Source organism: Cryptomeria japonica, chromosome 10 (assembly GCF_030272615.1).
Source record: "Cryptomeria japonica chromosome 10, Sugi_1.0, whole genome shotgun sequence".
Taxonomy (NCBI): Eukaryota; Viridiplantae; Streptophyta; class Pinopsida; order Cupressales; family Cupressaceae; genus Cryptomeria; species Cryptomeria japonica.
Genome location: NC_081414.1, coordinates 876,888,589 through 876,960,677, shown reverse-complemented (window position 1 = coordinate 876,960,677; position 72,089 = coordinate 876,888,589). Strand labels below are relative to the sequence as shown.

At 37.3% G+C, this 72,089-nt stretch overlaps 1 protein-coding gene across 1 annotated transcript; it reads right to left on the bottom strand.

Annotated features, from left to right (window-relative positions):
• Positions 1-20,053: 20,053 nt before the first annotated feature.
• LOC131065026 (fructose-bisphosphate aldolase-lysine N-methyltransferase, chloroplastic) lies at positions 20,054-38,557 on the bottom strand. Its single transcript, XM_057999391.2, has 6 exons — positions 37,781-38,557; positions 21,970-21,998; positions 21,390-21,601; positions 21,120-21,242; positions 20,595-21,011; positions 20,054-20,486 (listed from the first exon to the last, which is right to left on the bottom strand). Exons 1-6 carry the CDS (start codon positions 38,269-38,271, stop codon positions 20,277-20,279), a joined length of 1,482 nt encoding a protein of 493 aa, XP_057855374.2. The 5' UTR covers positions 38,272-38,557; the 3' UTR covers positions 20,054-20,276.
• Between the last annotated feature and the right edge of the window lie 33,532 nt (positions 38,558-72,089).

Below are 72,089 nucleotides of genomic sequence, written 5' to 3'. Positions count from 1 at the left end.
CCTAGAGGCACTGGTAAATATAGAGGTAAGCTACCTTTAAAATGTTTTGCATGCAACAAGATTGGCCATATAACAACTAATTGCCCTAATGGTGAAAATGAATACAAGAGAGACAAATTTAAGAAGTATAAGGGTAAAGGCAAGAGAGATTGTCTTGTAGTTATTGATAGTGGTATTATTGATGAAGAATATGATGATGATGCTAGTGAAGATATTGTGTTTGTAGCTATTAAGGAAGAAATATCAGATCAGAAGGCACTAGTATCCAAGATGGATAACTCTGATGATTGGATAATTGATAGTGGTTGTTCACATCACAATGGTGATCGAAGCAAATTTATTTTCCTAAAGGAACTTGATGGTGGTGGTGTCAGATTTGGCAATGACTCACCATGTATGGTTAAAGGTAAGGGATTTATTTCTCTTAATGGGAAGAGTAGTGCTGACGATGTCTATTGGGTTGAAGGCCTAAAGCACAATCTTTTGAGTGTGACACAACTTAATGACAAAGGATACCCACTGGAGTTTAGAAATGGTATGTGCAAAATCTTTGACAACAAAGGTGAATTGATTGCAACCAGGAAACAGACCAGAGGTAATCTATTTCATCTTAATCCTAAAGTTAGCAACTATTTGATTGCAAAGATAGATGATAGCTGGCTTTGGCATAGGAGATTTTGTCATATAAAATTTGACAATATTGTTAAAGTAAGCAAGTCTAAGATAGTAAGAGGTTTGCCTCAGCTAGACAAACCGGTTAATGCTCTTTGTAAAAAATGTCAGTTAGGAAAGATGGCTTCTTCAACTTTCAAGAGCAAGTCCTTCTCAACAGAGAACTTGTTAGATTTGGTTCATACAGATCTATGTGGACCAATAAGAACAAGAAGCATTCAAGGTGACATATATTTCATGATCTTCACTGATGATTGTTCAAGGATGATGTGGGTCACATTCTTGAAGGATAAGAATGAAGCTTTTTGTAAATTCAAGGCATTCAGGGCCTTAGCTGAGAAAGAGAGTGGCAAAAAGATAAAATGTCCGAGAACAAATCAAGGCGGCAAATTTACTTCTAAGGAATTCACTAAGTACTGTGATGAGAATGGTATCAAGCGGCAACTTTTTGCACCAAGGGCACCACAGCAAAATGGTATAGCAAAGAGAAACAACCGATCAATGGTTGAAGCTACTAGGACTATGTTGATACAAGGAGGTGTAGCGAAAACATTTTGGAAAGAAGCTGTAAGTATAACTGTCTACACAATGAACCAAGTTTTGGTGAAAAGAGGTAAGGACAAGACCCTTTATGAATACTAGTATGGGAAATCACCTGATGTTAGCTATTTTAAGATATTTGGAAGCAAATGTTTCATTAAAAGAGATGATTACATAAGCAAGTTTGAAGCTAAGAGTGATGAAGGCATATTTATTGGCTATTTCACCAAGAGTAAGGCCTATAATGTTTCAACAACCGGACATAGAGAATTGTTGAGAGTGTTCATGTTCGTGTAGATGAATGTCCTGAAGTTTCAAAAGGAACCATTTCTGAGAAAAAGGATGAAGATCCTTGCATTTTGCTTTTGGAACTTGAAACTGTTAAATCATAAATTGATAAATCAAATCTTGATGTACTTGATCAACTGGAACAAATAAATTCAGAAGAAGATGATAATGAAGAAATTGAACCTGAAGAGAGTGATCATGTTATTCCTAGGTATGTGAGATTGAATCCCAGTCCTGAACAAATTATTGGGGATAAGGATGCTAGAGTACTAACTAGAAGGAGAATAAGAGAGAACTCTTGCACGATCTCCACCTTTGAACCTAGAAGTGCTAAGGAGGCATTTGGTGATGATCATTGGGTTAAAGCTATGGAGGAGGAATTGGATCAAATTGAGAAGAACAACACTTGGACCCTGGTACTCTGACCAGTAAACAAGAATGTTATAGGTACTAAATGGGTGTTCAAAAACAAGTTAAATGAAGATGGTGTTGTAGTTCGCAACAAGGCAAGATTAGTCTGCAAAGGTTATGCACAAGAAGAAGGAGAAGATTATGGAGAAACTTTTGCACCAGTAGCAAGACTGGAAGGTGTCAGAACTTTACTTGCATTTGCAGCTCATAAGAAGTTCAAGGTATACCAGATGGATGTTAAGTCTGCATTTTTGAATGGGATATTGGAAGAAGAGGTTTATATAGAGCAGCCTAATGATTATGCATTGACAGATAAGGAAGACATGGTATGCAAATTGCACAAAGCTTTGTATGGATTAAAGTAGGCACCCAAAGCATGGTATGAACGACTTCATACACATCTGATGAAGATAGGCTTTGCTAGAACCAGTGATGACAACAACATTTATCTCAAGTCTGAAGGAGATGAAATACTGGTTAGTGAAGTATTTGTTGATGACATTATATTTGGAGGTAATGATGACATGAGCAATAGTTTTGCAGATGAAATAAAGAATGAGTTTGAGATGTCATTAGTAGGGGAAATGAAAAATTTCATAGGCTTGTAGATACAACAAATGAAGAATGGTATTTTCATTACTCAATCTAAGTATGTGAAAGAGATTTTGAAGACTTTTGGTATGAGTGACTGTAAACCAGTTGGAACCCCAATGGTTACAAGTTGTAAGTTGTCCAAGGGAGATGCATCTAAGTCTGTAGATGAAAAAGAATACAAGTCAATGATTGACAAATTACACTATGTTGTTCACAGTCGACTGGATATTGCCCATGCAATTGGTATTGTCTCTAGATTTCAAAAGAATCCAAAGGAAGCACATTTGATGGCAACCAAGAGAATTTTTAGATATCTAAAAGGTACTGTTGACTATGGGTTATGGTATCCATATGGTGGAAATTTTGATTTGAAGGCATACACAGATGCTGATTGGGCAGGAAATATTGATGACCGAAAGAGTACTACCGGTGGAGCATTCTTTCTAGGAGGAAGGCTAGTTTCATGGAGTAGTAAAAAGCAGAGTTGTACTTCATGATCTACTGCTGAAGCTGAGTATGTAGCAACTTATATGAATTGCACACAAGTTATTTGGATGAGACACATTTTGGAAGGTTTTAAGATGAAAATCTCAGAACCAATAAAGATTTTGTGTGATAATACAAGTGCAATAAACATTTCTAAAAATCTTGCTTTGCATGCAAGGACTAAGCACATTGAGTATCACTTCTTGAGGGAAAAAGTTCAAAGTAAAGATGTTATCTTGGAGCATGTTTCTACCAAAGAGCAACTTGCAGATATCTTTACCAAACCTCTTCCTAAGACCACTTTTGAGTATCTTAGAAGTCAATTGCGGGTTGTCCCTCTTCGCGAAGTTAGTTGAGCATGATGCTAATTGCATAATTCCCTGAATTACTTGTAGAATCTTACATGGATTGATGAAGAAGTGGATGTATTCCACAGGGGGAGCATCAAGTTGCAATATGTTGTTGATGCACGGTGAGAGCAGAATTACCTATTTTTACTTTCACTTTGGCATTGTTGTCAAAGGGGGAGAAGAATTATGTGATTGAGGAGAACAATTATGTGTCTGATTAGGTGAACCAGCGGCAGGCTGAAGACAGACAAAGCAAGGTGAATACTTGGTAATGTAAACCAGGATTCCTATTCACCAATCTCAACAACAATTAGAGGCATTGATATTTGTATTGCCATCAATGCCAAAGGGGGAGATTGTTAGCATTTTGCATATAGATTACATTAATGATATGTTGTCATTGATGTCAATTGAACCGGTAATGGTATTCATGTTATTGTTGATATTGTTGTATTTGATATTGGCTAGTAACTGGTATGAAGAGCTTTTTGGAAGATGTTGTAAACCAGTATGTTAAGTTTGTGAGTTGAACCGGTAAACCGGTGTAAAGGGTCAAACCTTTCTATGCAATGTAACTGGTAAACCCTATCAGTTGTTAAACCCTAATCGATCAAGTTTTTTGGTTTATTATCTGATGAGCGGTAATGATGGAGACACATGTGATCATTGTATGAGGATAAGTTTAGATTGTTTTGGCATGTTTGTTTGTTGTCTAGGGAAGGAGCAAAGTGGATTGCATCTAATGCATGGTGCGTGATGAGTTACAAAGTCCGATGAAGCGGTGATCATGGAGCGGTTGGAATTTTCTTGAAGAATGTTAAGAGTTTGTTATGATTTCTAACGATCAAGATTGTACCGAATTTTTTGTAATCTCGATGACAAGAATTAGGTTTTTGTTGTGTTATTGACCAAATTGATTTGTATTTAAGGTCGATGATGTTGTTTGTAAAATTTGTTGGCAAGATTGGCAAAAACCTGTTGAGTGTGTAGTTGCCTAACTGGTGAATGGATCTGTACTTTGAGTAAAGGCAGATTGAAGCTTAAAAGGATTTGATCAAGCCAATGTAGTGCTATTCAAACAAATCAAGAAAACCTATTATTTTCTAACAATTACAATAGAAGTGAAATACCTTAACTAGGTAAGCTCTAAAAAGATTGGTTACTTATTAAATCCTCTAACAAGGTGGTCCATTAACTTTGATTCTTAAATCCTGCAACGACGTTACTCCGAACAAGGTATTGTGCTTTTCATCAAGGCATATTTGTAAATCCCTTAACCGGGTGATTCCTCACCAGAATCAGTTCTTAACAGGACTTATTGCAAAGCTTTAATAGGCTTGGCTCCTAACGGGGCGAACTTCAGAAGAGTTCAGGTAGCTATCCTTGTGAGTCACATCTCACTGTGGTTTTTACCTATTTGGGTTTTCCACGTATAAACATTTGTGTCAAGTGGTGAATGTTTTTGTGGTTATGATCTTATTTGTTGATTTGATTAACTTCTGATAAGGCATGATAACTAGAAGCATTGAGAGATGAATATGTTGAGATATGATGAAGCATTGTTGATGTTTACAAGATTGGAGTTGTTTACTATTAAGTTGTCATAACAGTCAAACCGATTGATGTCAAGTATTCTTATGAATATTGATATTGACTATGATATGTTTACTTTGTGTGATTGAATTTGAGTTTGGGAACTTTGTATCAATTTTTCAGTATACTGATTCACCCCCCCTCTCAGTATTCTACCGGATACTTATTATTTCATCATACCATCACTCTCATGAGAATGAATCATACACTTAGTACTCATTGAATCTAGGTGATGCTCATAGAGGTGAATCATCGGTCCTTCCCACGAGGTCACCCATCCCAGTACTACTCCAACTTGAGCACGCTTAACCATGATGTTTCTTCCAAGGTTAAACCCACTTAGTTTGCAACCCCATTTGCAAAACCTTCAGCAAGTGTTGTGCCTTGTGAACCATTCATTATAGAGCCCCTTAAGCTCATTAAGTGATAAGTAGGAGATATTTTCCATAACAAGTCAAATTATGATATTGCTATCAAGATTCAATTGTGTAGTTTTTGAGTAAAACTCATTGACCCATGATTCATGAGTAGTGGTTCACAAGAACCCATATCTCATCAGAATGAATTGTACACTTAGCACTCATTGCATCTAGGTGATGCTCACAGAGATGAAGCATTGGTCCTTCTCGGGAGGTCACCCATCCCAGTACTACTCCAACTTGAGTGAACTTAACCATGGAGTTTCCTCCAAGGTTAAACCCGCTCAGCTTGGGACCCCATTTGCAAAACCTTCAACAAGTGTTGTGCCTTATGAACCATTCATTATAGAGCTTGTTAAGCTCATCAAGTGATAAGTAGGAGATATTTTCCACAACAAGTTAAAATATTTCACAATAAAGTTGGAGTAGTACTGGGATGGGTGACCTCTCGGGAAGGACCAATGCTTCACCTCTATGAGCATCATCTAGATGCAATGAGTGCTAAGTGTACCATTCATTCTCACTAGAGATGGGTTCTTGTGAACCACTACTCATGAATTATGGTTCAATGAGTTTGACTCAAAAACTACACAGTTGAATCCTAATAGCAATATCATAATTTGACTTGCTGTGGAAAATATCTCCTACTTATCACTTGATGAGCTTAAGGGGCTCTTTAATGAATGGTTCTTAAGGAACAACACTTGCTAAAGGTTTTGCATTGCAAGCTGAGGAAGTTTAACCTTGGAGGAAACTTTGTGGTTAAGCGTGCTCAAGTTGGAGTAGTACTGGGATGAGTGACCTCCCAGGAAGGACCAATGCTTCACCTCTATAAGCATCACCTAGATGCAATGAGTGTTAAGTGTACCATTCATTCTCATGAGAGATGGGTTCTTGTGAAACACTACTCATGAATCATGGGTCAATGAGTTTGAATCAAAAACTACATAGTTGAATCCTAATAACAATATCATAATTTGACTTGCTGTGGAAACTATCTCGCACTTATCACTTGATGAGCTTAAGGGGTTATATATTGAATGGTTCATAAAGCACAACACTTGCTCAAGGTTTTGCAAATGGGTTGCAAGCTGATTGGGTTTAACCTTGGAGGAAACTCCATGGTTAAGCGCACTCAGGTTGGAGTAGTATTGGGATGGGTGACCTCTCCGGAAGGGCCAATGCTTCACCTTTGTGAGCATCACCTAGATGCAATGAGTGCTAAGTGTACCATTCATTTTCATGCGAGATGGGTTCTTGTGAACCATTACTCATGAATCGTGGGTCAATGAGTTTGATTCAAAAACTATACATTTGAATCCCGATAGCAATACCATAATAGTAGGGATTTTATCCAATAATACATGTCCAACGTTTATAGGTTGCCCCTCATTTCCCAAAAGAGATTGAAAAAACTAAACTGTGAGCGCACCGATCTTATTTCTATCATTATAATAGCTCCCATTTTCCACCCATGTTTCCTCAATTCTATTAGCAACTCTACGTCTCTTGACCAAGGCATGAAAGAATTTGGCGTTGGAATCCCCCTCTTTTATCTACTTTTCTCTCGCCTTGTCTCTCCAAAAAAATTCTTCCCTTGCCAGTAGCTTGGATAATCTTATTTTTAATTATTTTTCTTTCAAATATTCTTCTTTATGCCTCTAATGACTTTCTCATTGAGGATAGCCAGTTTTGCCTCTACTTCTTCTTTCTCAATAAATATATTCTTGAAGACTTCCTTATTCAAAATTAGCAATTTATTTTTTACGAAGCAAAAACTCACTGTTCCATTAAAAGTATTACTTTCATTCCATCATTCTTCTAAATGTTATTAAAGACTACTCTCTCCACCACATGCTTTCAAATTTGAAGTATCCATGGCTAAGTTTAGGGTTATTGCCAAACTCTTGTTGCACTGAGAAGTGATCAAATACAAATATTGGTAGTATTGAAGATGAAAATGATACATCCTCATTTAGCTAGAATGGCCCCAAAAAGAAACGATCCAATCTATCAGAGATATTTGTGAAGCCAAGTCGTCAATTGGTCCATGTGTAACTATCATTCTTAAGAATGTTGTCAGTTGCCTTGATATCTTCTATAAAACTTCCAAATTCTAGCATAACCCTATTTATTTTGGTTTGGTCATTGATTTTCTACTTAAGATCCAATTTTGGATTGAAGTCCCCTTCGACAATGAATCTACCATTATTAATATCGTTGATCTTGATTCTTAATCCTTCCTAAAGAGAGAGTTTTTCCTTAGTCCATTTGGGACCATAGACATTGAACAGTTGAAAAGTCATATTTGCATTCTTGCAATATACCTCATACTATGCCCATCCTTTATTCAAATCCAAACCACTTACCTTGCTTGTGTTCGGGTTCTAAAGAATACTAAGGCCTCCAACATATCCAATCACATCCAGGAAATGTCTTTGGTGGATTTGTGTGAATGTTGTCATTGATGTCAAACCCGATAATTCGGTTAGGACCGGATGTGGCATAAGTAGTTTTGGTATTGCAGGTTGAGCAACAATGGAAGATAGGTATGTATATGATCTACTGGAGTCATTTTCGGAAGACCCTATTCTCCAGAATCTTGTGTTTTTCTTATCATGGTTTGTATCCAATTTCGATATTAGCTGTGTGAGTTTTGGTATTAGTTATATCAATCATATCCGTTATATCTATTGCTATTCGAATAATTATATTGTATCATGTTCTGAAATTTGTGGTCTGTATCTTGGAGTTCGATAGTTGTTGTGCTTGGAGTTTGTGCTTATGGATCCGAGTCTTTGGGTCCAATAGACCCTTATTTTATTCCGGTAATCGAGAAATACGTTTTGGTAAATGAAGTATGTGAAGGAAGTTTGTAGAAGATTGGTGAAGGCCGACTTGTTCATCCTATTTTTTGGTCGAGGCATGATTTTGATAATGTGTTGATCCGAGCAATGCATTATTGGGTAAATTATTTGTGTTTGGCCGACATATTATCTTGTTATATGTGCTTATTGGTTTATATAAGAAGATGTGAGAACGTGGGAAAGTAATATACATAGTGTAATAATTGAAGAAGATTAGTGCGTATGTAATGAGAGAGAGAGAGTGTGTGGTATTCAACAAAGTATGCTTGTGATGTGTAGCAGAATATGAAGTGTGCAAGTGACATGGTTAGTGTGCAAGTACTATACACTGTGAGCAATGTATGAACGAAGGTGGGTGAAGAAGAGTCAAAGTGTGGACAGTGTTGCAGTAATCCTTTACCTGATTTGCTACAAGTAGTTGGTTTAGCAAAGTAGTGCAGTAATCCTTTACTGGACTTTTTGCAGGCAATTATGGACAATGATGTAGTGATCCCGTATTGGATTTGATCAAGTTTTGTGAGGTGACATATGAGCTTATCTTGGAACTGACTTCATGCATTTGGAGATGCAACTTTCCTCAGTTCATTTATATCTATTGTAGCGAGCATTTTGGCAATGGGTCGCTTTGTAATCTGGCAGTGAGCCATCCAACAGTAAACCACCCTTTTTGTAAACACCATTTAACTAGTTATATTATCTTAAGAGTTAACACTCTCCATGGTTTTTCCCATTTGGGTTTTCCACGTATAAAATCTAGTGTTCAATTTGTGGTTGTCTTATTTGTTTACTCACCATTTTCTATTTCATGAGATTAATAGATGAGATTGATATAGCAGTACAAGTTTTGAAGGAGTGGGAATGTTGATTCACCCCCCTCCCCCTCTCAGTATTCCAGTCCATTCAACCAATTCAACAATCTTTCGATCCTCAACAATATTTTAGAAACTTTTGTTCATCTTCTGTATATATTTGTGTTTCTTGAAGTAGTACAATGTCAATTGTTAGCCTTTTTAAGTGGCACTTTATCAGGCACATTTTGTTAGGGGCCAAAAGGCCCATGGCATTCCATGTTAAGATCATCATTAACCTCCAAGGGAGGTCTTCCCTCCCTTGGTCATTTTTCAGGAAATCTGTGACACTGAAAAGACCTTTTTTTAATTTCCTCAACCTCCCTTTTTTGTTTATTAGTCTTTTGTCCTCTACCCTTCTTTGTTGTTCCCAATATCTTTATCGTTAATTGGCTTACACATCTGGGGTTGAAACAACACCTAATTCATCTTCATCAGATAAATTATCCTTTGACTCCAACTCTTCCTTAGATTGCACCATCTTAGCTTCGTCGACTTGCCTTTCTTTTGTTGTCATTACAATAGCTAGAGCATTGACAACATAGGACAAAGCACAATCGATTTGTAAGTTGTTTGCTAACCTTATATTTTTATTGATAGAATTGGCTCATAATGGTTCATCTACATCTTTATAGCTATCTCCGAGGCTTGATTGTCTTTTCTCTATTAGCCTTATCACACTATTGTTATTTGTTGTTTCTGGTTTGTTTGATGTTGGTGTTGCCTGTGCATTTTTGGGAACCCATTTCTTGATTTTCTTTGGCGGATTATTGCACTTTGCAACCATATGGTTCCTTTGGTGACATGTTAGATAGAATAATTTCTCTTCTTCCACTTCAACACTCTATAGCCAAATGTCATCTTCTACTTTTAGCTTGATTTTTTGTGGAATTTTCCTGACCACAACCAGTTTTATCCGAACATACAAATATGAATCTTCGTTAACTAGATCTGCATCAATATCCATCAACATACCTAGTGACCTTCCTATTTTCTCCAAACAATCTTCTGACCAACATTCAATTGGAAGGTCATACATACGAATCCAAATAGGTTTATCATATGGGTTCAGAGATCTTGGATCAAAGTTTGGGTGTCATCGTTGCATGTATAGTGGATAATCCCCCATCATCCCTAGAGAATTCTATCTTTCTCTAGCTTACTTGCAAACATTACAATAAAAAAATCTTTAGGTAGGAATTTTGTTATTTTCTTTGTCTTCCATGTGGTCTTGATCCAGTGCCTAATTTTTTCCCGCTCGATTCTGGGGCCTATGATATGACATATGATAGCTAGGTCTTCTAGGAATCTGAGGTTTGGATCCATCTCATCTTTGATATCAATCATCTCAATCATCTGATATTCGTCTTGACATTGTTTTGCTAATTCTTCGCCCGCGCTGAATGCATTATTATAATTCACATTCTTTTTGGAATAATTAGGGTATTTCCTGCCTTTCAAACATCTAATTTTTTGCTTTTGCTTTGCTTTGTGTGAGCCATTTTTTTATTAGATAATGTTAAGAATTTAGCATTTATTGACCAAGTAAATAGATTTATTAAAAAAAGAATTAGATCATTTATAAAAGTATTTAGCATTTATTATAGTTAACTTTTATTTTCAAAATAATTTATTCTCAAAAGAAATCAAAGGGATTATTAAATAAATTTATTTTACAAAAGCAATTTTAAAAAAATAGTATAATTGAATTTTTAAACATTTAAAGTTAGGCCCGATTGAAGTTTAGACTATGATGGTTCTTCTATTTTAATTTTATTTTTTAAGTTTCAATCATGGTTGTTAATTCATTTATAATTGTATGTCATCTCTATTAACTACTTAAGTTTCAAACATGGTTGTTAATTTTATTTTTTAAGTTTCAAACATGGTTGTTACACTTAAGTGACTTTAGTTTCTCCCTTTTACGTCATGAACTAAACAAAGCATGGAATTTGTCACAAGTTAAGGTATGTAAAATGCATAGAGCATAAGGCATGTGCATTGGACAAATGGCCTAGGAATGGATGGAGAAAAAAATTGAATTTTGATTTCTCCATGCTTTGGAAGATTATGTAGAATAATATTTTTTTTAATCTGGTTCCTACTATGTTTACAACCTTTTCATTATCTTCTTAGAGAAAGGAAGGTTATGTAGAATAATATTTCTTTTAATCTTGTTCCTACTATGTTTACAACCTTTTCATTATCTTCTTAGAAAAGAATGTATACTTACCATATGTAACAGGTGATTAGTAAGTTGTTAAATTTGGATTGAAGAGTTCTTAAATAAAATTGTAATTGTTTTATCAATTGAAAATTGGGAATTATGTGCTAGTTTGTGATTCTTGAATTATCTAATGGTATTCTTGAAAATAGTTTAATAAACATATTTGTTAGTTGCTAGTAGGGAATTTATAACATTTTTTGTCTTTTCATTTGATGTTTATACCAATAATAATTTTGTAAAGGTTGAAGATGGAAATTAACAAACTAACTTAGTTTTATTGGTACCATCATCCTTTCAGTTGGGAATTATCTACATGATATCAAAGCTATTTTCCAAAACAAATTCTTTCAGATAATACGCTTTTTTTTTGGCGCAATCTTGAGTTTTTTTGGTATGTTCTTTGTTGAAGTTCCTTTTGACCAAAATAACATGGACATGTAGAGTTTCTTATGAAGGTAGTTTTTGTTACATGATATGGTTGTAAAAGGTCCTTATCTTTTCTGCCACCTTTCTACATATCCAAGGTTTTCTTGCAAGACATTCAAGATCTTTATTTTTGGATATTTAGTTATTTTCATGTTTCTCTGCAAGATGTGAAGGACTATTAATATCGATCCATGTTTTGTGCATGCAAAACTTACAATAGTTGTATATGTGAGAAAGTAGGTGCAAGGATTGGTATTTGTATTGAATTTTGTAGGTATCTTCTTGGTTTTCACAGGTCTGATTTGTTCTTCCTTGATCAACATAACTTTGTGGATTTTATTATTGTTATAGACTTATTGTCATTTGTTGAAAGATACTTGTATAAGAGGAGATTGTCGTTTCTATTATTTAAAAAGTTGGTATGTAACATCGTTCCCTTATGTTATCTCGGTTGTGGCACTCCCCTTGGGTATCCAGACTAACCACATTGTCGAAGCCATAGGAGCCTATCAGGTCCTCTTGACTGCCAAACAAATGAATTGTACTAAAGTATGGATTGAAGAGGACTATAAAAATATTAACCAATGCCTCAAAAAAGATGCAAACCCCTCTTGGAATATTGCTAATTGGATAAACTTATTTGATTTGATTATCAATTCTTTTGAAGAATGTCAAATTTCTCATACTTATAGAGAAAATAATAAGGTGGTGGACTATTTTGCCAACCTAGGAGTTAAAGCCCATGAAAAGCTAATTTGGCAAAAAGGGGATAAAATGAATGATGAAGTGAGGGGGTTAATTAGGCTAGATAACCTCGCTAGCCATGAAGTTAAGTTGCAATGATTATTGTTATGATTTCGAAATCGCCCTTGCAATTTTTTGAAATTAGAATTAATTGTGAGTGGCGTGCGAAGGACATTTCTTGGTAGAGTAGTAGTAATTGCTATTCTAAAGCCTTCTTCCCACACGTTTTCTGGGTAAGCTTAGGATAAAAAAAAAGCATTCATAATCAGTTTGACACCAATTTCTGCTTGAAAAATTGCAGTGGTTTGGCTATTTGCAGACTGGTTTTCGGGCACAATGGTTGTGATTAAACGGGGGGAGATTTGAAACATGTGGAGCCCATGGATTGCACAGCGTTGAAAAACAATCAAACTATTTGGCAAATTTTGGAAAAGGTGGGTTTACTGTTTACATTGAGAAGTTACATGGGGTGAAAGCTAAGGTTACTAAAGATTTTATCAAAAACTATAATAAGGGCTTTGTCAACCTTCTTGGTAGAGAAGTTGTCATCAATGAGGACCTAATTGCAAAGGTCATTGGGCTCTCTATTGATGGTGACAAGTTCTATAAAGACAAGGAATTATCTGGAATGCGGTTAAACTCTTCCTTAAGTAGGAGAATGAGAGGAAAAATTTGGTGTGAGACGAGACTACTAGCTACAACACTATGAAGATCAAGTCCATATGGGGTGTTGTCCTAAAGGTGATCGTGGAGTATGTCACTCTTGATGGGAGGTACACCAGAGCTTTTGCCTACCATTTTGCTCTCCTAAACCATTTTCGACATAAGGTGAGAATTTCATTCCCCCTTTTTCTTGCTAGATCTTTGAACACTAGCATTGTTGATCACAAGAAGGATCCTGTTAAAACCCCGATTTTCTATGAAGGTCTCATCCTTCTTATTTTTTATCATGTGAAATCTCTATCGCCTATGACTCCCCCCCCCCTGTGAGGTCAATTATGATACGGAGGACTCTCACTCTTTGGAGGATGAGTTCCATACTGAGACTGAGGATGAGGAATTCATTCCCTCTTTGACCACTCCTAAAACTAAGGTGAAAGCTAGTTCTGTCAAGAGCCCTAAATCTAAAAACCCTCGCAGATCTTGCTCCCCCCTATTCATCAGATTGATCCTAACCTTGTTGGTGCTTTGATTGACAATCTTCATAGCCAAGGTAAGAGTCCTTCTCCCTTTGCTTCTAGTGAGTCCCTTCCTGATTAGAACCTTGAGAAACACCAGCCATTTCTGAGTTCTCTAGAACCCTCTTCACATATGCTCTATTCTGATAAGGAATCTGTTAATGATGTTCTTGCCCTGGGTAGAAATGAGGCTATGGATACTTTTAAGATTTTTAAATGGATTTTTCATGAGATTAAGGACATCCAACTTAAACAAAGAGCTGGCAACAACAATTTGGAAATTGTCAAAGATAAAGTCAAGCAGATGGAGAAAGTGCAGGTGTCAGATGAGATGACCCCCAAGTCTGAGAAGGATATGACCTCTATCATAGAATGTCTTAAAACTACTATGGAGGCTTTTGACAATTTCAAGACGGGCTATGAAGCCAGGATGGAAACTCTGGAAAATGAAAATGCTAAAATTAAGGAATCCATTAAGATGGTTGTAAAAACTAGTCATGGGGTGATTGGTTCCACTGTGGAAAGCTTTAAGAATATGAGTAGCTTTGGAGAGCAGTTCCAGTTGAAGGAAGTGGTGGATGTGGAAGCTAATACTAAATAGGATACTTCTTTGAATCCCAACAAAAAGACAGAAAGGTACATTGAAGAGAAACGCAGTTGGACCTCCTTCTGACTTTCAGAAGCTTAAGAAGATCACTGACACAATGATCATGATTGAAAAAGAGATGGAACAATCCATGAAATTGTTAGACTAGGGTTGCTGTTTTGGTGTTGGTTATCGGCTAGCTCTTCTGTGTCTTGCGTTTTTTGCTTTCTCCTGTTTTTGTTTTGTGCTTTGTTTGGTTTTTGCCCCTTTGATGTAATGTGGTTAATTTCTATTATGGGGCTGTTTAGTTTTTGTGCTCGTTGTTGGCTTAGTTTCTTGTTAAGACTTCACTAAGCTTTGATACTATTAAAGGGTTTTAGGTCCCTTCAAAATCTATTTTTGCCTTAATAAAAAAAATTGTTCTCTTATGTTAATTGTAACTTATAAAATTGTAAAATGGTTGTTAGGCATCATTTGTCTAGGCATTAAAAATCAATTTGAAGTTCCAAACCAAAAGGGGGGGTTTGGTTTTGTTTAGCTCATGCATTTGACTTATAAAGTATTGATTTAGGGGTTATTTTTATGTTTTGAAATACTGACAAATTCCTCCATGGCATTTTCATCATCTTCAAAGAAAGATAAATGAGTTCTACACTTTGGCAACTCTACCATTTGTCTCTATTCACACATGATACTTACCCAACTATTGCTTTGCTTCTATCGGAGCCCCCATTGACTCTGTATAGTAGGGTACATTAGTGTGTAGTTAAATTAAGTTTTTTCTTCTTAAGTTTCATATGTATATGGCATTTACCTTGTATCCAACATGGATACACATATCTACATTAGGTGTATTACATTTTCAAGCTTCTTCTATTCCAAATTCCTAAGTACATGAGATTCTAATGTTACAAATTCATCTATTTCTAGAGATTCTTTAAGCAAGACAATACTTGAGTATTAGATTGGTATTCAAAAATCATTATTCAGAAGAGTCATATCTACATTAGGTTTATTATATTTTTGAGCATTGGATTAGCATTCAAAAAGTATTCTTGAGAAGAGTCTTGGTTTTTCTTTTCTTTTTTCTTTTTTTCTTTTTTTGGGGTGGAGCTTATTTCCACTTACATAAAAAAATACTAGAATTCTTTGCATCCCTAATTCATTTTATAAGAAAAATAAAACCTTTAGTGCCCTTTGCCTAAAAAAAATAAAAATCGTAAAGGTTGACGCCCCACTTATTAAATCTAAACGTTATATTCACAATTAAAGATCTAGAATTAGATAGGGAATGAAATATTTACAACTAGAGATTTTCTTTATCAAGTGCACCTTACAACTAATTGTTTACAACAGTTGTCATACTTTTCCAAAATTAGATAAAAATCTTATAACGGGACAAATATCTCATCAAAAAAGTCATACATAGTGTAGTGTCGTAAAATTGCAACCCTAGCAATTTTCGACTACATTAGGGTCCTCATGCATGCGAGATTGAATCCTCTAGCCTGATCGGAGACCGAAGAATCCTCAACCCTCGAAATAAGCTTCTTCCTTGGCCTCTGCACCACCCTGTCTGCACTTTGCCCTAGAGAAAGGGTAGGACAGGGGTGTGGCACCCATGTCCCCCCTAGGACAATGGTGTGTGTGGCGCCCTTGTCCTCCCAAGATAGGGGCGTGGCGCCCCTGTCCCTACCCTATTTTGGGGCAGGACCCTTCCTAGGGTTGCATAGAAGGTTGTGTAGTGAGCGGGAAAACTCCCCCGATGTCGGCCTATGATGAAAATCAAATTCATTGACATGTATTTAAGGGGAATTTGTCCTCTCATTTGCATAAGTTGAATAAGTTGGAAAAAGTTGTATGAGCTGGTCAAGTTGCATAAGCGATCAAGTGTTCAAGAGCATTCAAGCATTCAAGCATTCCTTCCAAACATTGAGCATCTCAAGTCTCCCTTCAAGGCCAGGTGTTGCATTCAAGTAAAGGATTCAACCATTAAAGAGGAGATTGATTCCAACATTTAATTCCACACAAGCATTTCTATCAACATTGCTACCACAACCTCCCTTGAGGTGATTTAAAATTCAGTCTTTCATTTACGTCTACTTGCAAGTACTTTCTTTCATTACTTGGTTAATTCCAAAACTGGGGTTTGACCTAAAGGCAAACCCCCAATCCAAACCCATTTTCCTCTCTTTTATGTGTGTAGGTTGTAGGTGCGCAGCTATACTTTTGGATTCAGGCTCCATTTGCAGAGGCAGAAAAACCCTTTTCGTTTCACGAATTTTTCGGAGGACCGTGTACATTCCCGCCACGGTCCTAGCAACTTTTCCTCAAATTCGCAGGGCGACTTCATCTCGACATATTACTGTCAGATCCAGGTGCACAACTTCATCCCATATTCCGATCTTAAGATATAATCAGTTCTTAGTCAGTTTTGCACTACATAATTCAATCATTTCCTTTCCTTGTCACTTATCAATCCCATTTCATTCAAAATTCTATCTTCATCTTTGAAGGTTGAATCTAGTGAATTCTCCTCTCCTCTTCCAATGTAACTAGGTGAAAAGTGTTTGAAGGGAAATCCGTAGTGAAACTCTCATCTCTCCTTAGAGGGAAAGGGTAGTTTTCCTCTTGATCTCTCATTCACATTTCACCACATTACACATAGATTTGAAAAAATGATAGAAAAGGAAAGGACCTTTTATAGTCCATGATGCCAAGAATTTGTATATGGGTCACAAATGGGTTTGAACAATATGGAACTACCTCGTGCTCCTTACGAGAGGTACTTAATTGCGCTACAAAGGAGACGTACATACCTTACTCCCTTGTGGGATTTGAACTTGTGACCTCTCTTTCAAGAGCACAAGTTCTCCACCACTAAGCCAACTCAGGTTGTACACTTCAAAGTTGAACCAAGAAATACCAGAATAGAAAGATACAAACAAAGTAATTAAAGAAACTCAAGAAATCCTCTACAAATTGTAATCTAATCTTGCAAAATCAAAACCTTCTGAATAGATGTTGACAATACGAAATGAATTATTTTCCTTGTTTTAAAAGTTGGCAATCTACATTGAAGGTGACCATACCATCCATTATAACTCCTCTCTCAAAGAAAATGGATGCCATTATCAAACTAAATAACTCCTTTGTCAAAGAAAAATAATAATAATGACCAAAATACAAATATCCAAAGGCATTTTGAATATAAAAAACATTTGTGGCAAGTGAGACATGGATATTTACAAACATTAGAAGAGAAGTTGGAACAAAGTCTTTCTGACCCTTCTCAACGTAATGGGCAATGGCCTTTGGTATGCTTCCCTGCTCTCCAACATCGAAACAAATGAATTTTTTTTTTGTTTTGCTTAAAACAAATGTCAGGTAGGGGGATTCAAATTTCGGCTCAAAAAATGTGTAGCATGATGATGTTGGATGAGGTATGTTAGAGAGGATGGTAAGGATGGATGGGGGATGTGTTGGGCATTGCATATTTGACTAATAATTATGAAAATATTATGTTGTATGACCAACTCTATAATAGTAATTTAGTAAAAAAAGATAAATCAATGTTCCACTGCAATCGAGATTTCAATAGATGACGATTTGTTGACTTGGTGGTCAACACTTCCTTGGGGACTTGTAACATGGCTTAACCGCCTCTCATGGGTCAGGTTAAATCTAGCGTTTGTATTGGGCGTTGATAGTTCAAGCTCTTAGCACAATGGCAAACGATTCCAACAATTGGTATCAGAGCCTTGGATCACAGGTTCGAGTCTAGTGCAGGGGCACTAAGCAATTTTTGTTGAATTTGTTTTCAGGATGTTGGAATCATGTTTTTAGTTTTGTAATTAGGCCAAGAAGCCATTAAGAGTGTGCTCAAATGATTGTAAGGGCCCTAAGAGTCTTTGTTTGGCCAATGTTGGCATGTGAGCTCTTAAGGGTGCTAGGTGGAGCACTTAATAAGATAAGTTGTTTTTGGGTTAATGTAGGTTGATTGATGTTGTTTTGAAGTTGTTAAGGTCATATGAGTCAGTTGAAAATGACCAAGTTTGGATTTGAGCAAAGTTGCTCACATATGCAACAATTTGCAAAAGTTGCAAAAGATGCTCATAGCAACTTTGCAACATTTTCATACTCCAACGGTTAGTTGGTTGACACAATCAGTTGTGAGCGTTTGTGACTACTCCAAGGCCAGTATAAGGCTTGGAAAGACCGGAAATAATTGGTTGTTGAAGGTTGTTGAAGATGTGAAGCAAATAAACAAGTTTTGGTTTCCCATTTGTGTGTGTTCTACTGAGTTTTTGTTGTTCTTTACAGGTTTGTACGACTTGTACGGATCGAGCATCCCAAAACAGGGTCATGGATTGCTAGACTAGTGTCTTACTTTCATTTTGTTTTTGATTTGGAGTCTTGAAGTGTTGTAGGTTGTAAATAATCTTCATTTTGTTGCAGGCGGGTTCAAGAGCCCTAAAAACCAGGGTTTGAGAGCAAAATGGCTCCAACCTAACGTTCCAAGGTGAATTCCCTCTCTGAAACCTTGTGGAATGTTAGGTTGCAATGTATTCTATGTTTTCTTTTTGGTTTTGAGACAAGGGAAGCCAAATCAGAGATTTGCCACCATACCCTAAGCTTGGCACGTTAAGTTGGCAAGCGTTAGGAATCACGGATAATAAGCCCCAATAGGGTGAGTCTGGTGGGTGAAGGATAAGTATGATTGGTTTGGAATTCCATATGGAAACATAGACCCCAAACTATCAACAATTCACTCAGGCAATCAGACCGGTGAAGGAGTTTTAACCAATCCCTATTTTTTAAGGCCTAGAAAGGGGTAGTTAGGCCTAGTTAACCAGTAAGGGTTATATATGTTAGAGACAAAACCCACCTCCGGTTTTGAGATATTGTATGTAAAATCCAAAAGGGTGTCTGGAAAGTAAAAGAGTTCATAGGGTTGTTCAGGAAGTTCAACCGGTAAATGCAGAACACCTCGCTAATAGGGCTACTAGAACTGGTTAGGCCTAAAAGTGTAGTTTGTTTGTAAAACACCAAACCGGTAAGTGCAAAAAGCTCCTAAGTAAGGGATAGGGTTTGGAATCCAACCAAAGTCATCCATCCTAATGTGTGTAGTGTGGGGAATGAAGATCCTATGGTAGAGGGGTTGGACTCTCAAGTTGAGTGTGAAAGAGAGTGGGAAAACAAGGTCTCCAAAGCAAGAAAATGGGACTCACAAAACAACAAGAGCTTATCCTAGCCTAAGGACCTTGAGAAGGTCAGAGAGGGTAAGTCTTGTACACCTTTGGAGGGTGTGAGGTGTAGAAACATTGGATGGTTCTTGTGTAGTTTGGAGGAGATACTTAGACAAGGTAGCACAAACCGGTGAGAGACAATCCACTATACATCAAAGTCTCTCTTCAATGGGTGGTGAAGGCTCAGTCGATGTTGAGGGGGAAATTGCAAACTTGGTGGTCAGCACCTCCTTGGGGACTTGTGAGATGGCTTTCTCCTTGGGGACTTGTGAGATGGCTTAACTGCCTCCAGTGAGTCGTGTTAAATCTGGCGTTTGTATTGAGCGTTGATAGTTCGAGCTCTTGGCACAACAAGAAACAATTCCAACACGACATTGTCAATAGACCCTTGGATCGTTGGTGACGTTGAATTGTTCTTAATGAGCCCATTAGAGATCAACATCATAACAAATGAGTTTGGGATCGCACCTAGACAAATTTGGTGGAATGGATAGGCCCTCTCCTTAGCTCTTAACCCAAGAAGTTCAATTTAAAATCAGGAAAGTTGACAGTAGAAATATTGTCATTCCTCTTAATGATTCAAACATATTTGTATTAATTATGGTGAATAAGGTGATACTTAACTTTGTACATTTGACTTTCACTTGAGGTATTCTACCTAGTAAGTTGCATACAACCAAGAGCATGATGATTCCTACAATTAAAAACTCCCTTCGCTTTTACTTGTTTTCTCTAAGCATGGAAGATAAAACATTATTGCTTGAGAAACGATTCAATAAGAACTAATGGATAGGTCTACTAGGATTCCCAGAAGATGACATCTCCTAGTTCACCACAGAGACCTAGATCCTTAAGTCTTTTTTCTTGGTAGTATTCAAGCTGATCAAGCTGTGCCCTATACCCTTCAAACGAGCTTTGAATTTCCCGCAGCACCCGCTTTTCACCTAGCCTTGTCACTACAGCTATTTCCAATCTGGGTTCTAATTGCTGTCCTAGCAATGCTTTATCCTGCCAAGTGCCAACATTGAAAAAAAACGTATTAGGTTCAAATATCACAGAATGTTGCTTAAGCAACAGCAGACACATATAACCATGAAATCTAAGCACCCAATTTACCTCTTCAATAGTAGTAGCATAACCACCCAGGGCAGATTGACAGCCATCTAGAATCACTTTACAAATAGTTGCCTCGTTGGCTTCGCTAACAGGCAAACTTAGATGGCCCCACACTGAATCCCTAAATAATGCTTCCAGCAGGAAAGCGTCTGTTCCTCCAAGAGCCATAAGACGCAAGAATGTTAACATGGATTCTGGCAGGTCCTGACCTTGAGCTATATCGAAGTACATAGTAGTTTGCATGCCATTCAACTCAGCTATATCCAATTTATCAGCAAAAAATGGGTCTGATTCTGAAATTTCCAAAGTCAGAGTAAAGATATTCCTATTGGGATCATTAATGGCATTGCGCTCCACAATCCCATAATCCAATGCCAATTGAGAATTGCTTTTATTCCTCCCATATTGCATAAAGACCTAATCAAATTATACTGTTAGCTTGCTCACATTTAACTTAGTCACAAAAACAGTGGCAATTGGATGCCAAGTTTTGTAGGAATCTAAATATGTTTAAGTTTAACGTACCTGTTCCCCAGCCATAAAAGCGGCTGGTGCTTTCATGCTCAATGCTTCTTGCCGATTGAAGAGTCCAGATCCTCTTCTCTCCCAGCTAGGCTCTTCTGCGGCTATATTAAACCCATGGTTTACCTGATTAAAATAGCACCAGAGAACACCATTCTCTTAGAATATGGATCTACCCTATTCAGATTGAAGAAAGAATAAGACTCTGTACATTAACAGGGAGCACCATAAAACAGATGCAAATTTTATTGCTTGGCAAGAATGAAATTTTACCAAATCTGCAAATGGAACCAAAGCAAGATTGTCTCCTGTAAGAGGAAGGAATGCCCTGGATCTCAGTATCCCAAAGGCCCAGAGAAAGTCCTCCTCTGTTATATCAGAGTCAAAAAGATGCCTGTTCGGAGCTATGACTTCATCTTGAACCTTCAAAAACTCATTTCCTACATAGTCCTTGTAGCCTAAGGTGCTACTCAGCAACTGAGTTCCTGCTTACATTGTGGCAAACGTTAGCGACAAATTGTTGCAAGAAAGGCTTCCACTCAATTGGGATTTTCACTAGCCCTTTGACCTTTTCCATTATTAGTCACTAGATCTAGTTCTGTGAGACAAGACGAGAGATACCTCCATAAATTCAAAGTCTTTCTTACGTGTTTGAAGTTTTCATTCTATTTCTGGCATACAGGACATTGTTTTTAAGCAATTGAAAATAACTATATTATATACCATTCTGGCTTTTGGGCACTCATATCTTATATCTACAAGGATGGGGATAGACCTCTGACTGGTGTGTTACACTTATTTTTCTAGTGGAAAAAATAAAGTACGGACTATATGAGCATGTTTTCTAACTAACCTTGCAGCTCAGCTAGCTCCTCTTCTGACCTGCACTGGAAATTCCAGAGGCATCAAGAAAAATAGATTCCAAATTCATTTGATAAACTTAACAGTATTTGTCAACAGTAAGTGAAATTCAACGGTAGAAGAAATCTCAATTCATCATTTCATGTATTATCATGGAAGCGTAATCAACGATATGTAAGATAATAAGCATTGTTAACTTATTGTTAGAAGTTTTGGTAAATAGTTGGTAGTTGTGATTGGTTGCTTGGTTAGCTGGATTCTGCTGTGAATCCTATTGCATTAATATGTAAGATTGTCAATGAATTGCATCAAGAATTTTTGTGTCCTCCAAATATATCTCTGCCTTGTTGTTAATGATCTGCAGATCATCATAAATATCGTTTATAATCTTTTATATCTTTAATGGGTATCAATGCATAGAAAGGTAGAAGGAAGTATGTATCGTGCAGTGAAAAGACCAAAGCCCTAGAAGGAGGAGAAATCTGAAAAGGAGTGTTAGTGCTGTTGGGACTCATTAAATTTGAGTCAAGTTTTGAGCCCCATTTCGAAATTTTGATATTGCATTTTCAAAAAGGCACCTAATCTCATTCAGGGGGCCTAGTTAGAGAGAGGGTAAAATGGAGCCAATTGTTTTTCAAAGGGTAAGGCTTGGGAAGCGTGTCCTACACCTTTCATTTGGTTAATCAAGTATTGTGCAACTTTCAGATTTCAGTTTGGATCTGTTTATCAGGTACCCATTTCAAGGGGTGAGCTAAAAGTGCGTTTTAGGCACAAATGCAGATTTTATTGAATAGCCTACTTTGAGTGCTTATATCTTTTGCCATGTTGATTGTCATGAAGAATTTTAAAATGGATTGAATTGTATGCATAAATGTGAGTCAGCATGCAAATTTTCAAGTCTTTATGAATCCATTTGCTCAGTTTTCAAAGCTTAATCTGTTTGCAGTTTGTATGGCTTGACAAGTCCCTGTTTCAGCACCTAGTCGGAGCCCTGTTTTGCATGAGTGTAAAAGTTGTCTCAGCGAATGTCATGTCAGAATGTTTGTTCCAGGCTATTGTTGGTGAAAATGACAAACTATGTTTCCAGTTTCAAGCTTTTGCCAATCCGTTTGATTGGTTTTCAAAAGGGTTTATTGAGCCATCTGTTTCAATGATCCGTACTTTCATTGTCGTATCAGTTAAAGTAGCCATTTTCATGAGCGTACCATTCGCACCCAGTCAGTCTTTTGGTCGAACTGAGTATTCTAATTTTTGATATGTACTTCAAGGTACCTATGTCTCATATTTGAGGGTCTACGGAGGTCGTTTGATATTTTTAAGAAAGGCATCATGAGTTGCCTGCGCATTGACTTCATCAGGTCCGCAGTGCCGACAAAGCCAGTTGGTCATTTTTGACAATTAATATCTCTTTGCTCAGGATTCGTCTGGAGAAATCGTTTGGTAGAGTTCATGCTTGTATATCAGAGTACACGCCTGTCAGATGGCGAGGTCCAGAAAGGTGTTTTGACTAGTTTGAAAATTATGTCTTCGCGATTAAATGCGAAAATGTGGCGTTAAGTGCCTGAAAGTTGCAAAACTCAGTTTGATGACCCGAAAATGATGCCGATCGATTCCAGAGGCATGTTTAAGGTTCCTGAGGCATTTTGAAGGTCAGTTGCATGAAAATGAAAAAAAATTTAGTCGGACCCACTTTGCGGCCCGACCTAGCTTGCCACTTCATGCATCTTTTCAAGCAAAGTTTAAATTGATATTTTAAATCATGTGTTATATGATTTAAGAATAAAGGAGAAAGATGTCCAAAAGCGTTTAAGTATTGCTAGTTACAAAAGATCTATCGATAGAAGAGAAACGTTAGAGGAAGAATGAGCAAAACGAAAGGAGGACAATGATAAACAAACAAAGAATGGAACTCAACACATTGGTGATTTGGTCTTTAGCAGATTGGAGGCACTTCTTTACCTAACTCAGCTTTATTCTTGTAATGATTCTGATGATTTAACAGAGGAGGAGAGGAACTGGAAAGAACAAATAAATCTTGTTCCTCTATTGACCAATGGAACGCTCCAGCAGAAACATTGCCAAGTCAAAATGGCAGCAATATCCCTCTACATGGTGGTTGACCCAAGCGTATAAAGTTCAAGCAAATTCAATTGGCAGGGCCTGCGTTGGATGGAAAATCTTAAGGTTTTAAAGCCAATGCAATTAACAGATGTAATACAATTTTTTCCCTTTGCGTGGTCTTTTCCTTGAAGTGGCAACTCAGCACGTTGAAGATGGAGGAAGGCAAATGACAATGTTTCAAACCCAAAGCAAGTGCCATTGTCATTTTGAATGGCAAATCTTCTCCCACGCAACTTGTAAAAGGCATAAAAGTTTAATGTAAAATGTATATGGCAAGTGTGATAAGTGTGAACCCAGCAGTCCCTATGTATTTTTTGGAAGGGGCACTTTTAAAATTCAAACAAAGGCAATGAAATTAACAAGTGTTTTTCCCCTTTGCCAGCTTCCTCCTTTCAGAATGGAGTGGAGTATAGGAAATGCAGAAATTTTTAAACCATAGCAATGTCTCTCCCTCCTGCGTGGCATGTGGTTAGAAGCTGTAGTAAAACTTTCAAGCAAAATGCAATGATGGCAGCCCCTGCGTGGTGGGTGTTTGGAGGGCAGCGTTGAAACATAGCTTGTGCCGTTGTCATTTTGAATGGCAAATCTTCTCCCATGTAGCATGTAAAAAAGCAGAAAAGTTTAATATAAATTGGTAAGTGTATTGCCAGCATTCCTCTATGGATGCATTGACATGAAACATTAAGAGGAAGCCATTAAAACTCAGGTGAAACATTTCAGAATGCAATGGAAGGTGGAGTTTGGAGGCCATTCTGAAGCTTCTAAGCAAATGGCAGCTCCATGTGACTTTGCCAGTAATCCTCCTGCGTGGGAATGGTGTTTGGGCGTTAAAACTTCCAAGCAAATGCAGAAAACGCCATTAAAACTCAAAGAAAGCTTTAAGAATACACAGTGCCAGGCAAAAGGCAATATCCCACATTGGCTGGGGAATGTAACTTTTTGATATTTATAACCAAAACTCCACACTACCATAATGTGAAAGTCTCAAGGGCTTTTGACAATGAGCCGGTTGGGCCCCCAAGCAAACCCCACGCGCGTGGGCACGCTTACCGAGGTGATCAAGGAGGATGAGTGGCGACCAGGTGGACCCCACGCATGCACGGATCCCGAGGCAAGTTTTGCAGAGAACGGACAGGTTAAAGATCGTGCAGGTTCGGAGAAGATTGACAGTGCACGTTGATTCGTGAAGGGAAGATGCTCGAAGAATACCCTTCGCGAAATAGCAAAAAGCATGTGCGAAAAATGAAGGCTAAAGATTGAGCATGTTCGGTGAGATCCAACGGTGTGCGTGGATTCACAAGCCAAAGATGCTCGCCAGTTAAGCTCTGCGAAATGGCGAAAAGCTCAGCGAAAGGAATTAAAAACCATGCAAGTCCAGGGGATCCAACGGCTAGCGCGATTTCCATCCATCGCAGGTGCTGCTAATTGAATCCAATGTGGCATGCATCTTGCAGAGGATCCAACGGCTCGTGTGACTTCGTGACCCGAAGATGCAAGCTAGTTAGCCATTGCGAAATGGCGAAAGACAAGTGGCGCGTCCAGGTGGAAAGACAGCTCGCAGGTCCCGCTGCGGTGTCGCTGAGGTGGTGACGATGTGGCCTACAAGCAAGCAGACAGGTGGCATACAAGTGGCAGTGACGAGGCGTGCATGTGGCGGTGATGAGGTGTCATCCAAGGTGGCGCCCAGTGGACCCCATCAGTCAATCAGAGACCACCACATGGCAGGGCGTCAAGGCAAAATCAAGCCAAAAATCAAAGTTAAAATCAAGTTTAATATATAGTTGAAACTATATAAAAATTCAAAAATTTAAATGCAGGCATACGAAGGATTTAATTCGCCCAAAGGTCCATTTTTGCCCAAAGTACCAAGTATCATATATCACCGGAAAGCTCTCGGGATAAGGAATCCAATAATGCAATTAATTTGAACAAATTTTGGATATTTTGGGAGCATTTCCCACGGGAAAGAAGAAGAAAGTGAATTTAGTTGGAAAAAGAGACACTTGGCAATTTCGGTTGCAGACCTAATGTTTTTCCCTCTCCTTATTCTCATTTTCTTCTCATTGTAAGGGTTCCAGAATTTTGGAGGAAGTGCTCTAGTTTTCATGGCTTCCATTTCTGAATTTCTTGACCCAAATGTGTAAATTTCTATGTATCTTTTCAGGGTATAGGAGTTACAGTGCGGTGTTGTAGATGTGTTTTCTAGTTGCAGGTCTTACTTGTGTCAGGCATGAGTAAATTCCACACAGTATTGTCTCTAGGCATGTACTTCATTGTTATGAATTGAATCCTTAAGGAGGATGAAATTTGTCAATTTCAAGGAGATTGTTGTGACTGTTTGTAGGTATCTTTCAATGAAGGTTTTAAATTCTGTAGTCAGTCATAAATGATGAAATATGTATCCAGATCTGATAATTTTGTGAATGAATCAAATAATGCATTAGTATAAGGTATTGATGCATGAATATCTTGTTTAAGGAAAACAAACTTGCAGCTATGATTTACATTTGCAGTTCTGTGTGTGACTCTGTTGCCCAATGAACAAGGCACTAGTCTTGCAGATTTGGGGATAGTTTCAGATACACAATTTTAAAGACAAATCTATTTCCCTTTATGTTTAGGGGTTTGTGTTGAATCCTTCCCAAGCTCTATTTCACCCATTATTTGTACAAGGTCTAGCCAATCTGTATGTGTTACCTAATTTGTTGAGCTTGTGGAATGGTTTGTCTACTTTATTGATGCTGTCATGGTGAGTAAATGAGTTTGATTCAATGCATCAAAAGGGTGTCCCCCCTAGGTCTAGCAGAACCTGAAGTGCAGAGGATCAATTAGGGTCCTATGTTATGTTGTCCAAGCCCTAATGTGTTTCATAGACTGAAATTGGCCATTTCATAGAAGGATTGCAGGTGTACTTGGGTTAACCAGATTTGGTGAACAACAAGTGTCTGTATGAAGGAAAGTAGAAATAAAAAGGAAATAAGAGTTTGAATATAAAGAATTTAGAACTGTAGTTTTGGTTGCAGCCCTAGTTAGCTGCCACTGTGTTGAGGAGTGGACTGTGGAGATCATTTGTTTTTTGATCGCTGTTTTTGGCATAACAGTTTTGGTCAGCATGGCAAATAAGTTTTTTCTCTCTTTCAAAGTACGAATTGTTGGAAAGTAAAGATTATATGTTAAATTTTGTGATAGGGTTTTGATGAGAAAATGAGATTTTTTGAGAAGTGATAATGAAGTGATTTTTTTAATTTGAGGCTATGAAAAGAGTTATTGCTAGATGTGAAGGTTGTTGGCTGTATAAACTAGTGGAAACACAAGTCTAGGTTCTGTTTAGTATTTCTTTGCTGTCGAGTAAAACTGAAAATTTGGTTAATGTTCGTATTTCAAATTTCAAATTGCCGAGGGAAATGTGCAAGAAGATTGTTGGAATTTCAAATTGATAGGAGTTAATTATTTTGCTACATTTATTTTTGAGATGGCAAATCCTTCAAGTACATCAGGACTGTTGATTTTTATTTTTGGTGGGACAAATTTTGCTTATTAGAGTACACGAATACAAACTTTCTTAAAATCTAAAGATTTGTGGCATATTCTTGTAAATGCATATCAAGGTGCTCATACAACTAAATTGCAAACACTAAGGAAAAGTTTTGAAAATGTTAAAATGAGTTCAAATGAATCAGTTTATAAATTCCTCACAAAAGTTTTAAGAAGTTTGCCTTCCAAATTTGACGACATTGTTTCCGCCATAGAAATTTCAAAAGACCTTACCTCTATGCAAATTGATGAGTTAAGTGGCATTCTATTAACAGCAGAAGAACAAATGAAAAGTAGTGAAAAGCCTTTAGACCAAACATTTGCATCTAAGGCAAACATAAGAGGAAAAACACATAAGTTTTGTAAGGTCAATGACTATCATTCCAGAATTGAGCATAGAGGTGAGTCTAGTCACAATTACAAAGGTAGGGGCTATGATCATTGAAGAAGTTCTAGTTTTTAGGGAAGAAGTAACAATTATGGAGGTAGAAGTAGAGATACTGGTAGAAACTAAGACATGTTTAGTATTTTCATCTATGTTCCACGGGGACGCTTCCCCTGCCTTTTTTCCCTCGTACCAGTACTGGGGACGAAACGGGGACACGGGGACGGGAATTTGCCGTTTCCTAAGCGTCCCTTTTTTGGCAAAAACATAGGGGACATTTTGGGGACCGATGTTGAGCAGTAGGGGATGACAGGGGGCGGCTAGCTGTCCCCAGGACGCCTAGAGGTCCCCCAACTGTCCCCAGGACAGCTGGCAATTCCCTATGGCCCAGAATTTTTTGAAGTCCAAAATAAATTTAAAAAACACATTTTTAATTTACAATAGAGGTTCGGCTGGCCCCACCAAGACCCCAAATAAACATCAAAATATAAAAAACCCTAATCTAGTGCATAAAACAAACAAAGAAAGGAAGAAAAAGACATTCATTTTGACATTTGCAAAATAGGAAAAGAGCAGCAAGAAGAGAAGAAGTGGCTGGTTAAGGAGTGAACAGCATATGAAAGAGAAGCTTAGGCCATCAAATGTACTCCATTAGAGGTTGAGGACGAGACACCTCCAGGATTGCTTGAGGTTCCATTGGTTGAGGAGGCAGCCCCTCATATTGATATTTGACTCAGACAGAGACTCTAGCTCTGATCTTGATTTAGACTCATAGTCTTAGACCTACCATGTGCCATATATTTTCTTAGTTTATCTTGACATTATAATAGACAACTGATTATGGACTTCTATGTTTTATCTTTTCTATTTACAGTTTATGTCATCTCATAGTTATGGATGTTTAATATTTAGTATTTATCATTTTATGTCTATTATGAATGTTAATGACATATGTTTGTTGGCAATGATTGATAAAAGCATTTGAATTTTGGTAAAATGTTTGTCAATTCTCTTGTGAAATCTCAATTCAAGTCTAATGCAATGTATTAATGTCTATGATGAATGCTTTACCATTGTTATGAAATGCATATTTGAAATTTCTCTATATTTGTAAAACTCCCCCTACTTTTTTAAGAGCCATCCCCTGCCGTCCCCTCGAAAATGACCCAAAAGTACCCTTGTACCAAAAACACGTCCCGGCGTCCCCTACCGTCCCCGTCCCCGAAACTCCATGGAACATAGATTTTCATTGTAATAAATTTGGCTATTATGAGTCTGAATGTTGGCATAAGCAATCTCCTCACCATGCTACAGAAGATACTCAAAATCTGTTTCTTTCTTGTTTAAATACAAGTTCTAATGAAGAGACTTTGTGATATATCGATACTGGTTATTCCTCACATCTGACTTCTAATGAAAATCTATTCAATAATTTAAGGAACCATTGAAATAGCAAAAGAGAATGGTAAAACTAAGCATATTTTTGATACTTCATTAGTTCTTGCTCTAAAAAAGTATTTGTTATTAGTTGGTCAGATGCTTGAACAAAATTATCAAGTTGCTTTTGACAAAAATGAACGTATAATTAAAGATAAGTCACATTGATATGGAGTGGTTGCACAATCACAGATTACAGTTGATCATATGTTTCCCCTTCACTTTTCTTCAAGCAAGTAGATCTTGAGTACTATAGAGGTGCGTGATAGTCAACTATGGCATCAAAGGTATGGGCATCTAAATTTTGGTGGTTCAATTTTGCTAAATAAGAAACATATGGTTAGAAAATTGCCATTTCTTAAGAATAAAAAACAAAGAGATACTTTTCTGATTGATTTGTCCAAAAGGGCACGAAAACCTCTTGAAGTCATTCATACTGATTTATGTGGTCCTATGGCAACTCCCTCACTAAATAAATCCAAGTATTTTTTCACTTTCATTGATGATTTTTCTTGTAAAACTTGGGCCTATTGTTTGGCTGATAAATCCGAAGTTTTTGATAAGTTTGTTGAGTACAAACAATTAGTTGAAAAACAAAATGGTCAATTCATTAAGGTCATTAGATCAGATAATGGGGGAGAGTATGGGTCAAATCTATTTTTGGATTTCTATAGAGAACATGGGATTCAAAGAGAGTTTACCACTTCCTACACTCCACAATAAAATGGGGTTGCTGAGAGGAAAAATAGAACTATTGTTGAAATGGCTAGAAGCATGATGAAAGAAAAGAACCTAGATAAAAGTTTTTAGATAGAGGCAATCACTACTGTAGTTTATTTGTAGAATAGGAGCTGCCCAAAAGTAGTTCATGAAATGACTCCTGATCAAGCTTGGTCTGGTTTTACACCATCTATCGCTCATCTAAAGGTGTTTGATTGTGTTCTTTATGCACATATATTTGTTGAATAGGAGCTCCCCAAAAGCAGTTCATGAAAAGACTCCTGAACAAGCTTGGTCTGGTTTTACACCATCTATTGCTCATCTAAAGGTGTTTGATTGTGTTACTTATGCACATATTCCTATGGAAAAAAGAACAAAGGTGGATGAAAAAAGTCTCAAATGCATTTTTATTGGTTATAGTTCTAAAAACAAAGCTTACAAATTATATAATCCTATCAATAAGAAACTAACAATAAGTAGAGATGATGTATTTTATGAAAGAGCACAATATACTCTTGATGAAAAGGCTAAGAGTATTGAGATTGATTTGAAGAAATCAAAGAAATCAAACCCTGTGGGAATGATATAGGTTAAGAGGACTCTCATCTACTTGTGTTTGATGAATCGGAAGTCATTGATAATGGAGAAACTTTATCCTCAAATGTGCAGACTAGGAAGCATCAGAAATACCAAAGAAGAATAGAGAAAAATCATACCCCATCACTCATGGCAGATACTAATTTTGATCAAATGACTACAAGGTCCTATACAAAAGTTAACTATGCTCTCATGACTCCTGTTATGCAAAATGATAAGCAAGAAGATTTTGCAGAAGCTAGTGCAAAGGAAGAGTGGGTTGCAGCCATGAAGAGTGAAATGGGATCCATTGAGCGAAATGACACATGGGAGTTGGTCAAATCGCCCCTTGGTAAGGATGTTGTTGATACAAAGTGGATTTGTAAATCTAAATATAAATCTGATGGGACTATTGATAAATATAAGGCTAGACTAGTTGCAAAAGGACACTCAGCAAGAAGGTATTGACCATAGTTGAAAAACTTGGACTCGCCACGGACTCGGCAAACCAAAAATTTGGACTCGGACTCGGACTCATGAAAGACTCGTGAAAGACTCGGCAAAAAAAAAAACCGTAGTTTTACAAAAAAACATAAAGAAATTAATGCATTTAGAGAACATAAGAGTCATAATTGAAACATTACACATGTCACATACTCATAGTTTCAAACTTTCAACTCTAAAATGTATAATACCAAGATTTCTTCAATGCTAATTATGCTTTTATATGGAGCCTAATCAGACTCAGAGGTTAAATTTTCCCTACTTCCATCGGCGCAATTTCCCCCTATATTTTTCAACGGGGGTTTGGGGGCAGCGCCCCCAAGTTGGGGTCAAGGGGCATTGCCGAAGGATCCTGAAATTTGACTAAGTCTGGAAAATTGAAGAATCCTCCTAAAACTAGATTTTGCATTATAACTCCTGGAGGTTCGAAACCACTCTAAAACATCCTGACAGTATATATGGAATATAACTTAAAGTATAAGAAAGAAGAAAGATATAAGGAAATGTCACTTATACTTTAATGTTATATTCCATATATGAATCTTGACGGAGAGACCAAATTTTTTCACATGTTAAACTCAATTTTAAAGCTTGCATGACTTTTTTTCTAGGTCGCGCGAGTCCATGCAAAAGACTCGCAAGTCTTTCAGATGGACTCGCCAGGACTCGCCTCGCGAGTCCTTGGCGAGTCGACTTGTGGCTCCTGAGTCCATGGCGAGTCCACGAGTTTTAAAACTATGGTATTGACTATACAGAAATTTTTGCTTTTGTAGCCAGGATGGATACTGATAGATTACTCGTCTTTGGCTGCTCAAAATGGATGGAATATTTACCAAAAGGATGTTAAAAGTGCTTATTTGAATGGTTATATTGATGAGGAAGTTTATGTTTCTCAACCTCAAGGTTTTGAATTTCCTTCCAAAGAGCATTTTGTTTACAGGTTAAAGAAGGCTTTGTATGGTTTAAAATAGGCACCCATAGCATGATACTCTAGAATTGATTCTTATCTTTAGCAAAAACGTCTTGTAAAAAAGTCAATTTGATCCTAATCTTTATATTAGACATTTTAGTGAGGATATTCTAATTGTTGTTCTATATGTGGATGATCTCATATACAGTGCTAATAATTCCTCTTTGTTTCTTGAATTTAGAGCAACCATGGTTTCTGAATATGAAATGACTGATTTAGGTCAAATGCATTACTTTCTTGGTCTTGAAGATTGGAACCATACAGATAGCATATTTTGTCACAACAGAAAGATGTTTCAGAACTTCTTTAGAGCTTTTGTATGTAGGATTGCAATCTACTGGCCACACCTATGAAGGTTGGTGTTAAGTTGCCTACTTCTAATGATTCTCCTTTTGTGAGTCCCACTCTATATAGACGGTTAGTTGGAATTTTGCTTTATTTGACCACTACTAGACTAGATTTTACATATGTAATAAGCTTGGTCTCTAGGTTCATGTACGAACCTAAGGAGACACATTGGGGTGTTGCTAAAAAGATTCTCAAGTGTCTTAGAGGCACAATACATTATGGTATTTATTTTCAACATTCCACAGAAAGTATGTTGGTTGTACACACTGATTCTGATTGGGCAGGCTCTATGGATGATTAGAATTCTACTTCTGCTTATACATTTAGTCTTGGTTCTATAGTCATTTCTTGGAAATCCAAGAACCAGCCCACTATATCTCTTCCTACTGCAGAAGCTGAATACAAAGCTGCCACTTCAGCTACTTGTTTGGCTGAGGAGAATATTACAAGATCTACAAAAACTTTAGGATGGTCCCACAATGTTGTATTGTGTCAATCTGAGCAGAATTGAAATGATTAAAAATCCAATGTTCCATGACAGGACTAAGCACATTGACATCCAGCACCACCATACTTGTGAGTTGATTCAACAAGGTTTGGTTGAAATTGTATATTGTCCTGCAACACAAATTGCTGTTATTCTCACAAAGCCCCTTGCTCGTGATCGCTTTCAAACACTCTGGAGTTTTTTCTTGGTGCTCTTCTCAATGTTCATTATGAGGGAGAGATGGGATAACTAATGAAAAGTTTTTTTCTTGTTTTCTTAATGTTCATTATGCGGGAGAATGTAAGATACTAAACATTGTTAACTTATTAGTTATTGTTAGAAGTCAGTTTTCCTGATTAGTTGATAGTTGCTGTGATTAGTTGCTTGGTGAGTTGGATTCTGTTGTAAATCCTAGTGCATAAGTATGTAAAGTTGATCGATGAATTGCATCAAGAATTTTTAAGTGTCCTCCAAGTATATCTCTGCCTCTTTGTGTTGATGATATGCAGATCATCATAAATATTGTTTAGAATTATTTCAATACTTTCAGAGCGAGTTAAATATATGGTTCATTGTATTGCAACTGCATTTTTGTTTTCGGCTTTTGCATTGCATAATTTGTGCAGCTGTGTACTTATGTTACCTTAGAGGCTTAGAACATGCAGGTTAAATCTTAAAACATTAATATGCATGTGAGAAGACAAAATACCATTTAAGTTTTAAATGACCTTTATGGGAAAATCATAACTGTAACTTGTCTGAATAGGGCAAACTGGAATATACAAAACTTCATACTTGAACAGCAATATCATTCAACCAAGTTGTGGCTGATAAATTTCACTCTGTAATGATAAGCGGAGTCTCACTTGCTATGTATTATAATCATGCACTGTATTGGATAAACGAACACTCCCTGAGACACCAATTAATTTACTAGATCTTTAGATTAGAAATGATTAATAAAAAACTAAAGAGACAATTTCTATTTTCTATAATTTGTCATATAAGATCTTATTTGCCTAAATTGAATGTTTTTTGCAGATAGTGTAACTCTAGGGGATTCACCTTTAAAGCAATACCTTATTATGTGCATATATATTAGGGGTTTTTAAATAATCAAAATATGAACCAATATATTGCTTCAGTTGTCATGTCCCCTCTTTAGTATGACATGACACTTTACGTGGATTTGCCTATTCCAGACTCTCGTAGGCAGATGGTTGTGATGAGAGAGTCATTTTGGCGTTTATTTGGTGATTGGATGGCTCATTATGCTCTTGGAGACATTATATTTATTATTACTTTTTATTTGGGGCCAAAATGTTATTGAGGTGCACTTTTTATTTTATGAAGTAACTTTTTATCTAAAAAGTGCAATGAGGTTTCTAGAAGATTCTATTATGGATACTTCTAGAAAGTCATGGATACTTCTAGAAAGACTAAGAGGCTTCTAGAAGATTCTATTATGGATACTTCTAGAAAGTTATGGATACTTCTAGAAAGACTAAGAGGCTTCTAGAAGATTCTATTATGTGTATAAATAGACCCCATGGGTCTCTCATTTGGGATCGAAGTCTATTTTCTCTAGTGCATCTACTTGAGCATTTGTGGAGCTTGAAGGTCTGCAAATATCATTGATCTTTGGGAACGATAACTCCCTTAGATTAGCATAACTGAGGAAGTGAAATATCTTCTGAAGGGTTGCGTTATTGGAGATGGTACTCAGCCATTTCATGTTGGATTTCAATTAAAGGTTGATTTGAGGGCTTGTATTTGGTGAATAAGGGTTTTGAATTCATCCCAGCTCAAAATTTGGTACTGCAGCCGCACAGTACGACCCAGGTACGGCCTGCAGCAGGGACAGTACGGTAGTGACAGAAGGGCATTCTTGGGACAGTCCAGTCCTCCTTTCATCAGAGTTCAAGGAGTGATTTCCAGGTTCCATTGCATGGTTTTTGTTGTCAATTTTTATGATAGAAGTGCACAGTCGTAACAGTGATATATGTATTCAGAAAACAGTCCATTGTAATCAGACATTGCTATCTTGTAGTTGGATTGATATAGTAGAGAAGGTGCATTGCAAGGTCATTGTTCATGTGTGATAGTTTATACATTCTCTTGTCATAAATTCAGTGCTCATGTGTAAGAGTTTGTAACAGTCATACATTTTTAGAAAATTAGTCTACTGAACAATGCAATCAGAATTTGGGAAATTCATGATATATTAGCATTGAAGTCCTTGCATGAATATTTAGAGTTTCATTATTTTTTATTGTGTTACATTTCAATATTGGTATTGTTATCTCAATTGTACTTGATGCTCAAAACAACCATCATATTGAAACACTACATCACAAACAAAACAATTCAGTGCATGCCAAGTGTTTGACAAATTGTCTCAGTTCAGATTTGGGGTTTATTAGTGGCCTTTATAGTAAGGGTCATTACATCAGTGTGAAGGGGAAGGGTATAATTTAATTAATCTGATACAGATAGTTATTAAGGGTTGTGAAGCATACACAGAAGTAGGGGTGGGGTGTTCCTAAGTGGCATTCCAAATCCTCTATAAATCACTTTGGCAGGTCAATTATAAGGAATTTCATTCACTATGCTGGTCTTACGAGGGTTGTGAAGCTTTCTTTTATCTACCTGGTCTTTCATTGTATCAAAGACTCATAATACTAGGGGCACTTATTTAAGGGAAACACTAATGTAAGTAACAAAGGAAACAGTGATCACACCAAGGCCATGCAAGTTTAGTACAATCCTACTCAAGTTTCCTAGAACCTATTATTGGACTGCTTTTGATAATGCTCCAACCCTACTCGCATGAATAACCAAGTATCTCTAAATCATTTCCATATAATTTAGATTAATATGTACACTATAATTGAGATATCTGTTATCAAGGGAACTCACTGTTGGAGTTGCTGTGACGACGGTTTGGGGGATGAGATTTGTAAGTGCTGTTAAATTGAAGCTTTCTGTAAAATGATATATTTGTCATAGTTTTCATCTAGGTTTTTTGTGCTATGGCTTTAATATATGGGATGGTGATAAAAACTAGTTTTAGGTCAGATCGCCTTTGCTGGCAGTGCCCTTGGTTGATAGTGTAAAAATAATTAGTGGATATAAAAACATAACCAAAAAAAATTGTACATAGGATATCCAATGAAAATAAGGACTGGTTTTAATTATAACAGTATACCCAGAGGCGGTATCAAAAACGTGAATTTATTAAATGGTAAATGAAATTAGAGATGTTTACTAATACCCTAGGAATGCACATGCTATGCTATTGGTACGATAAATGAATCCCTTGGGGATCTCAGAATAATTATTGCTTTTAGGGATTCTGTAGGAATATCAATTTTCAAATTACAATGGCAGGGATGCGGGTAGTGTTGGAAGGTAGATTGGGTGGAAGCAGCATTTGCCATGTTGCTGTTGATTCCCATTGCAGATGTGGTTGGTATGATGGCCAACATGCTCTGTAACTCTATTGGTTAGCCAGAATAAATATTCTGTGACATCTCGTCTTCCTGTTTAGTCTCCTGATCCAAGAGCTTAAGAATTTATTTCTCAGACCATGATACCTGTGCATGAAAATTTTCAACATAGACAGAGTACAGATAACTTCAATCTTAGCTTCTGGAGAATATCAACAGGAGCCACCGGACGGCAATATTCACACAAGAAATCGCTCCAGCACTTCAAACTGCAAAAGCTCAGTAATCTTGTCTCTGTATTCTTGACAAGAGGATTTCTCCTACTCAAAATGGGTGTTGGCCAGGGAGTGGCTAATTCGCTGCAGGTTCAATTGCTATTAAAGTTGCTGCTTTAGAAGAAAATTTGGAAGTAAAGGAATCGAGATTGTTCATCCAATTGGATTTATTGATTATCGCTGGATATGCAACTTTTCAATTTTTATTAGAATCTTACCATGATCTTATGAGTGATTTTACTGATACACTTCATGTATACTTACTTTATATTCAAATTTTGAACTTTGAGCTTCATACTACACGAATATTAGCTTCACAACCCTCTGTCCAGTAGGAGATGGAGATGCCCCTATTTTATTTTCCTATTCAAATATGGTTTCTAGAATTTTGGCGGAATTTCGGCATTATTTTTGTGTCCAGCTTTTGCTAGTCAGATTATGACAAAGATTTAGTATTGATTGTTCTAGCTGCTTGGACTTGTCTCCAAACTTCTTGAACTGAAGATGTTACCGCTGTATAGTAGGGGATCGAGATGCCCCTATATCTAGAGTTTGGGGGCAACTTTCAGGCATTAAATTTTATGTCCAGCATTTTCTAGTATATTAACAAAAATGTAGTATCGAATGCTTTAGCTACTTGGGCTTGTCTCCAATCCTCTGTAACTTACGTTATTACCACTGTATATTAGGGAATCGAGAAGCCCCTATTCTGTTTTCCTAAATTGTTTCCAGAATTTTGGAGTAACTTTTTAGGCACTAGTTTTTTTTTGTTTCCAGCATTTCCTAATCAAATTATAAAATAGATCAAATAAAATATGTAGTATTGAATGCTCTAGCTTCTTGGGCTTGTCTCCAATCTTCTTTAACTTATATTCTTACCATTGACTTGAATCTTATGCAACTGGTTAAGTCGTTTTGTTACACTGCTGGTTAAAATAAAAATAGAAAGACAGGCATTCAAAAATTCATAAAAGAAAGGAAAATTGAGTAGCCTTACCAAAACATGGGAGAATCCAATGTCTCTGGAAGAATGTTGAGATAAGGCCTCCAGGGAGAATTCAACTTTGATTTTTCCCTAAGCAAAAAGAGTGAAATAGCCACCCAAGGTCTCAAGCCCTGGCACAACTTCCCAATTTCAGAAGCGTATACTGTATCCATACTTATCCAAATCTTTTTGGGCACTTCCAGAACAACCTCTCCCTGAGAAATATTTCTTTGGGCCACCAAACCCAACCTTTGAGGTACAATTTCAGGCTTCACCGATGTAGATGAACTTGAGATACCCCCTTCATCTGACAGCCATTGCCAAAAGTACTGAATATCGTCCTTTGATGCAACTTTTAGGCCCCTGTTCGCACTGTTTACAGACAAAGCTCTTGTGTTGCAAGTCTTGACAGACGTGGTGGACAGCGAGGGTTGCAAATGGGAAAATTTGTTGTTCTGAAGGTACCCACACGTGGAAAACAAAGATGTCGAAAGTATGGCCATTGATTTATGAATTTAATTCTGTGTTACACCGAATCCCTTGCATGTGAGCACTCGGTAATAAGCAGTGCATCAAATGTAAATATTCGCTGTATTCATTTAAACATGGACGTAAGAGATCAGAGCTTTAACTTCCCCTGGTAATGTTAATGGTTGGCTGATAATTTGCTTTTCAGCTGAAAAACACCTTAACCATTTGAATCGTTATTATATTCATATTATTCTTCAGTGTCATTTAGGAGTCCAGTAGATTGTCAAGGATTGGAACAGAGGCAATAATACTAGATGGACAATTGCCACGTAGCATCTTATCTATATCCATATAAAAGCAGATTATATTACTAATAAGTTTGATTTTCGTTCGTGTCTATGGCTATTAATTTTACAATAAAATGATTAGTCCCTGGCAGATCCTTATACTTCACTTCGTTTCTGGTTTGAGATTATCATTTTATTGTAAAAATTTTTAGTCCCTGGCAGAACCTTATACTTCACTTGTTTCTGGTTTGAGATTAATTTCTCTAATCAATCCATTTTATTTTAGATTTTTTTAAATAGTTATAGTATAAATTTTTATTGGCTGGTTTGAATTTTGATGGTTATATTTATAATTTTTCATTAATAAAAAAAAAAAATATTATTTATGAAATCACAATTCAAGTGGTTAATATTTGGGAGTATACTTTCATTTGATTAGTTTATATTTACTCTCAACAAACAAGATATTTTTGGACCTTTTTTCATAGTTTTCAAGAAGATATAAACTTCCATCAAGACATTGTATCAACATGTATAAACTAGATTTAACTACTTTGAACGGCTCGATGTCTCCTGCTCCCGCCCAAGCGCCCAGACGTTTTCAAATTCCTCATCTCCTACTCGCAACAGCTCCCCTACACTGGCCCCTACCGTTGCGAATGGCGTTGCTGGTGTTGGCGGTGCTGCTGGTGTTGGCATTGCTACTACTATGGGTGGTGGTGGGGGTTGCTTCTCGGTGCCCTTGTCCATGGCCTTTCCTCCCTTTTGTGTTGTTGGGTCTGTGCGCGTTGCTCCTCTGGTTGTGGGTTCTAGTTCCCACACGACTGGTGTTCTGGTTTTGGATTTGGATGCCCTAGCTGCTGCTGATGATGCTTTGGTTATTAGGGAGTCTCCCAGGATTGGTGTTGCTCCTGATGACCCTCCTTCAGGTGCTAATGCTCTGCCCATACCTCCTTTTGCTGGAATTGGTAGCTTTGCTCGTGTGGCCAGATTTGTTGCCCATCCTTCCAAGGGGGTTCGACCTCTTCCTTGTGCCAAGACTTCCCCTATTGTGGTCTGTGGTCGGGAGGTTGTGGAGAATGTTGATTTCTATCAACGTAGTGCTTTAGTCTGCAGATTTGTTGGGTTTTGGCTTTCTCTTTCGGACCTTCATCGTTGGGTGAGAGATTCTTGGAAGCCTTTAGTTGCTCATGGCATTGAGTTTTTCCCTTGTGCTAAAGGCTTTTTCGTTGCTTCTTTTACCTCTACTCTTGATCATGATTTGGTTCTAGGAAAGTTGTGGATTTGGGGGGATTTCTCCCTCTCTATTAAGCCCTGAAATTCTTCCTTCAATCCCCTTACTGAATCTCTCTTTGTTCGTCCGGTTTGGGTCCGCCTCCCCAATCTCCCTCTCCATTTTTGGGAGCCTTCTTGTTTCAAGGCCATCAGTAACTCCATTGGCAACTTCTTGAAGGTTGATGATGCCACATTTTCCAAGGGTCATTCTACCTTTGCTCGTTTGTTAATTGATGTCAACATATCTCTGGCCCTCCCTAGGGATATGGTTCTTATGGTTGGGGAGAGGCCTTGGACTCAGCCGCTGGATTATGAGGGCCTCCCCTTTCGTTGTCGAAGGTGCTTCTCAACATGTCACTTAGCTTCAGATTGTTATCTCTCTCGCCGCATAGGTGTTGCTACTTGGTGGAAGGGTGCTATTGAAGATCACTTGACTATTAATGCTTCAGACTCTTCGGTTGAATCCTCTCGAGATGAGGTGGCCCTTACTGCTGATGAAGTCTTTGCTGATATTACCGCTATTGTGGATTCTTCTACCCCCTTGGCTCCTACATTTGTTGCTCCAGTGCCTCTGCTTCGCTCTTCTCCTAGCAGTTCTACTCTTGATGTTGTTCTACAACATCATTTTGTTGTTATTCTGCAACAACAGTCTGGCAGTGTCTTTGCGGGGTCTTCCCCACCTGATTGTTCTTTGATTCCTAATGACAGTGGCTTTCCTGATGGTTTACAAGCGAGATCCTTTCTGCTTGGTCTTTCCCTTGATGGCCCCGAGAGTAGTATCGCCTGGACTGTTGTTTGTCGCAGGCGGAAGGGGAAGTCCTCCCCACCCCCCCTTGGATTGGGTGTCCACACCCCTCGCTGAGTTGGGTTTGAGTTGTTGAAGGTTGGACAAGTTCCCTTTGTTCGACCTTGTTGGTCCCCGACTTGCTCCGATGTGTTGTTTTTCCTGCCTGCGGAATTTTCTTTTTTGATAGTCTCTTTCTATGTTAAGGATCAGCGCCCTAGTTAACGTTGTTTTTTTAATAAAAAACATGTATAAACTAAATAAGGGAGTAAGATAATTTTTTGTTTGAGTCCACATTGTCTATGTGAGAGAGTTTTGTTTATATTTATTTATGGTGATCCCTTGCTTTTTTGTGGTGTTGTTTTGTTGGTACTACGAAGTGTGCATGGTCTGGAGTGCAAGTTTGGGGCTTTCCAAAATATGGTTTTGATTTATATTTAGTTGTCACACCCCAAATTTTGGCTTGTAGTTTTTTATTACGGTAAAAGCAGGTTTTGAAGGGGCCCTGAAACCCTTTACAAAAGATCCTTAAGAAAAAAGAGCATTAAGAAACAAGAAGGAACATACATCTGAAAAACTAGCATAGCAACTAGCAAAATCCAACAAAAAAGCCCCACAAAACCAGCAATGACCAGCCAAAACAAACAAAGCATAAAAAAGGAACTACTTTATGTTTTTCAGGGCATTAGCCAAGTTTCCACTAATCCCATACAGTTCTTTAATATTATCCCTAAGTTTAGGGATTTCCTTAGAAGAGGACACAACAGCTTTCTTCATGCTCGCCCTTGTTCTCTTTGCCACTCCCCCAGGAGTACTTTCTGCAATCCCAGTCTCGTATTTTGGCTTGTAGTTACTTTTTACTATTACATTAATTATGTGTTTAATTATGCATGAATAGATGATTTTACTTTGAATTGATGCCTAAATAAAAGCATAATGCAATATGAATGTATTTTTTTTATGCCGAATTTGAACTCTATCTTAAACCCTAACTAAGATTCAACCAAACTCTAGGTCTACAAATTCATTCAATAAAACTCAATGGATATCTATAAATGCATACAATTGACAATGAAATAAGCAAAATATACCTTCATATGCATAGGAGGTTTGTCTCCATGGTTCTCTTATCCTCCATGATCTTGTGTTTAATAATGGGGGCTCTCAGATTTGTATACACTTGCTCAAGAGCTCAAGGAAGAATGGATGTGGTTGTGATGATGTATGTTAAAAGTCTGATGATATGTTGTTGAAGTGATTTTGGCAGTGTAAATATGCTCAAACTATATGTGTTGGGTTATGAGAGGAGGAAGCTTCTTTTATAGAGATCATCCTAAGAGGGTTTAGATTAAGAGGTGGGATTATGAATGGTGAAAATCACATAGAAGAGAGAGACTCAATAGAATTTGAGGTTAGATAGAGATGAAGGGAGGAGATTAAGAGGTGAGTTGACTTTGGAGAAAGCACAAAATGAATGAAGAGATGGTTGATACTTGTCACATGCCCACAAATTTAAATTGTGATCCATGTGAACAAGTTGGAGGGCTAGGATTAAAAGAGGGAAAACCTAAATAAATTAATTAAATAAATAAAAATATTTATTTAGTTAATAGAACAAAAGGGATAGATAAATTAAATAAATAAAGTATTTATTTAATTTAAAACAGGAGATGGAAGGATTAAATAAATAATAAATATTATTTAAACTAAAAAGAAGAGGCTTTTTGAATTAATTAAACAAATAAAAATATTTACTTAATTAATAGTGGAGGAGGCTAATGAATTAACTAAATAAATGAAAATATTTATTTAATTAATAGAAGACATTAGGATAAAATAAAATTAAAATTAAAAAATATTTATTTAATTAAAGGACAATTTTAGGTGTCTACATTTTGTCCATTTTTGAGACAATGCAGTTTATCGCATAATTTCAAAGAATAAAATTTTAACTGATATGTGCCCCAATTTGGAAGTTGGTATATGCCCCCTTGAGAGATCAGGTGAAAAATCGAAAAAAGGTTCAGACAATCTCTCTACAAAAAGAGAGGATAGTACAGATGGAGCAGCAAAAGAAATAGGTTAGATTGGCAGAAAACGGGGTTAGAAGAGGTCACGGGGAATTACGGAGACCACAAAGGGGTACCATGACCAATTAGGGTTACAATGCATATATATATATATATAGTAGCTTGGAGTAAGGATCTCCTCATTTGCATCCATCACTTTTAAATATCATAGCGCAAAGTAGATCTTAGAAAGGAGAGTAGAGCAGTTGCGAAGATGGTTAGCATAACAAAGCAATTCTACAAGTTTGTGCGCGTGCAACGATATCAGCAACAAAAGGAGCACAGTGAGCAGGTAAGTACATCTTCCTTTTGTCAATTTCATGCATTTATGGCGTCATTAATAGGGGTCAAAGTTAGGATAGCCAAACACATAGTAGAATTAGGTTTAGGTGAAAACATGTCTATGGTTGATCTTGGTGTGTATATGGTGCACAAATGCATATAGGGTAGTTATTGGCGCATTTATGGTTCTTAGCATGTGCATGGTTGTTAAAACTATGTGTGGTATCTAGACATGCATGCGGTCAAAAACCATGTATATGCTAGGTAAAACTATTAATATGGCTAAGTGCATATATGTACCATGAAAGTGCATCTATGGTAAAAAAACATGCATATGATAGATAAAAATGTGTATTTGATCAATTAGGGGCAAAAGCTACAAATGTGATAAACGGATGTGACTAAGAACGATTATTATTTGATTGATAGAATTGGACAAGTGCCTCAACTAGATTAGTTGATTGAATTGTTGTTGATGCAATGTTTGTTATGATTGTAGACTGATTTGCCACCATGGAGTCACAGGAGAGATAATCAAGTATGCAGTGATTGAGACTTGACCTGACTAACACATACCACCATATCCTTGGCTCAATAGGGTTATGGAATACTACTTTTATGCCCAAGATTAGGGAAAACCTAGGGATGCTTTCTACATTGGTTGAAAGATGGTACATGAGACCAGTTTGTTTCACTTGCCAATGGGAGAGATGTTCGTCACCTTAGAGGACGTATGGTGAATAGTGTGAATTCTGATAGCAGGGGAGCTTGTGATCTATGACAGAGATGGGGAAGCAGATGCTTTGCATTGAGCATTTGGAGATGATGACTTGGAGATTCGGGGAGGGTATGTGAGCTAGTGTAATGCCCCGCCAGGAAACCTCGAAGGGATAAAGCTAGAACAGAAGAATAGAGTGCAAATATTTTTTATTTTTTTTAAATTAAACACTACACAATGATACAATGAGTTATCAAAGTTCATATTATACAACGAAAGACTTAAATAACAACTAAAGAGTTTCCCAACGTGATTACTTAATTCGACATTTAATTCAACTCACGTTAATTAATCCAAATAAGTTGATTGACTTAATAACAAGATAATACTTTGAACAAGGGCAAATTCGTTTGGTAGGTTAAAATTATAGATAACATGATGAGTTCATCCATTAAGGTTAAAAATATAGATAACATGATTAAGTTCATCCAATAAAATTTAACCATACATTACGTTCAAACTTTCATTAAAACACAAGTCATGCATCTAATTTCAGAACATACTTTAATTTCATTATAAACTAATGAATACTTTCCATGCATACTTAATTGCATTATCAACAACTGAATACGTTCCATTATTCAAATCCACATTCTTTCATGATACAAATTACTGCATTTAATAAGATGACTGCATATATGCATTTAAGATTAACTTCATCTAATCCACATTATACATTCTAGCATAATGTCATCCATACATGCTAAAATAAAAAGGAAACATAAGAATATAAACACCACATAACACCGAAATGATATCAGAGTTCACCCCTAGTGGGCTACGTCTCTGGGTCTTCTCAACTGCAAGACCCCTCTGATAAAATAATAGGGTGAAGAATACATAAGGTTCGCATCATTTACATCCTACCATTAAGGCGTACATAAACCAATAATACATACGACCACATCGGTCCAACAAATACATGAATGGTCTTTGAATAGGAAAAGGATCCAACTGAACATAATAAGAAGCAAATACAAAGATCAACTGGAGCACCTGCGAAACTAAGTCTTCGCATCCCATCATAAGCAACCCATGGTCCAACATGAATATCAGGTTCTCACAAGGGCATAGACAACATGACAACTCCACAACAATGCTCCTATCAAAGACAACACAACAACACACTAGCGAACATAAGGGACAAGTGTAATCGCATAACTTGGTATGGCTACCATGGTAGGCCTCCATAGATTCTGGCCTCATCTACTGGATTACCCTGGCAACCTATTCCGAACCTCCAGCCCATCCAAGCCTCATGTGGACCCAACACTTCCTTTCGTGAAGACAAGGTTGTTGGTTTGCCATTTTAGGCCTTCTCACTGCATGTCGAGTTTGTACTAGCACTCATCCCATGTGTGAGGCACAATTATCTTACTTAGTGTTTTCAATAACTAAACTCTCTAATATGCTATTAGGTTATCACTTATTTAGACACACTTTCGATGGGTTACCCAGCAACCACTTTGGGCACGACCCCCACTCGAAAGACACTTTCCCATATGATACTAGACCATAATCAAATGAACTCCTAAACCAAGAAATACACCACGACAAGATTACAGAGTTCAATACGGTAGAAATACCCACTTGGTCAAACAAGACTTCATACGAGGTGCACTAACTGACGGTACTCTAACTAAAGACCTGACCAGCTATGGTCAACCATGAACCAACATTCAACACTCACATAAAGGCCATGACCGGATACAAAATCATCACAAGAAAACAATCAAAACTCGAGATCAAGGGCATAAGCAAGTACCCAAATCAACATACGACAATATCCAACAAACCAAAATCAAGCACTTGTCATTTCTTAAGCAAATGTGAATACAGAAAATTAAACATGCAAAGGCATAAATCGGAAAAGACAATCTTCTTTCATATTGTTTAAACTTTAAAATTGATCCAATTTTATACTGGATCTAAGTTTGATTGCAGTTTGTCTACCTTGTCTAGGTACATGTCGCTCATGGTTTTCTAACTCACTAAAGTTCATTTTGCATCAGAAAATAATATAATCACTTCATCCTGAGTTTTCAACCAAAATCACATTAATATAAATATAATATATGTAGAACACCCAATGATATAAAATCAATTTTTCATTAATCACATAAAAATATGATATTCATTTTCACAATAAAACATCATTTTCATCCTATCTTGACACGGTTTATCTAAACTTATTTTCTTTTCGAAACCAAGATATACTTTCCAAAAAATAAAAATATACATTTAAGGAAACTTAAACTAGATAATCATTTCCCAATGAAATCAAGTTCTCAAGCATATATTAAAACAAATATACCAGCTAAAGATATTAATTAGTATATATATACCTTAATTAATAATCCATAATTACAACAATTAATATATATTTAAAAATATGCATTAATTAAAACGGCAATTAATATATAATTTAATAATATACATTAATTTATAAATCACTATAATATATATATATATACATTAAATTGGTAATTATAAATTAATATATTATTAATAAAAAATATTAAATAAAAAAAAACATTTAAAAAAAAACTTTTTTTTGTTTTAAAAGGGGGCCCACGAGCCCCACCATGTGGAAGCCCACGTGGTCTCCCCTTTCCTAAAGGAAGGGTTGTGTGGAGACCATGCCATGGCCTCCACACCATGGCTCTCCCCATGGCTTGGGAAAGCCATGGCTCTCCCCAGCCATGGGTCAAGGCCGTTGTTCCCAATCTTCCCCCAAAACAACATTTGTTTATTTTGTTTAATTTATTCTATTAAAACAAAAAACCTCTAATCAATAGTCTTAACAGATACAATATTCTGAGAATCAGTTTCCAGAATATGAATGCTCAATTTATAAACATATATATGTATATATGTATATGTATATGTTTATGTATATATACATATACATATACATATACATATACACATATACATATACACATATACATATATACATATGTATATATGTATATGTATATGTATATGTGTGTGTGTGTGTGTGTGTGTGTGTGTAAAACAATGCATTTCCAAACCATAAACCCAGAAAATGGCATGGAGGATGAAAATTAAGCAATCTATTGGAATAAACAATCCCAGCAAGTTAAAATTGGGAAAAAATTAACCAACATATCCAAAATGCTCAAATTTGCATTTTTTTTGACAAAATTAAACTATGGACAGCTAGCTCCCAATTTTAATTTTAAAACAACATGAGCAACCAAAATCTAAATTTGAGGTTGGAAAAGAAGACAATGAGGGTTTGAATTGGAGATTTAATTACAACTCTTTCATTTTCCCCAAATAAATGAGATTTTTAACCTTCACAACCAGATTTTTACAAAATCCAAAACAATCTCTTTTAAACAAAGAAACCAACAAAATAAACTAGAGACCTACCTGATTCAGCAATCCTAGAAGATATTTGATGAAGAGCCCAACCTGCAAGCTCAAGAAATCCTTCCTTCCCCAAAATGCCCAATTTTCTCCATCCAAAAATATTTTTCAAAAATACTCTCCAAAAATAATCCTCCCAAATTATTTTTCAAACCCTAGGTTAAATGGAAGATTGTTGACCAAAATTCATTTTTTTGAATTTAAATATTTTCTTTTAAATAAAATCTAAAAATCATTATTTTCAACAAATCAAATATACTAAACTTGCTTTTCTAATAAAATTGATTTTCTCAAATAATTGGAATTAACCTTTCTATTACCAAAATGCCAAAGAGGTTAAATTATTTCTATTTCAAATAAAATTTAATCTTTCCTTTCAAATGCATAAACTGAATAAATTTATCATTTAAAATTAACCATTTAATCGAACTTGCTACAAACATGAATAGAGCAATTCTAATTAATGAGTACTCGCATAAAGGGAACCTATTTAATTTAGTCCCTTAATTACTAATGTGTAAACACACATTTAATCAAATTAAAAACTAAGGATTAAATACTCAATTTAACCACACACAAAACATGCAACCCAAGAAAGCCAAACAAATAGACGACCTGCATACCCAACCAAAGGGAATACCGACAGACGACTGACGACGCTCACTGGAGCATGACTAGGGTAAAATGAGGGTCTTACGACCACCTAATCCAAACTCTAAGGAGCAAAGAGGTACACTCAAACCTGCAAATCTAGATGGAGACGAAACTCGTACCTATGCGGTACTGTACCTACAATCTCCTGCAACCGTGAGTCACACATGCATATATATATATATATATATATATATATATATAATGAAAGTGTTAGCCCGAGATTAATAACCGAATCAGGAGAGCAAATAAACTTACATAAGAATTGATGCGAAAGCACATTAACAGGTGCGCACAATAATCATAACATCTGACTATAGCATTATAACATGGTTAACTAACCAAGGTCAAACCGAGATTAGAATCTGATTAGGGCTGGGGCACTACAGCTAGGTTGAGATGGAGAGATCTAGCGAGGTACTCCCCATAGTTTTGTGTGGGATCATAAGAGGTTACATCTATCCAGATAGGATGACTCATAGTTTGTATATCAAATGGGCTTGAGCTATAGAGATGATTATTACACAGGGAACTCAATTTGCATGGGCCCCATGTTTATTGGCTTATTTATATCATGATTTGCACCAGTTTGTCTACATGGGTGGGTGTAGTATATCAACTAGCGTGACATTAACTACACATGTGGGCCTATGAGCCTATTACAATTTTGAGGTCAGTGTGCATGAGGTTTCAAGGAGCTGGACAACCATATGTATTTATGTACAACATGATTACTTCCTAGCCCAAGCTAAGAAAGATGGAGTATTGAAGGCACAACATAGATGGCATTGATGCAGTGATTTGGAAACCCTACTTAGACTGTAAGGGTGATGATGTAGAGTTACCATTTTTCTTTCAAACTCAATGTTTAATTAAGTGCATGGAGTATATCATTGAGCATCATCTACCAGGCAAAGTTTTGAGACAGTTTGGCCGAGTATAGGGTCAACCGCAAGGTGCCATGGAGTTTGCACAGACATGTAGAGGGATGCCTCGGTGGGGTCTGACATTATCATATGATGTGGTTGTCATAGATTTCTAGGCCTTGATTCATGTACAATAGGATATGCATAGAGATATTGCAGATGCTAGCATGACTCCAAATTTTGAGGCCTAGTTTACATGCAACACACCCCTTTCCACGGCTCATATGTCGAAGGGAGTTACACCTCACAAATAGATAAAGACATGGAGGGAGAGGACACCAGTCGAGGAGGAATAGACAAGGAGAGGAGGACGTGGAGGGAGAGGTGGAGATGGAGGGCATTGAGGAGATGATGGATAGGGAGAAGATGGAGGGGGAGGAGGACCAACACCGATGATAGCCATACCATTACCTCTCAGGGTTCAAAGGGGAAGAGGTGGATGACCCCAACCAGGTCTATAATCATAAGCATAGGTTCAAGGTGATGTACAAGGACAAGATATACCCCAAGCACAGGCAGGTCAGGATGGACATATAGCGGCCTTGTGGGCACAAGTTTAGGCTAGAGATGCACATATTGGGATACTACATGGTTTATCTATTGCACGAGAGGCAGAGATAGCCTCCTTGAGGCAACAAGTGCACGATTTGAGTAGTGAGAAGGACATGACTTTACAACTATATAGCCAGATCGAGGATACCATTTACTAGGCCATGGCGGTACAATAGGGAGATGTGGTCGAGAGCATGGAATTTTGCCTTTGTGTTGAGCTAGAGATTGCCTATTGGAGACACCTGTATGAGTCAGTGGTGCTTGCAAGACAAAGAGCTGGTAGCTTTCAGCAGAGTTCCCATGGGAGGTCGCAGAGGCAAAGAATAGAGAACGTGAGGGGTATGGGACCACCATGGGCACCATTAGGGGCAACAATTCAGCAAGAGGACCACCACCCCCGCAACTAGGAACAAGATGGGCAAGGTGTGCTCAAAGACCATCGAGACTACCAAGTTCCAAGGGTGGTAGTTCATAGTAGCTCTTTGCAATCCTTTGATCAATTGTGTACGATGTGTAAACACTTATGGGACATGATTTTGGTGCTCCTGGTAGCCATTTTGTGATATATGACATCATTGTATCTGACACATTATATTTTGATTATATATGACATGACCAGATTCTTTGCAGTGCCTATATGCATGTATTATTATGTGATGGATTTTTATGATGTACTTGTGTTCTATATTATTATATGATGTGATGTTGTTACGATGCTATGATTTATGTGATGAATCATTATGTACTATATGATGTAGTTAGGACTTATGTGTTATGTTGTTATAGATGCATTTATGATATTTTTGTGATAGATTGTGTATGAAGTTTAAATGAAATTATGATGCATGATGTTATGTGATGGATTATGATATATATGATTATGAGCTAACATATCATGGATGCAAAATGGGATATTATATGAGATGTTTTATATGATATGTGTTATGAACATGTTATGTAGGATGGTGTCTATTGCAAAGCATGCCCCTAGTATTTTTGTTGTGTCAACATACTTAGTTGATCGATAGGGGACTACCAGGATGAGCAAGGGGATGATGATCAATTGGCCATAGAATAAATTAAGTGAGGATGCATGATTGATGGGAGATAGGGGAATAATGGATGAACGAGCCCTTGTGCAAATTTTTGAAGTGTTTATCATCATTGATCTTTTTATAGCAAGTGGTTGCGACTATTTGGATATGAGTTAGACCCAAACAATCTACATATCATTTGCATAAAGAGAATACATTCACAAACAAGGAATTCCCTTGTTCATACTAGACTCGTAGGTCCTCGATGATCATAGACTGTCATATACTCAAACGAACCATAGTATTACTAGAGAACACATCACAAGCAACAATCATGTGAGAATGCCCCATCTCGACCACTCTAGTCAATAGACATCCTTGAGTAGCATAGTAAGTGTGTCACAAAACATCAAATCAAAAAGAAAAGTAAAAACCTAAACCAACAACCAATGAAATCCTCATGCCATAGATGTTTCTTGCCATAATTTAGACTTGGTCTAATTTTGATAATATCTCAATAAAGGACAAATAATGCTCATGCAAACAAGATCGTCAGTTGTGCTAAGTCTTGTTCTCGATCGAAAGGTTGATTTGGTTGAAGCACAACACTACATAGGCTCATCTAAAAGTCTCTCAATCCATGAAATGAATGCTTTATTGCAAAAAAAAGATGAAAAAACCTATTGTGGATTAGTGATGTAGGTAGAATTTATTGTAGATTGTGAGTGTAAGGAGGGAGAAATTAAAATTTTTCATAACCTGTGGTTTTCAAGGATCTAATTTTGTCACTAGGTTGAGCATATGCCCCCAATCAGGGATATGAACTGATTATTATGGGTGGAGAAAGCTGACTACAAGGGTTTTATTATGGAAGGTGATGACCTTGGTAGAACAATAACAAGCCATGATGGGGATAAAAGATTTATTATGGAGTGGAGGTGTGAACGTGAAGTGGAATCCTAAAGGAGAGAGAATCAAACTTTTTACAGATGGTGTCAGTTTCTCAGTTGTCACCATGGTACTTGCCCAAGGCGCCACCAAAGTGGTTTTCACCATTGGGTGAATTTATTCTCTTTACTTTTTTATTTTATGATTTTTTTGTATTCTTGACATTTTTTATTTTTTTTTGTATTTCCCAATATTTCAAAGGGTTCTCTAAAGATCTTAGTGTGAAACTTGCAAAGGTGCATACTATTGATAGGATCTTGAAGCAGTCACTGGTGAGGAGGGACCTCAAAGAGATCAATCCAGATTGGTCAGCAAGAGTAAACACAACGAAAACACACATATATGATGGAGGAAATGCAGAACAAATAGTTTTATTGCATGAAATTTGATTACATCCAACTAGTAACAACCAGGTTACAACATACCAGCACACAGGCTTGGTAGAATAGGTCACAGCTAGGATCTTGAATCGAAAGATCTATCTCCTAGGCACAGTTTATCTAACTGATACTCTGATTGATTCCAAATTGATTCCCCCCCCCAATTCTAATGCATGATTATAAATGTATATATATATATATATATATATATATATATATATATATATATATATATATATATATATATATATATATATTGATCCAAAGGATCCAGTCATCCCAAAAGGGACCAAAACCCGAAGAACAAGACCTAACATGCAAAATGAACAAGGTCGGCCTCCACCAAGGGATTCCTCTGAAACATCCAAAGGATGAAACGAAGAAGATCGGCCACACACCAAGAAACGTCGAGATCAACATCCAAGGCTTCACAAGCTTCAGAATGGGTTCCAGTAGATCACCAGAATAGGTCTTAGGCAATCGATAACAAGAAACTGTCATAAAGACCGGTAGTGATATCTTGTCGGTAAGTGATCCAAATGCGATGCAGTCTGAAAGCAAGAAAGATGATCAAGTCTTCAGGTAGAATCCAACTCCACAGGATCCGGTGAGCCAAAACTGGGACACACAGAAAGGAAAAACTAAAACTACAAACAAAACAGAAAGGAAAATGTTTTTGGTTGATGCAAGATTGTTGTGAACCGGGGATGCTCCTACATCAAACATCTGAGGTTAATGAAAAAGTGAACCTCTCACTTTGCTAGGGCCAGAGGGAAACCAAGGCGGTCTACCTCTACCTAAGAAATCCAAGATGAATCTTCATCCGATCTGCTCTTCCACTTCACAAGATATTATTTTTTACTGACTATTCTGGGTACTATGCCCAATCCTACATACCAAAATATCTTCAATCTGATCCAGTTCCTTTTGGGGCAATTGTTTCTCAATGTTTGCAACATTTTCCTCGCTAAATTTGGTTCATGGTACCCATGAAGATATGCAATGTTGAATATAGGTGAAATACTTAGATTATTCGGTAGCTCCACTTCATATGCATTCCCAGAACTGAACTTCCTCAAAATCTTACAGGGTCCAAACTTCTTCATATGCAACTTATTATAAGTTCCAATCAGGAATCTCTCTTTTCTTAGATATACCATCACTTCATCGCCAAATTCAAATTCCTTATGTCTCCTCTTCTCATTTGCCTTCTCCTTATATTTGTTGTTCATATCTTCCAAATGATGTTTAACCTAAATATGTAATGCTGGCATGTGATCTGCAAAATCTTCTGCTTCTGAACTCTTCCGGTCTTCACTGCTAATGTGCCTCAATTCTGCTATTCCTCTAGGATGCACTCCAGTAACAATCTCAAAAGGTGTTTTTTCGATACTTCTATTCATTGATTGTTGTAGGCAAACTCTGCTTGTGTAAGGATCAACTCCCAACTTCTGGTTTTATCTCCCACTAAACATCTCAACAAGTTTTCCAAACTCCGGTTAACAAATTTTGTCTATCCATCAGTCTGCGGATGAAAAGTAGAACTAAACTTGAAATCTGTCTTCATCTTCTTCCAAAGTGTTCTCCAAAAATAGCCAAAAAACTTAGTGTCTCTGTTTGAAACTATGCTCTTAGGTAATCCATGCAATCTCACAATTTCCTTGAAAAATAGGTTTGCTACATGTAATTCATCTGATGTCTTCTTACAAAGTATAAAATGAGCCATCTTCAAAAAGCTATCCACTACCACAAATATAGAATCATTCCCTCTCGGTGCCTTGGGTGATCCAAGTACAAAATCCATGCTTATATCCTCCCATGGTCTTACCGGTACTGTCAAAGGTTTATACAATCCCACATTTTGACTACTACCTTTTGCAACTTGACAAACTCTACAACTCTTCACATATCTCTTAACATATTTATGAAGCTAGGGCCAAAAGTACTGCTCACTCACCAATGCGACTGTTTTATCAATGCTAAAATGTCCAGCTAAACCTCCACTATGTTTCTCTTTTAATAGGTTCTCTCTCATGGAACTCTTAGGTATGCACCACTGAACTCCCCTAAATAACATCCCATCATGAATGAAATAATCCAATCATTTTCTCCTATCAACCATAACCGGTTCTCTACATGCTTTCCAAGAATCTACAAAATCCAGGTCTTCAAATCTTCAAAACCTAACAGTGTCACTCTTATCTCTGTCAGCAAATTCCTTCTCCTACTCAATGCATCAATAACTTTGTTAGATTTCCCACTTCTATTCTTCAACACAAAGGTGTAACTCTGCAATAATTCTACCCATCTCATATGTCTCTGATTCAACTTACTCTGACTGTTCAAATACTACAAAGCTTGATGATCGGTATACAACACAAACTCCTTAGGCAAAAAGTAATGTCTCCATTCTTCAAGGCTTGAACTATGGCATAAAATTCCTGATCATATACTGAATATCTCCTCTGGGCATCATTCAATTTCTCACTGAAATAGGTTGTTTCTCTCCCTTCTTGACTCAAAATTGCTCCTATTGTTGTTCCACTTGCATCACAATCCACTTGAGACACCTTATTGAAATCTGGTAAAGCTAACACAGGTTGCTCAGTAAATTTTTGCTTCAATAATCCAAAACTTTTGTTTGCTCTGATGGTCCCCTTGAATTCCTTTCGATCTCCTCTCATCGTCTCAGTTGTAGGGTTACAAACTGAATTGAAATTTTTGATAAACTTTCGGTAAAAATAGCCAATCCATGAAATGATCTTACCTCTTCAACGCTTTCTGGTACAGGCCACTCAACAATGGCTTTCACTTTCTCAAGGTCCATCTTCAAACCATCCTAAGGTATCACAAATCCCAAATAGACTAACTCATCCTTCATGAAAGTAGACTTCTTGATATTGATCAACAACTTTTCTTCTCTCAACCTTTGTAAAACTTGTCTTAACTACAACAAATGCTCCTCTCTTGTTTTATTGAAAATCAGAATGTCATCCAAATATACAATAACAAAATTACCCAAGAATTTCTTTAATACCTCATTCATCAGCCTCATGGAAGTACTTGGTACATTAGTCAATCCAAAAGGCATCACCAACCATTCATATAGTCCTTCATTTGTCTTAAATGTTGTCTTCCACTCATCACCTTCTTTGATCCTAATCTGATGATATCCACTCTTCAAATCTATCTTTGTAAAGTATTTTGCTCCACTCAAACAATCCATTATGTCATCCATCCTAGGCAAAGGAAATCAGTATTTCACTGTGATCTTTCTTATTGCTCTTGAATCGGTACACATCCTCCATTCTCCATTCTTCTTAGGTGCTAATACTGTTGGTACTGCATAAGGGCTCAGACTCTCCCTGATCAAACCTTTCTTCAATAGCTCCTACACTTGTCTATTCAATTCTTCATTCTCTATCGGTGTCAACCAGTGTGCAACTTTGTTAGGCAAACTAGCTCCGAGAATCAAGTCCATGCAATGACTAATACTTCTAACAGGTGGCAATCCATTAGGTACTGTAGACACTCAAAATTGTCATGTCTAATTAAATAAATATTTTATTTATTTAATTATCTAAGCCTAATTCTTCTATTAATTAAATAAATTTTTATTTATTTAATTAATTCATTTATCCTCTTCTACCTTATTTCTCATTTAAATAAATACATTTATTTATTTAAATTATCCCTTTCCTAAATTAAATAAATATTTTATTTATTTAATTGTCCTACTTCTTCTATTAATTAAATAAATCTTTATTTATTTAATTAATTCATTATCCTTTTCCACACATGACACATGTCATTCATCCCTTAATTCCTACACTACCTACCCCTTTCATTATTTTATTATTTCCTTTACCTACCCTCTAATCTTAGCCGACCTCTCTTTTTACACCTCTCAATCTTATCCCTCCATTTCATATTGTGTCTTCTATTTAAGGAGATGCTTTCTTCATTGTCAAACCCTAATGACACATCCTAATGACTGATTTTGGAGTACTTGGCTACACTACGATCCTACTTGCAACCACATTCCGTTCTTTGTTGAGCTCTTGTGCATACAAAAATCTGAGAGCAAGCATATCAAACAAGATCAATGGAGATAGGAAGAATGGAGATCAAAACCCTATTGGACATGTGATGGTATAATCTTTGTGATTTTGAGTTATTTTGCATTGTCTTAGGTTATCTTCATATGTTATGGTGGATCTTTGTTCATTGTTAGGCTAGGGTTTGGTGGTTGAATTCATTTAGCCTTTCAATTTTGTTATTATTGTTATCCATTTTCACCATACACATTTGTCTAAACTTGAGTCAAAAGGTCACTTGCTTGTCCTCATCATACTTTGTCAACACACTACATACAACTACACTTTGCTAAGTGGTCCCTCATCAAGGTTTTTTACCTTTGGGTCTCATTTGGTCTTACTTAGAGTCAAGGTCAGCTTACCTCATCAAGAGAAACGATCCTCTCTTTGGAAGTCACACCTACTCTACTACTTACATACTTGGTCTTACACTTTGGACATTGCAAGTACACCTCAAGATTCATTTACACTCCATACAACTCTTGGTCTTCCATACTCTTTTCATATTTTTCATCTAGTCTCTCACATATTGGTCAAACACCTAGTTCATGGTTGAAACCCGCCTTCAAAAATCTAGGAGAATAGCTAAAGAAGCTCAAGAATCCGCAAACATGAGTTCTTATGAGTATGACAATGATTTATTCTTCAATCCTGAGCACACTACATTACCAAACATGGATGTCTATAGAAACATTCCAAATGTGGAAAACGCAGACACTACAAACAACAATGCTACACACAATGACAATGTGGACAACTTTTCAATACATTCAGCAGATGTAGAAGAATCCATTATGAATCCCCATTTCAATAGATTGGTTGAAGAAATAATGAGGAGGGATAGACAATACTTCGTACACATGATGGCACAAAGTGGAGCCAAGATACCTCATGATTTTGACATGTTTCAACTTATGGAAAGTCGACCCTCACAACAAACTCAATCCAACATGGATCAAAGGAGACCAAATAGTGGAGGAAATAGAGGACTGAATATGATGCCTGAGTCACCATCAGTTTTGCTTCAAAAACCAGCAATCCCACATACACAAGCTCAAACATATGATACTTACATTCAAAGACCATCATGGAGGCCTTATGCTCAAACACATGCTCAAGGTATGGATCAATCAAGACAAGTGGATACTCAAGGACATCCTCAAAATTTTGACACAAGGAGACCTCATGTCAAAATTGGGGGCAACACAATGGAAAATGAAAGGCCTATTGAATATGGTTTATATACACAAAACAGATATGGGGTCCCTCAACAAGAAGTTATGCCAAGTGCTCCATACATGTCGCAACAATATAGACCTCCATATGGACATGTCTACGATCAGTATCATCCATACATGCAACAAGCTCCTCCTCAAATGGGTGTTTCAAACATGGGGTATGCTACAAGAAATCAGTCTCCTCCCAAGAATAATTTGGAGCAACAAATTAGAGATCTACAAAAGAAAGTGGAGGACATGAGTACATCCAAACCTACATACACTATGAGAGATATATGCCCTTATCCCTTCGATAAGAGCATTCCAATGCCTCCGTTTCCTCCGCACTTTGTAACACCAAAATTTGACAAATATAGAGGGAGAGGAGACCCCAAGGCACATATAAGACAATTCTTCACAGCTTGCATTGAGGTAGCGGCAGAAGAAACATACTTGATGAGGTTGTTCCCACAGAGCTTAGGTGACCAAGCTATGGAATGGTTTTCTCAATTACCTCCTGGTATTAAGTCATGGGGCGACTTAGCAGAGGCATTCATTCAGCATTTCTCTTACAACATTGAAACAGATGTCTCAGTTACTACCTTGTGCAATACGAAACAAAAGGAAGGAGAATCTTTCGCAACATTCTTACAGAGATGGAGAAACCTAGCTAGCAGATGCTCTTGCGAAATTCCGCAAAAACAAATGGTGGAGATGTTCACACAAAATGTTAACAAGGCTATTGGCTATGATCTCAGAAAAGCTTGTTTGTCTACATTCAAGGATGTCATTGAAAAGGGCCTAGCAACAGAAAGAGTCTTAATTGAACAAGGAGTTAACAAACTATTCAAAGAAAACAAAGAGGACTTCAAAGGAAAGGACAAACCAAAATTTTGGAACAAGAACAAGAACACAATTAATGATGGTGTTGTTGATGCCAACACAGTGAGACCCAAGGTTGTCTTTTCTGGATCAAGTTCTACCAACAATCAAGTGAACAATCAAACAACTTCTAAACCATGAAGGAAGTACACTCCATTGGGAGAACCACTTGAATCAGTATTCAAAAAGCTTGTAGCAAACAAAGTGATCACGGTCCCAGATTTTCCTCCATATGAACCAAAGGTAAAACCGAATTGGTGGAATGATGATGAGTTTTGTGAGTTTCATAAGAGCAAGTGTCACAAGACAAGTAATTGCCATCGATTGAAAAACATTGCGCAAGATCTCATTGACAGAGGAGATATAGAGATTGAGGGACATTCATCTAACCAAGAGCATGAGGTGTTTAAGGAACCATTCCCAAAACATGACAAAGGAAAAGGCAAAGTCACAAATGATCAAGCCAATTACACCAGAGCACCTTACAATTATGATTCTACTATTAATCACATCTCAATGGACAATCATATTTCTACCATTACTATCAAAAACAAAAGTCCTGAGAATCCTTCTCAAAGACCCAAAATTGTCCTAAAAGGTGTGGGATCTTCGTCTGCATCTACCTCTGAATGTCATGTTACAACCCGTCGAGGTAAGATCACATTGCCAGGTGCCTCTACCAAGAATACCAATCTTTCATCTACCAAGCCTGAGTACGACCTTGTACAGCAATTAGGGAAAACACCCGCACTCATCTCTATTCTTGAGCTCTTACGTATATCTCCTGCACATAAAGCTATCCTTGATAAAACCTTGAGAGATACAGTTGTCCCTACTGATCTAAACGTGGACCAGTTTCAAGCCATGGTAGGATACTTATCTGTTCCACACTCCCTCACATTCACAGAAGCCGATGACGCCTCCATAAGTCAGCCTCATAATGCACCTCTACATATTGAAGCCTTCATACATAAACACCGAATAAAACGAGTCCTGATAGATGGAGGAGCAGGTCTTAATATTTGTACATTGAGCACCATCAGACAATTGGGATATTCTGACAAAGCTGTGAATTCTACAAACCAAATCACTATTAAGGCTTATGATGATGAAGAGCGCTCGTCCAAGGGCACGGTCATATTACCACTAAGAATAGGGCCAGTCACAAAGGACGTGGTTTGTCAAGTCCTGGATCTAGACCTCACGTACAACATATTGCTAGGACGTCCATGGATTCATGAAATGAGGGCAGTCCCATCAACATACCATCAGTGCATAAAGTTTCCTCATAATGGAATCGAGGTAACGGTCAATGGTGATCCAAATCCATTCATATATTGTAATAACTTGAGATCACATACTGAGATTATCATTCCCAGCAATCGAGAGGCTACTCCTTCTTCAGCATATATTGATCCTGAGTCATTAAAGCCCTCGACATCCAAACAAGGTGAACTTAGAGCCAAGTTTCAAGACAAAGGCATGGGAGAATATACTCTGAATCAAACAATGTTTTTACGACAAGTCATGAGCTCACCCAAGGAATATGGGAGGCCACATCCTAATAAGAAAATCTCCATCATGCTACTCAAATGGGATTCCTACTTCCATTATCACTGACAACGGGCGTCCTTTCAAGAACCAGGATGTTCGTGAACTCTGTGAGCGCTTCCATATCTCTCACCGTTTCTCCACACCATACTACCCCCAAGGTAATGGCCAAGCTGAGGCGTCTAACAAAACAATTCTTAAAATCCTTAAAAAGACAGTCGATGACGCTGGCCGTAACTGGCATGTCCAACTCAATCCTGCACTTTGGGCCTACCGCACAAGTGTCCGCACACCTACAGGAGCTACACCCTACTCACTTGTCTACGGCGCTGAAGCCATCTTGCCTATTGAGGTCGAGTTACCTTCTTTACGGGTCTCCTTGAGAAACATAATCAACAATGAAGACTACAGGGTCTCTCGCCTACAAGAACTAGAACTGCTGGAGGAACGAAGACACACTGCTTTTAATCATCTCAAGGCTTACCAACAAAGAATGAGGCGCAGTTACAATCACAAGGTCAAGCCTCGCACATTTGAGGTAGGTGACTTGGTTCTCAGAGAAAACCCCAAGAATCAACAAGACATAGAGAAGAAGGGCAAATTTGAACCAAATTGGCTTGGTCCCTATATCATTACAGCATCATATGGATCTGGGGCATATCAGCTCTCAACTACAGAAGGGGAATCTTTGGAGGATCCTATCAACAGCATGCACCTTCGCAGGTTCTACACAATAAATTAGATCCTATCTGTGGCTATGGCCAATCCTACATCTAGTAATGGGTGTGGAACTGAGAACATCACATGTTTCGAGGAGTACAGTTTCTTCCAGCTTCCTTCAGTCTATTCGCGCACAATCTGCAATAAAGCAGCATTTGCATCACAGATCCGCAATAAAGTTCCATCTTCTCCACAATAAAGTATCAGTTTCATGGATTCAGTCAGTTTCAAATGAGACACAACAGCAACAATGAGCTTCAACAAAATCAAATCTTTCAACAGACCAGACAACATATGGTTCAGTGCTATCTATCCTTTTTGTGAAAGTGAACATTGTGACCACAATCGAATAAGACTTAAACAAGTGACAAGAGACACTAAACTTGAGGACTACAGTGGATGTTGGTGTCGAGTCTTGGTTTTCTTTTGATTTTATCTTTTTGGTGACATGTCTTTTAGCTTTTCCAGGATGTCTTTGACTAGAGATTCTATCTCCAGGATGTCTTTGACTAGAAAGGCGAGGATGGGGTATCGTCACCTATTTGCATTTGCTGTCTGTGGATTGTCTTTTAGTAATGCTATGACTTGTCGAAGGATATGAGGACACTATGAGTCTAGTATGAACTGGGGCATTCCTTGTTTGTGACTGTCTTATCTCCATGCAAATAGGTACAATGACTTTCTGGGCCGAACAAATGCCTCGATTGTCATAACCTATTCTGCCATAATAAGCTCAATGATGATAACGCACAAGAAGCTCTTTCACGTTCATATCTTCTGTCTTCCATCCCCCTTTCTTGATTGACTTCCATTGTCCTTCTCGAGTCCGCGTAGCCCGCTATCACATGACTGAGTATGATGACACACCAAAAACATTTGCATTTCATATAGTTACACCTACATCACCACATATAAGCATTTCATACATACATATAGATATCACAACTGCATCACATCCTGCACACAACACCTGTTAGCACAATTTACATCTGCATTATCATATTCATCTGCATTACATACATTCACATTTGCATCATGCATACACATATAAAACATAAAAAAAATAAAAAATAAAAAAAATATTGCATTGCATCATATACATATTTGTATCCATATCATAAGCATCACATAAGAACATCTCATCACATAGGTACACATGCATATAACTGCCGCAAAAATGGATCATCTCTCATATATAATCAAAAGTGTCATGATACAATGATGTCAAAAGAATCATATGGCTACAAAATCACCCGCAGGTGTCTACAATACAAAAATGGTACAATACTGATATATAGGGAGCCCTCTAAGGCTATGATGAACTCCCTCCCTCGGAGCTGCCTGGCCTCGACAGAGTTTGAGCCCTAGAAGGACCCACCCCAAGATCAACTCTCCTGGCCCCTGTGTCCCCTGCAGCCACCCCTCGTGTCATCCTATCCAGACAGAGGAACCCACTGATAACTCCTGCCAACACTGTTGGTAGTGCTAATCCTGTCCATGTCATGGTATCCCATGCCACATGTCCCACCCTCATCCCTAGTCCCGGATCCTAGAACACTCGTCTCAGTGCATCCCTATCTCCATCTTGATCATAGGGTACTAACTCCCCATCGATCGGTATCCGTAGAATCCTATATACATCCTCCAAGGTGACTGTCATCTCACCCATCGGCAGATGCAAACTACAAGTCTCTGAGTGCCATCTCTCAGCCAGTGCAGTCAACAATCCCATGTTCACCCGAAACTCAGGCACATACAGAATGTATCTCAATCCCATAACCTCAATCGCAGCTTAGTCCTCGGCTGTCAACTCAGGTCGCAATCTCTGTGTGGACAGGAATCTCTCCCGTGACTCCAACATCGGCAAATACTCCTGCAGTCACACAATCAATCTTGTCAGTTATCGTGGCATTCACTGTTTATCACAAAATGCTACTTGCTACCTCAATGCATATGGCTATCTACCCTAGTGACACTCACTGTTCATCACAAAGTGTTGCTATTTATCCTAGTGGTACTCACTGTTCATCACAAAGTACTACGTGTGTGACACTCCCTGTTCATCACAAAGTGTTACTCACATTTGCACTCCCTGTTCATCACAAAGTGCTGCTCATATTTTAGTACTCCCTGTTCATCACAAATTACTCTATCTTGGTACTCACTGTTCATCACAAAGTGCCTTGATATATCTTAGTCTTCCCTAGAGGACCTTCTTGAGTGTATCCTCTCAGCAGCTTATCCAATCGACAACATATGTTCATCATAGAACTGCCGATTTGACCTAGAAGATGCAAATTCATACTTTTCAAATGCAAACGTGCTTACATGACATAAACACACATTTATTATATTACCTAACATGCATTTATGACAAAACTTGAAATGCGTGAAAGTACGAGGAGGTTTTCGGGTACTTACCGGCTCTCCTGCATCGGCTGGTCGCTGGAATCGACGAACACAGTCGAATCTATGAATGGATGCCATCGCTGCTGACTGCTGCTACTCTTTTCTCGCTCTGCACTATGATCTTCTAAGGGTGTGGATGACAATGAGGATGTCTTTTGCCCGTGGTCTATCTTATAGCCTACCCTAGCCCTCGCCCTCATTTCCCGAGTCAGTATTCTTCATCCTGTGACTTTGTCACTCTACTCGCTTAACCCATTCTAGCCTTTCTTTCTTATCGAGAGATTGTCTGCAATCTTTTCAGACATTTTCATCCAATCTCTCGAGGGGGCATATAAATTCCCATACTGGGGCAACTTTGTATCAGTTCATCTTATCTTCTTTGAAACAACGCGACAAGCCGCATTGTCTCAAAGAGGGGCAAAATGTAGACACTCAAAATTGTCATGTCTAATTAAATAAATATTTTATTTATTTAATTATCTAAGCCTAATTCTTCTATTAATTAAATAAATTTTTATTTATTTAATTAATTCATTTATCCTCTTCTAGCCTTATTTCTCATTTAAATAAATACATTTATTTATTTAAATTATCCCTTTCCTAAATTAAATAAATATTTTATTTATTTAATTGTCCTACTTCTTCTATTAATTAAATAAATCTTTATTTATTTAATTAATTCATTATCCTTTTCCACACATGACACATGTCATTCATCCCTTAATTCCTACACTACCTACCCCTTTCATTATTTTATTATTTCCTTTACCTACCCTCTAATCTTAGCCGACCTCTCTTTTTACACCTCTCAATCTTATCCCTCCATTTCATATTGTGTCTTCTATTTAAGGAGATGCTTTCTTCATTGTCAAACCCTAATGACACATCCTAATGACTGATTTTGGAGTACTTGGCTACACTACGATCCTACTTGCAACCACATTCCGTTCTTTGTTGAGCTCTTGTGCATACAAAAATCTGAGAGCAAGCATATCAAACAAGATCAATGGAGATAGGAAGAATGGAGATCAAAACCCTATTGGACATGTGATGGTATAATCTTTGTGATTTTGAGTTATTTTGCATTGTCTTAGGTTATCTTCATATGTTATGGTGGATCTTTGTTCATTGTTAGGCTAGGGTTTGGTGGTTGAATTCATTTAGCCTTTCAATTTTGTTATTATTGTTATCCATTTTCACCATACACAAGTACATTATCCGAAATGATGTCCTCATATTTTGTCAGCAAATCTCTTATCTCTTCCAGGTACTCTCCTTTCAGTTCCGATCTCTTGGTCTTCTTAGGAATTAAGGCAAAACACACATTCTCATGTCTCAGTCCATCCATGAATTTCCTTCCATCTACTAAATAGATTTTGGCATTTGTACAGACTTCACTCTTCAAAGGTTCATCCAAAGGTAACAAGGTTTGCATCATCCCATTGGCCACAATAGTGTAAGCATTCTTCCTCCCGTCATGTATTGTGTGTCTATCAAACTGCCAAGGTCTACCCAACAAAAGATGACAAATATCCATAGGCATAATATCACACAAAACTTCATCATGATAATTCCCAATTTTCAATTTCACCAAACACTGTTCACTTACTAACAACTTATGTTCATCCTAAATCCATGCTATCTGATAAGGCTTAGGGTGTTTCAATCTCTCCAATTTCAACTTATTCACCATCTCTTTTGAAACAAGATTATCTAAACTACCACTATCAATAACAAGATTATCTAAATTATGTTCATCCTAAATCCATGCTATCTGATAAGGCTTAGGGTGTTTCAATCTCTCCAATTTTAACTTATTCACCATCTCTTCTGAAACAAGATTATCTGAACTACCACTATCAATAACAACTTTACAACACTTACCGAATACCTTACATCTGGTTTTGAATAGATCCTTCCTCTGCAAGGGTTCTTCATCTTTTCCGGTATGACACAAAGCTCTCCTCATCATCAACGGTTCTCAATCTTCCGATTTATTGTCTGATCCAGTGGGGTTTTCTTCCACCACTATCGCTCTTCCGGTAGCCTCTGTCTTCTTACATTCGAATGCACAGTGTCCTTATCCTCCACACTTAAAGCAAGTTCCTCTAAATGTCCTCTTGTCTTGTCCACCAAAGTTCTCATTCTGGTAACCATCTGGTTCTCTCCTCTAGTAGAAATTTCTATCATCCTTCCGGTATGAACTACCTTCTTTTCTCACTTCCTTGTCCTTGTTCTGACCAGTACTAGTTCGCTCTTCCTCCTTGAAATCTTCCTTTGGTAAACCTTCCACCTCTACCTCTTTGTCTCTACTCATGTCTTTTGTTCAATTTCTCTTCAGCCTTTAGTGCATACTGGTAAGCCTCTTCAACACTCTCCAATTTGATCATACCGAGTTCATCTTGAATAGACATCCACAATCCATTCAAATATCTTGCAATTTTTTCAACTTCATCATTAACATGTCCAGATCCGATGTTCACCTTGTAAAATGCTTTGGTGTACTCCTTCACACTAGATTCCTTCTATCTCAGATTCTGCAACTTTTAGAACAAATCCACTTGATAATTCGTCGGCACAAACTTTGATTTCAACTTAGCAATCATCTGATCCCATGTCTTAATCTTTTATTTACCTCTTCTTTATCTATCAACTTGCAAATTCTCTCACCAAAGAGATGCATGACCTTTCAACTGGGTACAGGCATATTTCACCTTCCTCTCTTCTGCAGTGTTTTCAAAATCAAAATACTTCTCCATCTCCGAGATCCAATCCATCAATTCATCTGAATCTATCTTCCCATCATTTTCCGGTGGGGTAAAATGAGGTTTAGTGTTCATCCTACTTAAAACCCTTAAAAACCCTACTTCATTTGGGTCAAATGTCAGTAGGTTTACTTGTTATGTCGGGGCTTCTTCTCCTTCATCTTCACTTGCATCTTCAATATGTCGACCTCTTCTTTGGGTTGTCTCCAAGGCTTCTAACCGGCTGCTATTCCTCGCAACATCTCCATCACAACAATCCCACGCACTCCACCATTCCTAGTTCCTCTTTGTTCCATCGATTCATGCTAGTCCTCTGTAATTATAGGTTGGATCCGCAATCTGCCACCCTACAACAAAAATTTAGGACACTCAATCTCCAAAATGAAACTTCACTCTGATACCACTTGAATCAGTCACCGGTGAGGAGGGACCTCAAAGAGATCAATCCAGACTAGTCAGCAAAGAGTAAACACAACAAAAACATACATATATGATGGAGGCAATGCAGAACAGATAGTTTTATTGCATGAAAATTGATTACATCCAACCGATAACAACTGGGTTACAACATACCGGCACACAGGCCTAGTAGAATAGGTCACAATTGGGACCTTGAATCGAAAGATCTATCTTCTAGGCATAGTCTATCTAACTAATACTCTGATTGATTCCAAAATTGATTCCCCCCCAAAAAAAATTCTAAACCATGATTACAAATATATATATCGATCCAAAGGATCCAGTTGGCCCAAAAGGGATCAAAACCCGAAGAACAAGACCTAACGTGCAAAATGAACAAGGTCGGCCTTTGCCAAGAGATTCCTCTGGAAAATCCAAAGGATGAAACGAAGAAGGTTGGCTACATGCCAAGAAACATTAATATTAACGTCCAAGGCTCCGCAAGCTTCGGAATGGGTTTTGGTAGATCACCAGAATAGGTCTCAGGCAACCGGTAACAAAGGAACAACTGGTAACAAGAAATTGTCATAAAAATCGACAGCGATATCTTGTCGGTAAGTGATCCAAATGCGATGTGGTCTTAAAGAAAGAAATATGATCAAGTCTTCAAGTAGAATCCAACTCCATAGGATCCGGTGAGCCAAAACCGGGACACACAGAAAGGAAAAACTGAAACTGCAAACAAAACATAAAGGAAAATATTTTTGGTTAATGCAAGATTGTTGTGAACCGGGGATGCTTCTGCATCAAATCTTCAAGTGGATCACCTTTGGGAGTAGATAATTTATATGCTCTAGACCCGTAGACTGCAACTTAACAATGTAAGGGCCCAACCAATTGGGTTGGAATTCTCCCTACTTCTCTCAGTCTTGTTGATTCCTAGAAAATTATTTAAGGATCAAATCACCTACTTCAAATATGTGTGGCTAAACCTTGTCATTGTAGCTATGAAACATGCACTAATAATATGTTATGGGGTTGATTAAAGACATTTTCTCTATGCTCATCCAATAACTCAAGATCCTAAAGCCAAGAGACTCTGCATTCCTCAACACCAATAAGATCGCATAAAGAGACTTGCAAGGATGGTAACTTGACCTTGACAAGTAAGATGGCTTCAACATCGTAGACAAGTCATTATGGTGTGGTAATAGTGGGAGTGTTGACACTTGTGTAGTAGGCCCACAAGGAAGGATTAAGTTATATATGCCAGTCATGGTCGTCATCATTGATTGTCTTCTCAAAGATTTTGAGAATTATTTTATTAGATGCCTTGTCTTGATCGTTACCTTGAGGATAATATGGCATGGAGAAGTGATGTTGGATATGGAACTTTTCATAGATCTCATGAACATCCTTATTTTTTAAGGAACACCCATTGTCTGTGATGATAGATTCGGGAACACCATACAAGAATATAATATAGTTAAGGATAAATGTTGTGATTTTCTTGCAGATAACTTTTGTGAGGAGAACGCCTTCAGTCCACTTTGTGAAATACTCAAAGGAGGTGATGATGAATTTATAGCCATTGGAAGATGAGGGGTGAATATTACCCATGAGATCAAGTCCCCACTGACCAAGGTGTTGTGTTCAGTCGCAATTCTTGTTGTTAGTGCATGTATCAAGCCTCCATGTATCTGACATTGCTTGTATTTCTCGACAAATGGATAGGCATATTTTTCCATGGCAGGCCAGTAGTAACTAGTCCTAATTAGTTTCTTAGCTAGGCTTGGACCACTAGAGTGAGCCCCACATATACCTTCATGGAACTCACACAATGTGGTTTGGACTTCCTCACTCTTTATACATACTAGGAGAGTACCATCGAGATCTTTGCAATAAAGGTTGTCGACAACAATTGTGTAATGGGAAGTTTGACGGACGAAGGTATGACCTTTAAAATTGTTGGAAAGGTTGGGAGGAAGAGTGTTGTTGTGATGATAAGTGTAAATGTCACCATAGGAAGGGGAATTAGGACTACTGATATACACCATCTCAAATGATGGGATCTCATATATGGCGACCAAGAGATTATCTACCAAGAACTCACAACGGGTTGCATTTTGTGACATGTCTATAAGAGAAACAATGGTAGCCATGGCATCAACAACTATGTTATTGTCCCTTGGTATTTGTTGAAAACTGGTATTTGTAAAATATTTCTTGAAGTCATCAACCATTTACTTGTAAAGTATAAGCTTCTCATCTTTTGTCTAATAATCATTATCTGCTTGTCGAATGACCATTTGGGAATCACCAAAGACCCACAACTCTTGAATTATCCACTGAACAACAATCCTAAGTCCTATAGTAAGTACCTCATACTCTATAATATTATTTGTAAAAGGGAAGAACAACCTATAAGATTTTTTAATACAATTCCCTTTCAACATGGTGTGACAAAAATGATTCCTACTACTACTCCATGTTGGGTGAATGATCCATCAAAATATAATTGTCATAATCTTGAAGTTGTAATTGAGAGGATGGATTCATCTAGAAAGTTTGAAATCAATGGATGATCATCAATAATAGGTGCCTTTGCAAGCCAGTTTGCAATAACTTGTCCCTTGATGGCCTTTTCGTTCAACATATTCGATATCAAACTCATTGAGGACCATTACCCATTTGGCTAGTCTTCCTTTAAGGGTTGTCTTTTTTAGTAAATACTTTAGGAGATCGATTTTTGCTACAAGTGTGAGGCAAAAACTACAACAAGACATGCACATTTAATAGGAGAATAGTTGAGCTCATATCCCACTAGTGTGCGACTTATGCCATAAATGCCTTGTTCTTTTCCTTCACAGTCTTATTGTGCTAAGAGTGCCCCCAACGTTGTTGGTGTTGATATGTACAAAAGTAGTGGCTTGTCATCAATAGGTGGCATTAAAACAAGATGAGCCATGAGATAGTATTTGAGTATCTTAAAGGTGTTCTGGTATTTGTCATCCCATCTAAAAGTGATGTTCTTATGTAGAAGATGTGTGAAGGGATGACACTTATCAATGAGACTTGCAATGAATCTGTGAATTGATTATATCTTCCCTTGTAACAATTTGAGTTGACTAATGTTCCTTGGTGGAGGCATTTCTAATGTAGTTTTTACCTTTTTTGGGTCAAATTTGATGCCTTGTTGTGATACGATGTATCCTAAGAGCTTCCTGGAGGTTACTCCAAAGACAAATTTCTTGGGGTTGAATTACACTTTGTATTGTTCCAATCGAGTGAAGATATTATTTAGAATATCCAAATGGTTTTCTCATGTGATCAATTTTCCCAAGAGGTCGTCCATATAATCTTCCATTAAGATATGTATCATGTCGTGAAAATGGGTGGTCATGACCCTTTGGTATGTAGCTCCATCATTCTTAAGGCTAAAGGGCATAACATTTAAACAAAATGTTCCCCAAGGACATGTAAAATTTGTTATGTGTCCTCAACTATGATCTTAATTTGGTTGTATTCAAAAAATACATCCATAAGTTACAACATCATGTGACTAGTTGTAAGATCGACAATTAGATCTATGTGGAGCAAAGGAAAGTCATCCTTAGGACAGGCCTCAGTGATATCTCTGAAATTTGCACATATTTTGATATGGTCATCCAGTTTTGCTATGGGTACAAGATTTGAAACCTATTTTGGGTAATCTATTGGTCAGATAAAACCAACATCCAGTAACTTCTGCAACTCAGCCTTGACCAAAAGTACTATTTGCATATTCATTTTTCTTAACTTTCACTTGACAAGTTTCATGCCTGGTGTGCCTGCTAGGCGATGCATGACAAGGTCGATATCTAAACTAGGCATATCAACATATGACCATGCAAAGTTGACTTGATGTTTTTTGAAAAAGTTGACAAAGTTGTGACGTTCTTGCTCTATTAATGATGCTGCAAGGAAGATGTTATGAGGGTCATCTTCTATCCCAATGTTGATCATTTATGTTTCTTCTATTAACACAGGTGAGCTATCATGATGTGTGGTTAAGGGGAGAGTTTCAAGCCTTCCATATTTTGGTACCTTGAAGAGATTTTCACCATTGGATGTGTCCTTTCTTTTTACTTTTTCATGGTCTAAAAGTGTTGCAGTACAATTTTCAATAGGAGACCTTTTATTTTTTATTTTAGATTTTTGTGATCAAAAGGCTTGGCACTCTCTCCAAAATAAGTCGCATTGTTGAGTTCAATGACAAATCCTACTTTATGGTCCTTGATAGGAATATCATCTCAAAGTCCAAGGTACTCATTTATAGCCTCATCTTTTTAGAATGTGTCTAATTGCAGAGACCCTCAAGGTACTAGTTTACGAGTTTATGATGGACAAGTGGAAGGCCATATATTGATTTAAAGTCAAGGCCTGAAATGGTAAAGATGTATGAGTCTTCATAGATATCAATGACATCATCAAGGTCATCGTTGGTACTCTCCTCATCAATTTTGATTGTGTCTCAGTAGTTTGACCGACATTACTAGAGACCATTTAGTACCTAGGATCATTGAGTTTCTCGATTCTAACCCTAATGCTTGAGATGTATAGGGTTTTGGATCCTTGAAGGTTTTATCCATTCTTTTCCAGTAACATGTTTATCTTGTGAGATTGAATGGTTTTTTATTGATGTGGTGCTTGCTTGACCAACTATAAATTTTTCCTCAAAGGAAGGTTCATTGGGTTCTCTAAAGGTTTCTTCAAGATCATAGTCACTATAAGATTTATCTAAATGTCGTTCCCATTCATTAGAATCTATTGTGGAATTGGCTGGATTCATTTGTAATGTTGCTTGTGTAGGACACTTAGTATCAGATCAATGCAATCTTAAGGGTATGAATCCCAATCCTTTTGTTTGTTGCTTCTTTGGTACCAATGTAGGCTGAAAGGGTTTTATAATGCCCTATTTTTGTAATCCAATGGGCCTCTTCCATCATATCCCATTTTCTGTAGAATTTTGAAGCCTTTACCATAGTTTTCAATGGGTATCTGGACATTATCTTGATCTGATTATTCTTCAAGGTCCTTGTACAATATTTTGAAAAGGTCTTTTTCCTCCATCTCACCCCATCTAGTAAAGGTGGTAGGATCCCATTTGATCGTAACTTTTGATACATGAGGTGATGACTATGGTCTTCCATAAGTCTTAGGGAAGTCCATAAGTTGTATGATATGCATGGATTGTTGTAGGTTATATTTTCTCTTTCCTTTATCCTTGATGTCGACCTTGATCTTAGGTTGCTTTGAAGTGGAAACTTTAATGATGCATGATTAATGTACGATGTGGATGAACAAATTTCTCTATTGATGGGAATAGTAGCTTCAAGTTTAGGACGAGTATTATTTCAATAGAGGTACGGATTGGGATCTTTAAGGATAATGATTTCAACTCCATTATGAGGGAACTTGATACATTGATGGTACGTGGAGGGAACGACTTACATGGTCCATGAATCCATGGTTGGCCTAAGAGGATATTGGAAGTGAGATCAAGGTCCAAGACTTGGAAAATCACATCTTTTACTAGCCCAACTCTAAATTAACAATGTGACTAATTCCTTGGATGAGCGCTTTTCATCATCATAAGATTTAATTGTTATCTTTTTCCTTGCATTGACAGTTCCTTTAGAGAACCCTGGGGTGGTAACCAACTTTAAAGTACAAATTATATTTAGATTTGCTTCTCCATCTATCAGGACTTGTTTTATTATATGTTTACAAATGAAATCCTCAATGTGAAGGGGCATGTTATGGTGTTGTTGAGGAGATGTATCATCATTTTAGCGAATGTAAGGAAATGAGGTGAAGAAAGGTGTCTCATCATGGCTTGAAATTTATCCATATGTAGATTGGTAGGTACAAAGGTCTTCTATAATGCTTTATCTAAGATGGCCTTATGTGAAGGAGATATACCAAAAATATCAAGTATGGGTATATGGGCGGGTTTCTTTCCAAGTTCATCGACAAGGTCATACTAGTTAGATGTGGAGGTTGTTTTGGACGTAGCACCTTGTAAAGTTACTTTACTTCATCATGTTGTTACATTACATTTAGGAGGTTTGTTATTGACAATTATGTTGGCGACATGAGGATCCATTTCAATAATATGGTTGACCATATATCCATAGGAGACATTAGTATAATTGACGTCATTATCAGAATTGGTCTTGGGAGCTTTTCCTTTATCATGTTTAGGCAAGGGATACTTAAACACTACATGTTCTTCATTGGATGATTGACCTTCAACTTTGATTGCACCACTATTATAAGGTCTTGGATGAGATTCTTAAGTTTGTTACAATTACTAGTATTATGACCCTTGGTATGATGGTAGTCACAATATTCATCATCATTCCACCATGTTGGCTTGATCCTCGGTTCAAATGCTCGAGATTCT

Excerpts from the sequence above, each read along its gene's own strand:
- LOC131065026 (XM_057999391.2), bottom strand. The coding sequence starts at position 38,271 with ATGGCCATACTTTCGACATCTTTGTTTTCCACGTGTGGGTACCTTCAG. Across the intron at positions 21,602-21,969 it reads GGAGCTAGCTGAGCTGCAAG|GAACTCAGTTGCTGAGTAGC; the intron begins GTTAGTTAGAAA and ends CAATGTAAGCAG. Across the intron at positions 21,243-21,389 it reads TGGTTCCATTTGCAGATTTG|GTAAACCATGGGTTTAATAT; the intron begins GTAAAATTTCAT and ends TATTTTAATCAG.